Raw genomic sequence first — 72,089 nt, 5'->3', positions numbered from 1 at the left:
GTGCAGGAGCTACCTGATATATGGCTTTAGCATAAAATGTTACATTTTTAGTACATGTTATCGGCAGTGATCCACCACAGCATATTATTTAAGATTACCCACTGGAACCTGGTCATTTTGCTTCAAGTGTCTATAGCATTATAGTGTATATAGTATTTATAGTTTGTGCAGATGCAGATGAAGAAACGACTCTAGGCTGGCATTGGAAGACTTAAAAAAAAGAAGCACCTTCTTTCTGGATTGTAATTTGAGAAATTGAGGAGGATACTGTCAGTTGAACATCTCATGCTGAACAGCAATTGTAAGCTTTAAAGGGACACTTAACTCCAGGACACAGATCTGGCTGTTTGTGTTTTGAGAGGGAGGGAGTATAGTGAGTGTTGGTGTTTCAAGGGAGGATGGTATTGCTTGTATTTAATTTATTCTGTGCTTTCTCATTGCTGTTTGGGAAGGAATGGCTTTGAACTCTTAATTGTATATTTTGTTTTTATCAGAGCACAGACCCATCCTGTCCTTTCTCACTCCCCCTCCTTTTCTCCCGCAGTCCTCACTTTACTGCTTTCTTCCTTCTCTTTTGCCTTTCATCTCCCACCCTGACAATAAACAGTCTGGAGCTCAATCCAGAGAGTAGAAATAGCTCTGATTCCCTCCCCATCCAATACAGATCCCAATAAAACTTTAAAATGGCATCCAGATCTTTGCTGTATGGAATAGGGTCAGTCTCTAGCGCAAAAGAAATCACACACCACAATTAGTTAAGGAGGGGGATTTTCCTCAAGCAGTCTTCCTCACTAAAGAAAGTGAGGGATGTTTTTGTATGAGGAAATGAGCACTAGGAATGGAAGCAGCAGCAGTTTGGGAAGAGGTGGAGCTTGTGCAGAAACGATGATGAAGATGCTAAGGATTAAGAGCCTGGATGCCTCTTGATGCACCAGGTATTTATGTCAGTAATTCTCATTAGATTTAATGTGAATAACAGTCACAAATCCCCTGAGGACTGAGAGAAGAACAGATTCCTTAATGTTTCCATGAGGAATACTTTGAAACCTTCATAAAACATTCATATTTGATGGAAAGGAAAACTTACTTTAATAAAACATGTTTACCACTATTATACAATCAGCAGTTGGTATTTTATTTACTTGAGTATAATGTATAACATACTCATATTGTTATTATATATTATTAGGCTAAGATTGCTTTACTTCATATTATTCGTTTATCTAACATTAACAATTCATTTTACTGTAACCTAAAAACTGAGCATTTTATCTAAGAAAGCCAGAATGAACCCAAATTTACAACAGCTTCTTCTTCTTTCGCTAAGACCCTGTTTCTGAATGGGGTTCAAAGGCAAACACAGAACTGATGAGTTCAAAGCAATTGCTGTTTGAGATTTATTTTACTGCCTAAAGAAAGTCGGAGGTAGTTTGGGGTCCTTTGTTCTAGGCACTGAATAAAAGCAGATTTTCAGAAGGCTGGTTTGTTGACTACAAAGGTGTGGCACAAGACACCTGATGTGCCCCAAGGTACTTCACTTGGCTGCTTCCGAAGGCAAAAAATCCTGCAGGCTCTTAATACACCACAGCATGCAAAATAGCATTAGATTCCTAAATCCAGGCATCTTAATCCCATCTTTAAAACATTTGATGCTTCCAGAATACATCCAGGGACATTTTGCTTGTGACTGTACACCCTCAATGTCCTTTGAGGGTAGCATGAGACATTCACAAAACAATGCACACAGCTACTTAAAATACTCCAGGCTGCACATACACTGGTACCAAAATAGATACAATTAATTCTGAGGAGAGCAAGAAAAACAAGCTCTGCTCCATAAAAACCTTTCTCTGCCCCAATGTAATCACCTTTCCACAGTATTCCAAGTCAAACTCATGAGTACCTTTTGTGGATGAAATTTACTTGTCATAGGCTATCCTTAACTCATGTGTTTACATTTTAGAAATTGAGGATAAAATGTGTTCAAGTTCCTGTGCAGCTGGGTAAGTAGAGTTGTGTGATCCCAGTGTTTTATATACCTTCTAAAGGTTGCTGGCATTGCAACCTTTGTGAAAATAAGAGTAGTACACATTTAAAGCTCACATATCATGAGCAAAATCTGCAACACTTCTTGAGGAAATGTTAAAATGTTCAACATCCGTGTTCTCAACAAGTAAATAACACATTATAGGGCTACATTATGACCAGATTATATCTATTAGTTACTGCTGTGCACCATGTAAATCTCCAGATTCCCCTGGGAAATGAGAAAAATCATTTCAGACTTCAATAACTAACAATCAGTTATTGCTCTGGGCAATAATAAAGCTGAATGCAATTACCTAAAGTGAAGTTAGCAGTGTAACAAATGAAATACAGATTTCTTTCTCTCCTAAAATAAATGTAGCATCTCCTCATCACACACTACTCCATGCTATAATAGGGTCTTCTAAACAGTGTTTTGTCTGAACAGCCTACTTGAAATTTGAAATATATGTAATTAAAACTTATATAAAAAGTTACTTTTTATGACACCACTTGCATGATCAGTGCTAGAAAAAACTAACGGCGATGAATCTGAAAAAGTAAAGCAGTCATTCTAGAAAAACAGATTTCAAAAAAAGATTATCTGCTCTCAGTAGTACTCCTCTTTCCACAGTAAAGACAATTTACCCCAAAAAAGAAATAGGAAATTTTTGTTCATAAAATGCCTTTGATCACATTTTTCTTAAAACACATTAGAGCTGTAAATGCAGCATTTCAGTCTTCATACTTATCCCATCTCCTGTCACATTAATTTATTATTTATTCTGTTAACATGAAAATGTTCAGTCTGTTAAGAAGGGAAAACTGGTTTTATTTTAAGCCAATTTTTAAAAGAAGTGTTTGAGAACTGAGGTCCCTAGAAACCAGAACTTTTCTTAACTTAGCATAAGATTGTATAATATAATATACATGAATGTTTGCAGGATGAACTTTTTTTGCATATAACTCAGGAATTAATAATATTTCAATAAGAATGAATATATTAGATACCAGAACAAAAAATAATATGCACAAAAATATTCATAATTAGAATTATAGTATTTTCAGGTATTTCAGCTACCTGTCACCTTATTATGTAGCATAAATATTAATTATCCATGCTGAATTATTGCTAATTAATTATTTGAATGTACTTTCTCTTTGTCACTACAGAATTTAATTATCCTGGAAAAGATTTCCCAGAAGAAAGTTAATCCTAATTCCTGATCTTTTGAGAAACCAATTTTTATTTATAAATACAGATTAGGCTTGAACCATGAATTTTCTAGTTATTTTGAGCTTCTTGGGACTTTATTTACACCTGATGTTTAAGAAATAGCTTCTTAATATGTAATGGGGTGTTTTTTCATATTTTATCCTACACTGGTGTTGACATCTTTTAACAGTTCCTTGGAAGCTAATGACCCCCTTTGAAACTGTGTCCACTTTTAAGTTGTTGGACATTAGCTCATAGTGTTACATGAAGCTCATTTTCAGTTATTTTCAGGCAAAGAATATCTTTCTTGTATATTTATATAACATTTAATTCAACGTACCATTAGTAGTATCAGTATTAGTAATGATATATTTACAAAATGTGTTGAAGTAATTCCAGTCAGATCTGGCTGCCCTTCATTTCTATATGCTTTATTTGAATAAAGACACTGAAAAATTATTCATTTCAGCTGTACTAACCTTGAATATCCTTTTGACATAATTTTAGCTTATGTTTAGATCATTCGGATACAAACCTCATAAAAAAAAAAAAAAATCCACGCAGCCATTAAAGCAAGGCAGCATCAAGAAGAGCCTCAATTTACAGCAGATAAAATAAAACATTACAGTGTGAAGCTGCATCACTTTGGTTACGTATTGTCTCAGTTAATTGGAACACTGCTTGGCAATTATTTGTATGGTTTGAGAAGTTCCAGCTTCCTACTGCTCTAATCATATTCTACCATTGCAAAACAAGGAGGAGAACAGGGATGCTGTCCATGAATGCTGTCTACCACAATGCTGTTAAGATTCAGTGTCTGAACTCTGGGTTTGATAACATTTAGACACAGGAGAGAATGAAACCCACAAAGCCAAATCTGAGTAAAGGGGAATTCAGGACCTAATTACCTCAAATCTTTGGACTTGTGGCCAGCCAAGAAACATGGGTTATGTCTGTACTTACTTTAGTGGTTTGAAGTGATGACAGAAAAAGCATCCACATTATTCTTGAATTCAGGCTGTGTAAAAATCCCATCTGTTTTCCCTCACAGGTGATGCCAGGATCTTTCTAGGAAGGATCCTTCTGTCTTGTGTCAATCATTACCAAAGGGAAAAGGTGTTGGGATGGGCAGCCTTGCCAGGAACAGCATGCCAGACACACAGCGAGTGAGCTGGTGCCTGCGTGGCTGCAGAGCACTTGCCACCACTTCTGCTGTCATCCCTCCCAACAGCGGAAAACGACCAGCAGCAAACATGGTCAAGGGGACACTCCTGAAGTCGCTCTCACACTTCAGTGGCCTGTAGCCACAGCATATGCCATAAATAGCCAGAGACTGCCAAGCTAAAAGACCTGCTTTCTAATTGTGAATTTATTATTAGACTTCTTACAGAATTTTGTCAGTCCACTTGTGTTTGTGGGAAGAAATTGTGAAGGGTGACTTTTCTAGTAACAAATCAATAGAGCACGCAATAAAGATATTGAGAAACAGACAGTGAACCCAAAAAACCAGCCTATTATTGATGATGCACTCTAATAACATTTTTCAGGGAATGACAGTGAGCCACAGATGCTTTAAGGGTTTTGCCAAAGCTCCAGTTAGGAATATATACCCATTTTTGATAAAAATATTAGAATGAAAAGGTTGTTTAAAAGGCTGATGGCAAATAATACTCAGGATGGAATTAAAAGAATGGTAAGAATCTACTACTGATCTGGAACCATTAAACCATTTTTAAATGAAGCCAAACAAAGAATTAAAAGTGATACTTAGAAAGGTGAAAAGCTTTATTCTGAAAATTAATGTTTTGAAACTATTATTGCTACTGCTTCCAAATAATTTAATGTGGTTTGCCAAAACAAAGCTTTAACAAAGTACATGCTTAATTGTTGGATATAAAATCATGTAATAAAGTAACTTCCAGGCTTAATGACATATTTTAATTCTGATTTTGTCACTGATGGGATCATTTTTGGAATCAATCATGTACTTCTATCATCTGTATTCTGGAAAGCATTTTGATAAATTAGGCAGACTGCAGCAGACAGCTGTAAAAATTACGTGAGAGCTGAATGAAATGCCTAGTGGTAAGAAATCTTAGCAAAACTTCCCAAATCTTAGTTTATTAAAAGTATGTTAGTCTGTGGTCTGAGTACAGTATATAAGCACCCTCCCAGTGAAAAGATGCTGAAAACTTCTCTGATAGATAAAGACAGAAGAAGAGCCAATAGCTGAAAGAGGGAATCAAACAGATTCAAATGAGAAATTAGGAACAGCTTTTTTATTATTTTTTGGATTTTTGATCTTAATTACAAACAAGATTAACCATAGGAACAAACCACAGCAGAAAAACGTCTAATTCTCCATCTCTGGATTTCCACAGCTCTTTCAGAGAACGTAGAACACATTTTGTTCAGACTTGTGTCCCCGTGCTCAGCAAAACTCTGCACAATAGTGATTTGACAAACTTTCATAGCACAGCATATACAGATCTGATCAAATGATATAACATTCACTTCTGACTGTAAACTATGAATCTGGGGAATGTAGACAATATTATACTGCTGTCTGTGACAAATTAAACCTTCTTTGAAACATATGTCATGAGGAGTGTGACAAACCTCTGTAGGAGCCTCACTTACTTTGCTCTGTATCACGTAATTTAATTAAGTAATTTTGTCAACTGTCCGTAAAATTTATTAATTATATAAAAGTTTAACACTATTCACATTAAACAAACATTAGGTGAGAAGAAATATTTCCAAGTAGGCTTAACCACTTAACTATAATATTAATGCAATCTGATGGCAGTAACCTTAAAATAAGAGAAAATCTTTTGTAAAAAAGAGATGAATGCCACATTTATCCACTCAAGATGCAAATCTACATATACAGAGTTTTAACACACACTGAAGTATGGAATTTCTGGCTAAATTAAAAATTTAGTGTCAGACAGGAACAAAAGCAGAGCTCATCCACAAAGCACATTAGCTAGGAGCTGGAGGGAGCCACAGGGCAGGAATTGCCCTGACCAGCAGGACTCAAGCCCATGGCATCTGTCATGATGGGCAGAGAATGGGAGATAACTGGGTGGACTGATCACCACAGAGAAGGAAAAGCAGGAAAGCAGGTCCACAGTCCAGCGAAGACCTGTGTTTTTAACCTGCTGCCTGGGTTGCTTTTTCTCACTTGCTGTCCTTTTCCTTGTTTAGTTTTGGAAAGCAGCAAACTATTGCTCCTTATTCACATGCTCTGCAAGCAATTATTTTCTCATGTTATCTTTTTTCTAGGATGAAGAGTGTTCATCTGTTTAATCTCTTTCACAGTAGCTACATCTGACATTCTTGCTACCCACCTCTATGATGTTTTTACGTTTTAGGTGCCTTTCCTGAGACAGAATGATAAGATATAATGATTCATGCTGTGGTATAATAAGGACTTCTGTTTTGTTCTGTCCCGTTCTTTTCTGAGCAACTATGATTATTCTATTTTGATTTTTTAATCTGTGCCAGGCTCTGAGCTGAAGTTTTTAGTTAACTAACTACCTGCAGTGAGTTCAGGATTTCTTTCTTGACTGGTAACACAGAGACAAAAGTAAAATGAACTCTGCCAAAGTCTGATCCTGGGCACTTGCATTTGCTCACCTGTGCAACTAAATAGCCACAAAATCACCAACACAGTGTTGGGTTGGCCAGCTCTCTGCCAAACTATTCCCAAATGTGGTTCAAGCTTCCTGAAGCACTAGTCATCACCCACTAGGGATGATTACTCACAGGTTGCTGGCCTGTGGACACACTGTTCTAGAGAGTTAAGAGGGTGTGTGCCATGACCTCCGTGTCAAAGTACATCCTGAACAAAACGTGCAAGTATGTTTAGGTGACAAAAGGAAGATAGGGAAAATGTGAGCTCATTGCTCAGTGAGATCGAGGTCCTAGTTACACAGGTAAAGGTTTAGGTACTGAAGGGATACCTTCGCCCCAGTCTTTACTAGCAAAAGAAGCCTTCATATTCACAAGTCCCAGAGACCAGGGGAAAAGGCGGGACAAATGAAAGGTTGGAGCATGTCCCCTCTTTCTGCTCCATTAGATGCAAAGATGAGATTTCACCTTTGCTAGGAGAGGGTCCTAAGGATTCTGCTGCTGGATAACTGGCATAGGACAAAAAGCTCTCTGTTTATCCTACTTATGTGTTCAACTCCCTATTAGCTACTGGGACAGTGATGTAGAAAGCATACTTAAAGTACACATCTGGGCTGGAAGAAAATTAAGTTCAAGTTCAGACTTAATAAGATACTTTATTATTCATAAAAATTGGAGGAAATTCCTCTGGAAAACTGAGGAGAACTGTATCAGCCTAGTAATTTGGGGCACTATCATGCAATTTGGAGAGTATGGATCTCAAATTATTACAAATTATTTATAAAATTGTAAATAGGTTTATGTTTCCTAGATGACTACACTAATATTTGGAGGCAGGGCAGAGCAGTTCTTAGGTTAATTTTGTCCCACACTAATTCTTGGAAGCTGAGATTTTTGTTTGATCCTGCAATAGATAACTATCACGCTGATACTTAGCAGGTTAGCTTTTTTAAATAAAATGGACCAAACTAGTGTGACAGTAATATTCAAAATATGCTATTTTCCCCAATATGGAATATGTCATTGTAATTATCTAATCAAATCAGTAAATAAGAAAATTTTCCTCTGTAACAGAGATGACAGTTGTCCAAGTATAACAATTATATTTATGTAGAATAAGTAGAAATTGAGCAGAAAAAGATTTCATTATAATGCAATTGATCTTCATGTGGAATCAGGACATACAACATAGATATTTGGGGACATATACATGTAGATACATATATTTTTATATATATATAATATATATATATATATATATATCTTTGAGGTAAGTGGGGATCTCTAAGTGTCCAAATTTGCCTTGTAAGAATGAAAAATCTCTATCATATAGAGTTTTTTCCTTTTTTATTCTTCAAGGTCTGCAAACAAACCACAGCCTAGTTCTGTCTTGTAATAGGGCCTGTTCCAAAGATCTTTGATGCTTCCTATTGACTTAACAGGCTTTGATCTGGCCCTAAAGTAGTAAAACCTTTGTGGAATGTTTATAGATAATCACTTAGTCTGTGCCAGCTTAAAGAAAGCAAAAGGAAATAAATTAAATGCATCTTCCAATGACATAAGTCTCATGAAGAATTAACTAGGATAAGCACTTACTCTAGTTGGTGCACTGTCGATGTGAACAATGCAGACAAAAACAATAATTAAAACATAACTTCATGCTGAGATGAAACTTTCAGGAGTGTCTAGTGTGTTAAGCTTATGATTTTTTTGGTTTTGTATTTGCAAGCATAATTGCATCCCAGAGGCAACAGGAGCTAGAGCTTGTCAGTCCCCATTTTCCCCTCCAATAGGAGATTAATTTCCTTACATAGAAATCCAAAAGTTGATACCAGAGCAATAATAATAATATAAACAAGTCTCTTATTCTTTTAATCTGGAATGCATAATTTAATGGCATAGTTGTATAAATAATGAAAATATCGTGTTTACTTTAGACAATTAAGGGTAAACTGAAGGTAACATTTAATGTAGTATTGATTGACCACATCAACAAAACAACAGCAGACATCTGTATGGATGACAGCAGTTAGGAAAATGCTACCAAGTCTATCAATACAGATTAAGCAGGGGTGGGGTGGAGCAGACTTGATGGCTCAGAGTCCTGGTAATGGGATATGAAGCCTTTCACCTCCAGCACGCTGACTCGAGCCAGCCTAGGTCAGTCTGTCACTGAAAGTCATTACCATCAGATGGTTCAGTGAAATGGGTTTGTCCTAATGGCAGGCTGTCTGTGTCACAAAATGCACCATCTATCATGACTGACATCATGTTGAGATTTTCAGCTAGAAAGCTGGAAGGAGAGAGGATGGGCTCCCCAACCCTCCCATCCCTGCAGGAAGCATGGGTAAGGACAGTTTTCTGGGGCTGTGCTGCAGGGATTTCAGGAATGCCTGATTTTAGGGATAATGGTGTCAACATACAGCAAGAGGAAGGCATCTGCAATAAAGAAATTAGAACTGAAATGTAAGACCAGACATGAACTCACAGGAAAAAATATGGGAGAAGCATGACAGGAGTAGGCACAGCACACCAGCAGCATGAAGTTACAGTAGCTCACTTTTGGATGGATTTGAAAGAACCAGCGACATGTAGGGAAAGGAAAACAGGGCTTGTAGAAAAAAAAAAGTGGTGGAATTAGAATTCTTTATTAGGCACAGGTGAAAAATTATATATAAAAGCTAATTATATATAAAAGCTGTGAAAACAACACAGGATAGGAAGAAAGGATTTGAAAATGAAGGCCAAGTATGTACACAGCCAGCAGCACAGGGAGACATTGGAGAGATGCAAAGTGAGGAATAACATGGATAAAGGGATGAGCTAAAGCGATTTTTTCTTTCAGTAGCAGTTCTGGTTGGATATGAGGAGAGCAAGACTGTATCTGTCAAAGCCACCAGAAATTACATTGTTAGGAAGTGACAGCAGCAGGAAGAGAGCTTTAGCTTTGTGGTTAGATGGGGAATACTGTACCTTTTAGAAGTTCTGAAGTCAGGGATTACCTGAAAGTTTCCATGTTAGCCTGAATAGTAGCCCCAATCAAACAGCTGTTTTATTGGCAATATTGGCAATTCAGGGTAAGAGATGGGACCAAACTCTTACTTGGTGATAGCAAAATTAATAGAAGAAAAATAATTAGGAACATTTTTTCCCATCTTTGAGCTTAACTTGGTGTTTAGACATACGTTAGGAGACATCAGGTTAGACAGTAGACAAGTTGTTGCACTTTGGGGAGATAGTTTTCTGTATGTTAATTTAATCTGTGTTGTCAACTTGGAACAAAGATGTTGAGCATCATGTCCCAACCTTTTACCTAAACTAACTAAACTCTAAAAGCTCAGGAACAGCTTCTCAGAGCTTTGCAAAACATAAATAAAAAAAGAAACCTATTTTCCATGGGCTTGACTACACTTCTGTTGAAAAGAAGTTTCACAAATCATAAACTTAAAAATCATTGCATATGATGAGAACAAAAAGGGACAGATTCTTGTCAAATTGTCAGAAGAAGCTGAAGATCTTGTGAAACAATGAAAACAAGAAGAAAACCAGTCACTGAAAACAATGGCTGATACATTTCCTTTTAAAAAATTGTGAGATAAAACTATGTAATTTAAAAACACATTTAGAGTTTCACACTAATCTGATGCAGGGATACGAAAGCAAATTGATGGGTATGGCAAGATCAACAAGAATCATTCTCTAACATACATTTTAGTTACACTCACGTAATAGTAATGGTACTTCTATTACTACCTGTAAGACACAGATTAAAAATATCCTAGCATGCATATATAACCAGGCTGCTTCTAATCCCACAAAACACAGCAAGCTTGTCAGTAGCACCTCATTGTCTAAAAATCAACTGCCCTTCTGACCATTCCATTCTGACCAGTGTGAATCCCTTCCTGCAGAAAAAAATCTCAATTTTCCCATAAAATCCAGATTAAGAATGAAGACATAAAAGAGTGAAACTCAAATGGCGAAAACATCTCAGTGCTTATAGAGCTCTTTTTCATGAAGTCATAACTCCTTACACCTTCTTCACAGATTAAGTATTGAGGCTGCTGGGCATGCACCGATTTATTATACTTAGAAGAATGACTAAGTAGTGAGATGAATATTATGATTAGGTCAAATTAGGTGAACCTGAACTAGAACCAGATGTATTTTGCTACTAGAGCTCACATGGACAAAGTCCTCAGCAGTGATTCACACAATACTAAATTATGTATCTAAGAACACTGATCCTGATATTTCTTCATGGATTTTTTTGGTAGTGATTCTACAGTCAAAAATCACATGAAAGGTCTGCTTGAATGTGATGGCTGTTTTTTACATAATATTCAAATACCCATGAGCATAATCATGACTTGGGTTTAAATGAATCATATTAAAACAATTAAGGAAACAAAATTAAGTATTAAAATATTTTACATGTATATGGTTTCTGCCCTACCATTAAGAGTACAGATGAAATAAAATTATTGTTGAAAATTCTGAACACAGAAGTTAGAAAAATCAGAGAAGGCGCCCAAGATGGTCATGGCAATTCCAGCCCCAGAGGAGCACAAGATTTCTTGGAAGAAAACTTAAGGTTGTGTCCAATGACCTGTCACATTCTAAGCAGCTAAATACCCTCAGTGTGAGATTTCTTGACAAAAGAAAAAGTTACAAAAAAAGTATTTTGTCTCATCACTCAAAGACAGGACCAGTTATCCTTCTAAGAAAGCTGTATCACTGAAAACATCTATTAAGCTTGCTGTAGAAACGACTGGAGAAAACTGGTTTGGCATGCATGCCTGACACAAACTCTGAGTAATCAACTTTTCTGCAGGCTCATTCTCCACTCTGTATACATGTCATCTAGAAAGATGGTAAAGTTTGGCTGGGTATGCCTTTCACTTCCAAAGCTGCAGAGATAAACAAATGCAAGTATTTACTTTTCTGTGTGTCTTTCCTTAAACGGGAGTACTACACTTAGTTATCAAGTGCCATCTTGCAAGAACCCAGGCATGTACTTGTAATATTAATCAGTAAACTGTTCTGAGAGCCAGTGACTTGCTTCTTGAACAGAAGTAAAAGAATTATCTGATGCAGAAGGCCTGGCACCATCTCAAGGCAGCCAAGGAATGACCTGTTGCAGTTCATAATTTTCCATGTGTTTTGTTTCTAGGATTTTGAATGTTAAGTTCCCACTTGACTTGTGACGAATGAGGATGATGGGATGCTGGAACTACGTAATTTTTACAGCCCCTTCCAACTCCAACCATCCTGTGATTCTACAGCTCGAAAGCGGCTAATTGCTTTTCGCTCTACAAGTCTGGAGCAACATTTCTGGCACAGTCAAAAAACAAGTGCTAAAAAGTGAGCGGTGAGTGGGGTATGCTGAAACATCCCGTGGCCGAGCTTTCAGGCTGCCCCAAAGCATCTTCCCTGGAAAACCCTGGGACACACCCGAATACCACGGTCAAGCGGGAGCCACCTCGCCACAGCTGGTGCCGCGGGGCCGGGATACAGCGGGCGGGACCGGGAGGCGGGGACGCCGGGGCAGGAGGCGGCGAGAGCCCCGGTAGCGCAGGAAGTGGCGGCGGCGAGGGAGGCGTGAGGAGGCGGAGCCGTGCCGCTCGGCCCGAGGTAGCGCAGCGGGTCCCGGGGCGGGCGAGCGGCCGCCGGGCGCGAGCGGGCTGTGCCGCGCCCCCGCCCCTCCCGCGCGCGGGGCCGCCGCCATTGGCCGCGGCCAGGGAGGGCTCGCGCCGGCGGCGCGCGCGGCCGGCCCGCTGACCGCCGCGGGCCCGCCCTGCCATTGGCCGGCGGGAAGCGCGCGGCCCCGCGATTGGCCGGAGCGCGCTGTCAGTCCGGGCGGCCCCGCCCCCTGAGCGCGGGCCGGAGCGGCTGGGGTGGGAGAGGGTCGGCGATGCTGCCGCCATTTTGGGCGTGGGCGGGAGTGGCTGCTGTGCTGTGTTGTCCCGTGGACGCGGTTATTGTTGTGTTTCACCGTGCGGGGACCTCTCGACTGCCAGGGCTGCTTTTCTGCTCGCGGAATTATAGCCCTCACGACGCAGCCAAACTGGAGGGAAACAAACCCCTCACCAGGGTGTCCTCGGCGGGGCCGTGTTCGAGGCCTGGCCCATGCACGCCAACGGGGCCGAAGTGGCCGAAGCCTCTCATGCCTCCATGCGAAGATAGCTCACGGTTTTCCTTCGTGAGCACGAGTCTACTCATGATGCTGGCCTGTGTGGTGTGTGTGTGTGTGTGTGAAACCCCTTCTTGTGTGAGGTGTTAGGGTGTCTGGAGCTGGACAATTCGCTGCTCTGTGTATGCTGACCCCCCAGGTGCAGTGGAGTTCTGCTGGATGTGTTCGGCTGGCGGTGGGTGTGCAGTAAATCTGGTCCAACCCGGAGTGTTGAGCTGGCTATGTTTGCCTTTCAGGCGTGATGTGTTCCGGGTACATTGGACTCCTTTGTTTCTTTGCAGAGTGCTCTGGTCATGCCTGTGCTCAGAAAAGCCTGGACAGAAATATGTGAGAATATGTGAGCTGCAAAAACTTCTAAATGTGAAGTGTTGGCAGGGGATTCTCTGCCACGCTGTCCAAGCAGCTCTCAAGTTGCTCCACCTTCCATCAGCCCACACAGTTACAAGGACGGATCACAGTAGGATCATATACTCTCTCTGAAAGAGCTTATGGTGTAATTGGGCTGTATATACAGCACACACCTTCACACTCAGTAATTCAATTGCATAAGTTTCGAGTTCCTGTTGGGGCCCAGGCTCATTTCTAAAGAGCTAATCAGAATGGAAGGGTACCTGCTATTAAAGATACATTGAGTTCTAATGCAGCCTTTGCTACTGATACCTGAGTTCTATAGTGGAAAACTTTATAAGTGGTGTTTAAGGGATACACAAGATTCTACAAATCCGGGAAAAATTTAACTGTTTCTTAGGTAATGCTGTTTGGTGCGTTATCCTTGGCTGAATCACTTCACTCTGGTACAAAATGGGCTGGGGACAAACCATTGTTTAGAACATAGCTTGTCTGCTCGCCTAAAGAAAATCTAGGCCAGCTATTTTGTTGACGTGTTTGCCTTTCATCATGCATGAATACAATTTACTCTCTAGGACTTCTTTTCTGTCATTGTGGAAGTTGGAAGGATGTAAATCTACTTCAGATATAATTTATATGTAGTTTTCTAGCTTAACCTGGTTGAGCAGTAGATGAGCACAACTAGAGACCCCAAGAGGTCCATCAACAATCTTGGGGATTCTCTGAATTTGACTGACGTAGCGAAGAAGAGATTACCACAATGTTCTACTGACTTCTCATTGTACTTAAAATAGTATTTTGTATCTGCAGAAACAGTATAGAAAATACTTTTTCAATGGAAATGTGAGGGCTCTTCAGACATCTAGGTTTTGAAAGATTAAGTCTGATCAGATTACTAAAGCAGAGATGACTCTTTAACAGTGGTAAAATTCCTTATGTATTTAGCTTTAACTCATATATTGAGTTTCGTACAAAAACGTATATGTGGCTTTTATAAAGTCATATAAACAGGACTGTGCCTTCCATTTCAGATACAAGCAACTGAATTCCAGAGTTTATTACTGCATCAAGTTGGATGACCGGGATTTTTCCATACATCTTTCCTTGAGAACATACTTTAGTGAAAGGTAATATGCAAGGAGATACATACTTTCTTCATAAAATTGGGAGTAAAGGCAGTACCTTTATTACTGCTTTTTGTTTGGTTGGTTGTGGTTTTATTCTATGAATTTGAACTCTTCAGAGTAAGTTTATATGCATTGAAAGATGCTACACTCACTTCTGCCAGTTCTGGATTTCGTACTTCTTGCTGTTAGACTCTGCAGCCTCTTCAGATAAGGAAGCCAATTTCTGTTCCAGTTGGAAAGTCTTCTACTTCACTGTTGGTCAAAAATACAGAATGTCTACTCATGTACGCTAATATGTTAATCTGTGGTATTGTGGTATCTTTAGGTTTTACTTAGTTGAAATTCCTACAGCCCAGTCTAAAGGGCATCTGAAGCTCAGTGTACTTTATGGCAGTAGCTCCAGAAAACATCCAGTTTATAGTAGACCCTATGCAGAAAACAAGACAAGGTTTTATTTGGACTATATTTTTGCAGCACAGTGAAAAAATAATGGTCCTTGCATTTTTCTGTGAGATTTGCTTCTCTAGACCATGAATTAAGTTTTGGTTAGATAATTTTTAATGCCTTTCCAAATGAATTTGAACCATCAAGACATCATAATTAGTGTTAATCGCAGTTCGAAGTTTATGTGAGATTTTTTTCATAACTGGGAAGTTGTTGGATTTTTTCCTTTGGGATATTTCCGTGTTAAGCCAAGTTTTGCATTCAGCAAGGCAAGCTGTGAATTCTAGGAGAGGATAGTAGTGGGCTAACGTTATAAAATTGGGTTGCCTGTTAAAAAATCTAAACCAGTTTAATGTCATTGCGGGGAGCCAAGTCACTCTGTTGTGAAGAAAATATGAATTATTATGTTTACATGTTATGAGATACATAAAGAGAATACAACATAGAGGAGTGTAAGGTGTAGACAAAGAAGCCAGTGACTTCTGTTTGCAGTAGAAGTTTCCCCCAATGCCCCAACTCTCAAAGAATACTATTGTTGTAATGCACTTACTCCTGGGAAACAGAAGTGTGAAAGTCAATGTTTTCTGACCCAAACTCTGCCTTAAATTTTTCTGCTCTTGTGAATTTTTTCATTACTTGCAGGTTTACTTTGCTTGGGGAAAAAATGTGAAAAGATTTACAGAATAAATACTAGCTGATCATTTTTCAAAATAAAAAATGAAGTGCTTTTCAGTGAATGGCTATCCTCATTCCAAGTGAAGTCTGCAATGATTAAATATTAAAATGATCCATGGTTTAAATGAATATAAAAAAAAAATTCAGGAGATTATTACTAAGATTAACATTTTTAATGTTTTAATAGTCCCATAGTTTATCAATCACAGGCACAGTGAAACTGCTTTTAGCTAACAAACCTGATGATCCCATATATCATTGCAGTAATATGTACAACATGGACCTTGTGGTATGGTAGGTGAGATGAAGAAACATTGTATCTTACAGCTCTTTGATAATCAGGTTTTTTCTTGAAGTACTTTTTGACACACAAAATAAGCAGGTAACATTTTTCTTTTCCTTTTGAAAATAAGAAGGAAAGTTAGTTCCAGAGAAACTGTGGTGTTTGCTGTAGAGGAAGGAGCTGTTGTTTCATGTAATGACAAAGGTAGATGGTCACTGGTATGGCTGTGGAAGAATAACAAGTTCTTGTGTGTGTGTTTTCAAATAGAACTTCCATTAATGCAGCTTTGATATTGCAGAATTATCTGCAGCAGCCTATGATTCCTGATACATTTTTATTCTTTAGAATTATGTTTGAAGGTCATGGGAAAATGTCATGGAATCCCAGATGCTTTTATATCACTAGCTGTGCATGGATACCCCTGTAATCAGTGAGCTGAGTAAATACTTGAGGCATTCCGACATGGACTGTGCTAATTCCTTTGTTTCTCATTTGTTTTGTGGGTTTTTTTAGCCACAGGGCTAAAAATCACCATTAGTGATTTTTTTAAAGTTTGAGTCTGCTTTTTTAAATACACGCTGCAGTGATACAGTGGAGCTTTGCAGAATACAGTTTATTATGTCCTGAGATTTTTTTCAGTTTTAAATATGATTCATAGATCATCAAAATATTATTCATTCATGTGCTGTGATTGTTCTTGTCATCATCCTTCATTAAGTATGTTTTACAGTCAAAAAAGAGGCAGAATTGGGAAGAAATTGATGAATTAGCTGTTGTAAACCCAGAAGGGTTTGCTAAGAGGGATTGGAGATAGGAAGAGACTGGAGATAGGCCTGGACGTTGGGCTGGTAAAACGAATAAATAGGGAAAGTCTGTTCTGACAGCAGAAACTTACAGTGGAGAAGTCACTTAGAGCAGAAAGGACAAGTGTGAGAGGGGAAAGGAGCAAGTGTTGGCAGTGGGTTAGTGTTGGGAATGATAGTTGGAAAGTTAAAATCCAGAGGACAAGCTGAAGCACACCATTTTCTACATAAGTTTTTTGTCACTTACTAATGCTGTTATTTCTAGTCTTAGGTAAGAAAACAAATCAAAAACGGGGTTGTATTGTCTGTAGTTGGTTGCTTCTAACCAGAAAGCTAAATTAATCCTCATGTATTTCTATTGAAATAAAATAAATAGTGGAACAAAATAATAACCTTTTATATCATGAACTGTTTTTTATATTGGGGAAACAGATTGGGTTGAAAATGTAGTAGATTTTGAAGTCTCAATTGTTTTCTCCCTGGCTGTGCTGCGTGGTGTAAACGAAGAAAAGGTTAAGTTTACCCATGATAATTCCCTCTCACATTTGCATTATCAATCAACCTTTGTGGCTTTTTGTGCTTTTATCTATTGTGTTTTCATTGTAATCTTTACATATGAAGTTCTCAATTCTACAAACTCTTATGCTGAAATTTATTCACAAATGGCTCTGACAGATGTACTGTGGAAGCTTTAAATGCTGTAGTTTAAGATGGTGCCAGCTGGTCGCTTCTCCCCAGCCTTCAGATTGCAGTCTGTATGGAGGAGCTGGCAATGCCTGCACCTCAGGTCACTTCCCTCACCTGAACTCACATTTCTTTGGAAAGTGACATCCACCCTTGCTTTTACCATTTCATTATTTCAGAGTTAAAAAAAAATCCTGGGTCCTGGGCACAGAACATACCCCCTTTTGTTGTCCTTTCTTACAGCCTCCTAAACTATGGCAGGAGATTAAGCACCTGGGTCAGCAACATCTTAAAGCCTCTCAGACACCCAGAGCTTGTTGATTAGATTGCTCTGTAGTTTTAAGTTAAACATGTTTAATTTTTTTTTAATTACCTATATTTTCAATTTGTCACTGTACCAAACCAGTGGGAAAGACATTTCCAAGCTTGGCTTTACCATATCACCTCTTCTACTTAAACTTTGACTTTTAGGCATGATCGCTTTTAAAAGTAGACAAAAGCTTATATTAAAAACTATAGATCTTTCTTTCATGTAATATGTATGCTATAGAAATTGTTTAGTAGGTCATGTGTTGCTCTCACTGTTTGAGAAACTGATTACACTGCCTCCAATTAAGATTGCATCACTTGCTTTACAGCTAAACCAGTTTTGTATTACTTGTGCTCCTGCCAAAAGGAAATTGTTAACCTGAAGCAGAGGATTATTTGTTTTGTTTTTGTGTCTTGGCTGCCAGACTGAAAGCACACTATTAATATAGTTAGCATTTAAATTTTGTTAGGTCCTTGATTTACTCAACTAAAATTAATTTTAATATTAGAACTGTACAGTAACAATAAAATGGATGAAGAGCTGGTGAGCTGCCAGCACTCAGAAGTAATGGCTGGGAGGCCACTGGCAATGGCTGAGAGCTTGTGGGGACCTCCCCCAGCATTTGCATCAGGTGTGGTGGGTGTGCTTGTCCTTTTGGTCAGTTGTCTGTGTGTAAACATACAAGCAGTAGTGGCATGTGATGAATAGTTCAGTGATCGCTGGATTGATGAAGAAAGGATGAAGCTTAAAGCATGGCTGAGATTATGATAAAATGAGTCTGTTAGAGTGTAGTTTGTGTGCGCATGTCAAGGAACAAGGAATGCTGGATGTGTGTGCAGAATGAAAGATTTTTATCTTGTAAAGCTGTGGCTGAGGGAAACTAAGAGGTTTGTGAGAAAGGTCCTGTAGACAATGGGGATTTAAGTGCAGGGCAGTGTCAAGAAGGGCTGGTGCTGCTGAGAAGAGGTAGGAGCATGGTTTAAATAATAAGACCAGTGCATCTAGTTGCATCTAGAATGTTGCATGTAGTTTTATTTCTATGGAGAACATGCCCTGAAAAATTTGGAAGCATGATGAAAGTCCTGAAAGACACAGATTTAGTTCTGTTAGTAGAACTGCCTTTGGGAGGTCGGTTTGAAACTGAGTTCATGCTTGTCCTGGTGTTTCTGACCACACATCTGCCTTACTGCAGTCAGCTCTGTTAGCTCTGCCTCCCACCTGGTTGCTGCAGAGGCCCTCCTGCATTTGTACTGTTTAGTGTTCTAGGCAAGGCTGTGCTGAATCTGTATGAATTCCCTTTGCAGAGGACATGAAAAGCATTGTTTCTATTTTTCTGTGTATATATGCAGCATGGAAGGCTTTCAAAAACATGTTTTTCTACAAATTTGAGTATTATTTGAGTGGAACTGCTAAGAATTACAGCAACTAATAATTTACTGGGATTTTTTTTTAACTCTGAAATAATGAAATGGTAAAAGCAAGGGTGGATGTTACTTTCCTTGGAATTTTTTGACATGTTATTTAATTTATGAATGAATCTTGCTGTAATTTGGAGTGAAAAGGTTAATCAAATGTTCTTAGATTGATGCTTACTTTTTATTCTGAAAGATAGGATACCTGGGTTCTTTTGGTATCTTTTTGTGTATAGAAAGATAGAGACCAACAGGCTAAACAGAAATGGTATTCTGGGAAAATTATTATAGACACAAAACCTATTGAAAAAAACTTGAAACTATTTTCGTTTCAAGTACACCAGTGGGGTTAAATAATACTAATAACTTCTGTTAGAGTAACAGATCATAATAATTTAAGACTAAAGTTCCCAGCACACTTGCTAATATCTTTTATGGCTTCATTAAAATACATCTGAAATAACTTACAGAGCAGAGCTTCTGCATGAATTCTTCCAGTTCTGCATGGGAAGAGTGCCTGTTTATCTTCATGCATGTTTATATAGACCCATGGAAATTATGATGTAAATGTGGATGCTGTACTAAAACATAGCCATATATGCAGAGTAAGGAATTCAAAGCATTTGTATTCTGTCATTTATTGCACATAAGTAATGTGTATTGTATAGGCTTGGTTCAATTCTGTATCCTGACCATAGAAGGACACCATGGAATATGTACTCTACCTTGAGGGGGACCTTGAAGGGGAGGGGAATAATGTATGTAGGAAAAAGCTCAGGGCAATGGCTCTCTGACCAAACTTGTCTCTGTTCTGGTTTTGAGCCTTCACATTTATGCACTGTCATTGCTGGAAATAGTGAAGAGCTGGTAGGGTGTTTCCCTTGTACTATACTGTTACATATTTTTATTTACTCACCTTATTAAAATAAATAGATCACTGTGGAAACAACTGAGACAGCTGTAAAGCTGTATGTAAAAGAGGAGGTAACTTAGCTTCATTTTCAGAGTTGATCCAGCTCTCCTTAAACTTTTAAACTTAGTTTCAGAGCTGTAAAGCTGTTGATACCATAGTGGCCAGACTGGGCAACTGTAGCAGGAAGAGAACAGACCTGCAGTTTCTTGTAATGGTGCTGTGTTCTTAAAAAAAGCAATCTGAACTCATTTTACTGTCTAGATTACCTCTACCCTCATGCTCTAGAGGGTTTTTTTTTTGTTGTTATATGTCATCTACAAGGCTAGATTTCGGGCAGTGCAATCACCATCTCCTAATATAACTTTATGGCAGAAGCACACATTTTGCTTTGACTCTAGCCAAGGGCATGTGCAAACCCCTTGTCCTGGTTTGTCACCCAAGGACACCCCTAGTGCTTAGAGAGACTCTGGAAATCTAAGCAAATGGAGTGGATTGTCATCTGCCATTTTATCTCAGGCTAGGTTCCTTAAGAAATGCTCACAAACTGATTTTCAAATGATGTCTTTTAGCAGTCTTACAATATTCTGTTTATAACTGGTTTTTGATATAGGAATCTCTCATCAAAGAATCTTTTCTTTTAGGCCAGAAAAGGCCAACCTTTAACACATCAGAATCCAGGATCTTAAATAATGTTCTATCTCCTAAAGCAAACACCTATCAAAATGTGTTCAGCTTTGTATTTCACTAGTATTTTTAGGATAAATAGAATTTCATTCATACTGAATCACTCAAAACAAAAATCATTCATTTTTTTAATCTTTTTGTCTCAGTGCCATTCTTTCTTTTGGCATTCTTCATGACAATGGACCCTGAAGGAAAATCTCTTCCTTATGACAGACACCTGCACACTATTCAGGAGCGGAGGGAAGAGATGGGGTGCAGTCTCCTCCCACCCTGTTCCCATTAGTGGGAAGAGCCATGGAAAGAGTACAAACAAGCATTTGCACAAGTGGTTTCATCTGTAATCTTCATCTGTTCACAGGACGTTCTATTTCAACCAATACTTTTCTCCTGGTTGATGATTTTTTCATTTTGCTGCCTTTCTTCCCACGTGCTCTCCACAGTTTTGTTTTTTTTTTCCTTAAAATGAGGCAAAGAAACAGTTTACCAGATTTTTTGACGGTTATCAAAGCTTATTTTTTCATTTGGTGCATAGAAAGGTTTTAGCCTGATTTTGATCCATTCATTTGATTCAATCTTTCTTCAAAGTTCAGATTGTAGATAGATTTCAGTGATCTTCTACTCCCCTTTTTGCCCAAATATAACATAAAGCTCCCAAAGAGATGGTATCGTGTAAGCTATTACTTTATTCTTTATCTTAAAAATCATTGCCTTTAATGGGATCTCTGGGTAGTTTTCAGGAGAGCCAAGCCTTGAGCAATTTAGATAAAATCTGCAGAGAGTGCTTGGCCTATTGTTTTGAACTGCTTTGGAAACTACTGAGCTGATATTATTTACGCCATATTAAACTTTTCGCTCAGTTATGGCCTAATCCTTCAAAGCCAAATAGGACTTGGTTTTGAAAATGCTGCTGTTAACATCTGTGAGTCTGTGTTCACTAAGCCTGACTATTAAGCTCATTATTAAGTGTTGTAGGGCTGAGCTTTACATTTTATCTGCTAACACAAAGGTAGCTACTGGTTATCTACTGGTTTTGTCTCAATTTTAAAGAAAGAAAGTACAAAAATACTATATTGTGTTACGGCTGATGAAATGCATGCCAGCTTTATGTTCTGATCTTTATGGGGAAGATCTGCATCTGGATGCAGTCCTGTGCCATGTGTTCTAGGAAGACCCTGCTTGATCAGGAATGCTGACCCTGCTTTATCAGGACCAGATAACCCACTGTGGTCTCTTGCAAACTGACCAATTCTGTTACTACTCTGTCTTAATCAGCTGTTGAATAATGGAGGAGAACATAAATATAAAACCCACGAAATTAAATCTCCTTACATTTCATGTTTCTTTTGCCTGGTGACTAGAGTAGATGATTGTTTTTAAAAAGCTGAGTTGTTTTCCTGAATGTCTAATACAGCATGTGAAACAAAACCACAAAACAAAACAAACAAAAAAGCGCATAAAACTATTTTTCTTCATTCTTAGATCAGCCTATTTAATATTTTCTGAGCTGCAGTAGCTTCAGAGAAAGAAAAAAAAATGCACATTTGATGCTGGATGGAGAGATTACCCTTTAAGGCCTTTTGAACACCAGGTTTAGTAATGGAACTAATAATTCAGTTTTGCTAAGTGTTACAATTAGGTTTATGTGAACTGAAGTATTATTTGCTGCTGTCATTTGTAGAGTGCTTTCAACTTTTGCAAGCTTGCTCAGGGTAAGAAGGGAAGCAATCATTAGACTATAAATATGGTGAGCAGTTTTGGCAATTATTATGACTTGAAGTTGTGTGATGGGGTGTTGTGTTATACTACAGTGAAATATGTTACAGAAGGACACATTTGTCTGCCTCCCAGCTTTTTGCCTGCATGGTGTATTTGTGGCTGTTTTCAGTTCTTCTGGTTTTCAGTTATTAAGATAATTTATTTGCTGAGAGTTGGGTTTCTGCATGAATGAATGATAGACATATTCAAGGAAAGTGGATATCAATATTAGAATTAATGGAGAAAAGTTAAGCTGAGACTTATCCTCACATACTTTTAAAAAGTGGTGGTTTTTTTTTTTTTATAAACAGTGTGAGAACGTGAAAACAAAGGAAAAATTAAAATAGTTTCAAACTGTCTTGTTTTGATATATTACTTAATAAAAACTATTTCAGTTTTTAAATAATTTACTCTGAAATCTTATGGTTTTAGTAGTCTTAAGGTAAGGCAGGTGAAAAGAAAAGCACCGTAGAAACAAAAGCATGATAAATATGAAATTGCTACCTGTTCCAATTTTTGTGTGTGTGGGAATAACTTGAGAAGCTACAAGATTTATTTTCAATAAAGATCACTATACCATTTTGCAATACTGAAAACTTTTTGAAACACTCTTCTCTGGATGGTTGAGAACTGTAGTTTAAGATGGATAACTAAAGGAAAGAATAATCCCTAAATACTTTTTCTCACTTGAGGAAGAAATCAGAATTTCATTTCCATTAGAAATGAGCCTAAGCTTAAAAAATCTACAAATGAGAAATTAACAAGTGTGTATAATTAAAGAATTCAGGCTTAGAGCAAGGCCATGGCTTGTGGCAGTCCCAGGAAAGAAGTAGCATTTAGGAAAAGTAGAATATTTGTCAGTTTCCAAAACTAAAGAGGGGAGAATAGAGGGCTTAATTTCTCATTTAAAGAAGGGAAAGAAGTCAATTCTTCCCTTGCTGTAACACCTAGGAGGGCAAATCAGAGTATCAGAAAATCTGAGATTTTGGAGTAAGACTGGTAAAACCATATAGGACTCTCCTGAATGGCAACTTCATAACTTACTGGAAGTTAAGTGCTTAGGCAGACTTCACTGATTTTGATATTTAAGGTCTTTGACCTCTAACTTTATACCTGTTATGTAAGTCAGTCCCTACTTTATCAAAGGAAATGAGTGCTGGAGGGGTATGTGGCAGGGATCAAAGAGGGAGTAAAGTTGCTGGGATTTAACTGAGCTGCAAAAGTGTCCTCTGCTGACACATCAATTACTGAGACAGACCAAATAATTGTTTCTCATTGTTCCTCTTGACACAATGAATTTTTTTGACTCTTGAGGCAGAGAGCTGTGCTTCATTCTGTTTTGTGGGATGGTGATGTCCTCCCTACACCTTGTGGTACAGAGGTATCTATACAGCATCTGCAGGCACTCCCATGAAAGCAGATACATCTTTGGTGTATCTGCTCCTGGGCAATGAGGTGGTCTGGATACCTGTTCTCCTACCCTTTTTAGCTCTGATTTCTGCCGTTGTCCCATGTCCTTCCCACTGCCCCCAAAAATGTTTAGACAGATTCTGTTATTTCGAAGAACGGTGCTCTGAAATACTGCATATGGTGTCACTTACTGTGTAATTTTACCTTTAGCAGAGATTACTCTGCCCTCTGTGATCTGTTTGGCAAGGCAGAAGTGAACCACGTGTATGCTTTTTTCCTTCATGAGCTGCTTTAAGGATATTTTCTTGACACATCAGTGCCATCATAGATTCATAAAAATAGGGGGAAAAAGTTCTTTGAACATTTGGAATTTTAAATTTCTTCAGATGAAGATCTATCTTCATATTTAATTAAATACATTTCACTCATGCTATAGCTCTAGTCATCTCTGAAGTAAATAGGGAATCTTGTTCTGAAGGCATAAAAATAATGAAAATTAAATGTAAGGTGCATGGAATCACTACAGTTAGGAATATTGTTCTGCAAAATTTCCTGTTTTTTTGTAACAAGAATAACGACAATTGCTAAAATGATCTCTTTTATGTAAGTAGTGCTTTTATAAATGTGTTTTGGCCTACTACATTTTCATCGTGTAGAAGCAGATAGAAGCTTTTCTCTTCTGGGAATGGAAGGAGACTTTTAACATTTTTAATAGCCTGTCTTTGCTTAAGAAAGCAATTTTACATAAATACGAAGTTCTTTTAAAAAATCTTATTCAGGTTTTTCTGCCCTTGAAATTTTCACTCGTTCTCTAGCTGTGAGTACATTTAAGGATAGTATTTTCAACTCTTTGGATGTTTTTAAAAAAATTATATTTACCAAATTTTGTAGACTCTTCACTAGACAAGAAAATGCAAATATTTTGGTGTAAATAATCCCACCAAATTTTAGGCACTCTGAGAAGGTTTAGGAATATCACAAGAAAGCAAGATTGCTGTAGGTGATTTGAATTCCTAACCATTACATTTCTTTCTTACCCCTTGCAAAGGGAGTGGAGATGGCCTCTTACGTATCTTGTGTGTCTCAGCTACATTCCTGAAATTTAGTGGAACTAATCTGGGTTGTTGATGAAATAAGTTTTCCAGAATATATTCCCCTAATTTTGAAACAATCAAGAGAATATGCTCAAAATTCCTATGAACTATTACTTGTTTATTACTTCTGTTAAATAAATGCAGAGCTAATTTCATGAAGTTTGTAGATACTGTATAGCTAAAAAACAGGAGAGCAGCTCCTTTTCCTAGAGTGCAGAGGGTGCTAATTGTGAGTAACAATGTGTGTTTTGTTACTAGTGCTTACATAAAGCTATGAAACAGCCTGATACACATCTGAGTAAAAGTTGTAGTTCCTTTATCATTTGATTCTTGGGATATGGTACAGTGTTTGTTGTCCTTGTGTAGAACATTGAAGTTATTTTAATATCTATTCTGACTGGCATTATGGATCCTGTGTTTTTGATTAATTTTCCTAAATTTAATTAAATTTAAATCACCTCTGCTGCTTTCAAGCTTAAATTAAGTAAAGAAATATTACATTTCTTTTATTAACCAAAAAATAAATAAATCCCCAGATAAATCAGAGATAGATTCTGCAGGAAGCACCATGGGCAGGGGACTCTTTCCTTTGAAAGAATAGTCTCATTCTTAGAGAGGGACTTTCAAGAGGAATGGAGACTGCTGTAAGGCTTACTAAAGGACGTGAATGTATTTTGTTCGTAGAAGTGTTTTTTTAAGGTAGTAATAGTAGAGAAGATTTTAAAATTCTTTTTCTTGGCTACATTATGGTTAAATAATTAATCTACATTATTTTAGCAAGTTTGGCTGCAGGGTGCTTCCACTGCTGTATAGACAGACCTTATTTACTGTACTTGAGCAGTACAACAGCAACAAAAAAAGCCAATTATGATAACTGGCAGCAACAGTTTCCAAAATACCCACATGCAGGTGGCTTTCCACTTTAAATGTAGTGCTACCAGTTCTTGGGGATAACTTGATGTTTGCAGATGATCTGATGTGCTCCTTGAATTTTACCTGAGGTGAATAAAAAGCTATTTTTGCTCTCTCCTAACTTGTAAATATTAGTAATTAAACTAACAGCTATGGAGTTAACTGGGAGAAGACCAGTTCCTTCAGTGGTATCAGTAAGTTTTCATAGCATCTTTGAATCATGTTAAAAACTACTTGAATTATGAGTTCAGGTGATCAACCTGCATTACATCCAACAAAACAAACGAAGAAAGGAGTTATGTTTAAGGTGGATATCTATTTGCGATTAAAGATGAGGAACTTCTGCATATATACAGATGCCAAAGACTTGGTCCTGTAGCTTTACGTTCTGTAGTGGTTCTTTTCTGTTCTGAAGTTTTACTTGCTTTTCTGTCACCTGACTAACTATATTTCAGCTACAAAACCAGTCGTTTCATTGATTACTTCTTTAATGTGCCCATTGTGAATATTTAGGCAACCTACTGTTGAAGAGTGCAGACATGCTATCAAGTATCACTGCTAAGAAAGTTTGTACACGATGCATGTCTTTTGAGTGTTCACTGATTTACATTTTAAGGCTTATCACTGTTATTAATCATTTATATTGCACCAATAATGTACAAAGTGCAATCTCTGAATATATAAATTCTATTCTTATTTTTAATTAGTATTTCTAAAGTCATTCATAGTAAGTTTCTATTTCATTAAAGTAATTGCTTCAATTTTTTTAAATTGGTGTAGAAGATGCTGTGTATACATCAAGAACAGTGAATTGGGATTTAAAGTTTAGCCAGAGCTTGAATGGACATTTAGAAATGTTTTAATCTCACAAAATGCTGTTGACAGTTAGAGGTGATAATAAACAATTTATTAGTTAAGGAATTTATTACACCACTGCTTAGGAGTGAAAGAAGAGAAAAACAAAGTCATGTGTTTTTCTGAATGTGTAACTTTCAGAGGTGAATTACTAGAGGGGAAGCCAAAGGTGGGGGATACCACGAAAACAAAGATGTCTTTTAATCTTGTAGTATCTCTGAACCAGAAATAAATAAAAAATCATTCATTGGGGCCTTGCTTTGTTTTCTTAAAACCATCTTTTATAAAAGCTTGAAAGTTCAGGATGGTTCACATTGCTTTCATATTATCTGAAATTACTTTTCAAGTGTTTCCAGTAGCCAGGAGAAGGAGCAGTGATAAGCTCCTTTACAAGTGTTTTTAAATGGTTATGTTGTCATCAAAACTCCAGGGACTTGAAGGCTGCTTGGGATACGTGCAGCATTGCCTGCTGCCTATCTCTTTGGTTTGGCAAAGAAATGCAGGTGAAGCCAGATCCTCCATTTGCTGATGTCAGAAGCTGCAAAAGGGTCAGAGACTTGAGTGCAAATTTCTTTTATAGTAAAAGGGACCAATTATTGTAGGATGACTGCTCCTATTTTAAATGGGGAGAATTAGTTTTGTAACTCAAAAAGATTTCAGGCTTTTTCTTTATCAAGAAATGATTAGAAAGTTGCATTGAAAACCACTCCTACAGCAAGGTTTATAAATAATAAATATTACCTCTTATTAATGCATATTTTAGTTTAAGTCTAGCTCATGGCAGGTTGCCTCCTTGGGGAATATGGGATTCTTTACAAGAGAAGGTGATGAGCCTTAGTCTCCAAGGAATTAAATTGTGAAAACAATCTCAGTTTTTGTAAATGCTAATATAGATCTATTATTCCCTTTCCACATCTATCGCAATGAATTCTAAATGGTGGCTGATCTTCTATGCAAATAGCTGTCTTATTAGACACTGGGCTCTGTGTGCCAATGTCTCCGTGGGTTTCTCAGGCATTTGCTATGTAACCATCAAAGCAGTGGAAATGAATGATGATTACTACATCTCTTCGAAGAACAAAGAGGACTCAAGGTTCTAGGTGTGAGAGTTGGTGATGCTGAGCCATGCAGGCAAACGCCAAGTATCTCTGTAGCTTATTTTAAGTCAGGAAATAATTTTTGCCTGTGTTTTCCTGTTCTGTTTTTATTTGTATTGTTAAAACTGCAGTCTTTCACAGCTGATGTTTTGTTATTAACCATTAGGAGACTGGAAATCGCAAAAGGCAAGTCAAAACAGTCTCTTAAGAGTGGCATAAAAAGGCCAAGAATTAGTTTTGCAGTGTAAAAATGTATCTGTTACCTCCTCAATTAGCTGAAAATTCAAACAGTACCTTTATTTTTTTCATTCTAATTATTATGATGTGAATGTTATGAAATTCAACCCAGTCTAGAGAATTTCTGTGAAACATAATAGAGGGGGAAAGAACCAGTGAATTACAACCCAGTGAATTACAGTTCACTGCTAACATGTTTTACATAAAACAGGGAGTATTCTCTGAGTTCAACCAAAGTAATGTATGGAAAAAATTCAAACACTGTAATTGAATTTTCAGATTTTTAATGGTGCTCTTCTCTACCTTGCTATTATTCCTGAGTACATTTTAAAAAAGTTTGCTGACTTCGGAGTATCCAAGTTCATTGTATGCCATGTGTCCCACAAATGAAATTAAGGAGCCTGGATTTGTCACTTGCCATTAAATGCCAGTAATTCCTATAGAATAGATAAATATAAAATAATAAACTTTGTGGTTTTAAAATGCACAAATAACTAGTGGGCGTCATTCTTGCAGCTATATTTTAAATCATGCTTGAAGCTATGGAGAAAATAGTGGTGAAGGCTGTAAATTTGGGATGCTGGCAGTAGTGTTCAGCAGTGCCATGGCATGCTTTTTGGGTTGTGATTTGGCATCTCAGTCCCTTCCAGGTCTGCACTTCCCAGAAAGCGTGCCTTGGCAGCGACCAGGGACGCTTGTCTTGCTGTAGCACAGCTGGTTATGCCTAACAGAAAAGTACAACTCTTGCAGATACTCCACAGCCATATGTGCACAATCTGTACATGGTTTGTGGCTACCCAGGATGATTCAGCCGAAGCTTGCCCTTGGCATGGTGCTCACCAGGGCCAGTTGGGAAAAAGCAGGAGTTGGCTGCTGTGCATTTTCTGTGCTTGAACATTAAATCTGACACTTCTCGAAAATGTCAATCCTCTCTTCAAGTGTGGGTGTTGATGTTGGGACTCTTGTGTTGTAGAGGCAGTCACATGGTGGGGCTTATCATCACTGTGGCGAGTAATGTCTTCAGCCCAGCCAAAATTGTTCAATCCCAGTTTGTTGAGCAATAAGCATGACTGTACCAGCCAGTTATTTCTTAAACAGGGAAAAAGAGGTGAAATGAGCATGTTTGTAGAATCTGCCATGGCAGACCTGTGAGGGATGAATGTGAAAGCATAAGGTTTTGCATGTTAAAAGATTCATCAGAAGATTCATCAGAATTTGCTAGAGGACTGTTCAGATGATGCTTGTTCAGTTACATGAATGCTGTGGAAGCACCAATATACCAGAAAGAACATCTTTGTATGGATGATTATGCAGTTCTTTGTGCAATCCTAGCGTCACCTCCTTGTGAGGTGTGCAACATGACTGCAACATGAGAATCCCATTCAAGAGTCAGTATGGTTGTTACTTTAATGCAATGAAGGTGATTTAAACTATCAATACTATGCCTGAGATGTAAAATGCATACAGCCCCAGCTCTGTTTTTGTTCTCCTCTTCCTTTTCATTCACAGATATCTAGAGCCCATGGCAGGAAGATAGGAGAGTCTGGGGTTGCTGTGGTATCTGCTTCTCTCTTTTCTCATGGTGGCTGGAGGGCTGTCTCTGCAGGTGGGTTTCCTGAGCAATTTCACCTGTGGATGCACACAGCCTAGTCCTGCCTCCAACTCCTGTGTGTGGTGTAAATGTGTTTTCAATAATGGAAGCAGCTCACAATACATTCATTCCCTGGTTTACTGAAGAAATAAATTATATGGGAATGTGGTTCAGTGGTACCAAATGCTGAATTACAGCGCAATCAGTTTAAATCCTTTCTTTTTTCTTTATTTTCATTCAAACTAACAGGCATTCTGTAATGTTAATAACCCATGCACTGGAGAAAAAGGTATGTTTACAATGTATTTAATAGTCTTCAGAATAATGATGATTAACTCCAGTGTCTCATTGTACTCTGGGAAGGCTTATGTCTTTGTGTATAATCATGTAAATATTGCTTGTTACCATTTTTCTGATGTTATAAGCAATTGATTTTGTTAGTAGTTTATTTAGGAATAATATTGTGGTTTTTGTTTTGGTTTGTTGTTTTTTGTTTTTTTTTTCCTGATAATGACAGTGATTTTTGGATTGAAAACAATGGGTAGAAAAGATGCCTCTACATCAAGGACTCCTGTTGACCAGTACAGGAAACAAATAGGTAAGAGTTTGAAAGAAAAATTGGTGTGCTTAAAATAAAAACAAAACTTTTTTTTTTTTTTCCAGCAAGGCCCACTAGTGTAACAAAACGTAGCATTGCTCTTCAAAAACTTCATTTTGTATATGCTGTTGAGTAATTCTTTCAGCTTTATGAAGACAGTATTTTGAGTGACTTCAGATAAAGTCTATGCTGTGTATTTGGAAACACTAGTGAAATACTGCAGTGAAGTGGCTTCACAATGTTTTTGAACTGTTGGAACTTTCCTGATTTTCCTGTTTGTCTCTAATTTCATATATGAGCATTTCTAACAAGATAACTTTCCTTATTCATAACAATTTTTGATACACTGAATGTTACAGACCTTTGCATTGTGTAGCAGCCTTTACTGTCACACTAATGGATATTTTAAACACGTTAATTTTTTTCCTTAGGACTTTTTCTGTCCTTATCTAGTACACATGTAGGTAACATGTATACAAAGTATGTACATGCACACATGTATCTTCATATAGATACTTACACAGCAAATGCAAATCCCTCTTTCTTTGCTTAAATGCAAAGGTGAGTTATTTTTGAAATCCAGTTATGAGGATTCTGTCTCTGTATGTTAAATAATATAAAAGAGTCACAGTATTTTGAAAGCTCATATATAAAATGAAGCACCTTAATCTCTACTCAGTTATTTAAGTAAATTACTTTGTTTTACAGTTGCTAAGCACACACATCTGTTCAAACATGCAGAAAACAACAAGTGTCTGGGGAAAAAAAGGTTGTTTACAATGTGTATTCTCACTGTGAAAGAGCTAGGGTTATGTGAACAGTCTTTATTTTTATAATATCATAGATTTATCAATGCTGCCTGACTATTTTAATATAACTGTTTAGTGGTCTTTTCAACTTCTCATCAAGTTGTAAGTAAGGAATTATTTTGTATTTTGTTTTAGATAGATATGGAGTGCTCTATGTTTCCTAATCTTGGGCAGTTTGTGTGGCTGATTTCTTTGGCTCATTCTATGAGAAACATGGCTGAAAGCTTGTGAGTGTCTTTTTGGATGAGAAGCAGATACAATAGAAAAATGTTTAAAAATATGAATTCTCTGCTTTTGCATTTTTTAGGCTTTGTGTAGAAAAACTTGCAAAGAAACTGTTATCCAGTAGTAGGTGACACCACAAATATTTCACCTAAGTGTGTTTGGTGAGAAGTGGTAGCCCTGCAGGTTGTTTTTGGGACAGCTCATCCTATGTAACTGGCTGCATGGATAGAAGATAATTGTATCAGCTTTTTTGTATTTTCTCCATTTGTTTTTCATCATGATCACTTGTTTTTCAACTGCTACCTTTAGAGTTGCTGTTTTTTTCTTTTTTGTGAACACTTTCAAGTGACCATGGTTGGAGTTGTTTTTTGAAATCCTCTGCAGGGTGAAAGTGTGGTGATCAGGAGGATCCCTGGAGAGACCAGGGCAGGTATAAAGCTTTATTTAAGTAGGAGGCTAAAATAATTGCCTCCCACTCTTTCACAGCTTGTGTTGTTTCTTGCACATGACTACTGTGTGGCACAGCTGGACTTTGCAAAGCTGTGAGATGCCAGGACTGATCAGCTATGCCTTGAGCAGGGGAGAGGACACTGTGCTATTAGCAAGGTACTAGGAGTATCAGTATTGGGGTCCAGCACTCAGAGGTACTGTTAGGTTGCTGACTTGGCAGTTTTGGCCTGGTGTGTGCAAAATATGGAGGGGGTTCATAATCTCATTTTCTTTAGATGCAACACATTGCTCTTAACCTGGAGAAAGCAACTGTTAAAAATTATTGTAGGGGAGAATGTCCTGCTGGCAGGCACATAAACTACATAACCTAGGAGGTGTTTCTGTAACTAGTGCTTCTTAGAGGACAGAGAGCATGAATACACTGTGCTCTGCCTTTTGCTCTGATGATGGTTGTTTCAGCTCCCACTCTGGTCATTCACTGATACCACTCTAGAGTTTGCCAATGGAAATCAGTTTTCTGAACTTAAAGAATGTAAAAGAGGGAGTTTGAAAATTTATGGATACAATTTTAAATTTAAGTTTTGCAGGTGTGTTTGAGTTTTATGTGTATCCATTTTAGGGTATCTTTAGGCCTGGTAGATGAGCTTGGTGGAGTGAGCTCTCTAGTCTCATTATGCTTTTAGGTGTGTTACAGGACAAATAGGTGTATTATTGACAAATATCATCCAGTATTGCCCTAATGAATATAAAAGTGGTGGTGTGGGGTTTTTTGTCATTACTTCTTGATATTTTTGTTCTTACATAGTTTTGCATAACTAGTAATAATTCATCCACTTGTCACAGGATGGTTAAGGTTGACAGGGACAAGTGGAGGTCATCTCATCCATCTGTCGTGTTCAAGCAGGGCCACCTAGAGCTGGTTGCCCAGAACAGTGTTCAGATGGCTTTTAAATATCTCCAAGGGTAGGAACTCCACAACCTGTATTCCTGTGTTTGACTGTCCTAGAAGTAGAAAGCTTTTTTCTTATGTGTTTCTCTATGTGCCCACTGCTTCTAGTCCTTTGACAGGGCATCACTGAGAAGAGCTTGGCTCTGTCCTCTTTGCACCCTCTCTTCAAATATTTGTATACACTGATGAAGTCCTCCTTGGGCCTACTCTTTTTCTCCTAGGTAAATGCTCTCGGATCTCTCAGTCTTTCCTCATAGGAGAGATGCTCTAGATTCTTCATTTTAACTCCTCTTTATTCTTCTTGACCTGATTTCATTCAGGTATTTATTAGAAATTATACAGAAAGATACTTTTTTTTTAAAACACAGTCATTCATTAAAGACTTAGCTTTGACATCTTAGGTACTTTTGCAGGGATGTTGTAGTGTTCAACAGATGATCCCTCAGAACACAGAATGCCCTAATGATCCAGACTCATTTGTTTTGCAGATGGACATTTGGTCACCTTTTCTGAGGTAGATTATATCCAGAAACAGTAAACAAAGTGAGGCTGCACAGGACTTGTGTTTAAAAACATTAATTTATCAAATGCATTTAAAGCTCAAAATGCATGCTTGGAGTGATTACCGGCCTTCTTTTCCAGGCATTTGGTATGTATGGATTGTTGAAAACATTATGATAGATGCTGGCTGAAAGCTATCTCCTGCTGACTAATGGTATGATGTTATTTTTTAGCTTACAACTTAGCGTTTTCTAGCCTTGCTGGATTGAAGGTAACCAGATTGAAACATTTTTCGTACCTTTTTTTGATGGAAAATGGCAGCCTTCAAGGAACAACATGTCACAAAGTCATATCAACTTCCAACACAATTTTCAGTTAGATGTTTAGTGGAGTAATTTGAAATAGAAGCAGATTTTTAATTTAATTTTGTTCCAAGCTTTCTGTTTCGTTCTGAATTTCCATACGGCGTGCCACATGTTTGCCCTGTGCCATGGTTCAAGTTCATGTTGATTACTTCAGTTCAACCGTTTGCCTTTTTCTCTTCTCCATGAGAACAGGATCACTCATGTCTTGTTTGCCTCTGTGCCACTAGCGGTTGCTGTTTGCTTCAGTAACATTTTCAGAGGATTTCCCTAGCACAGAGATTGTCTGCTCTTCTCTGTCAGCTGGCTTTCAGCCATCTCTTCTGCCACCAGCCAAAATTTGTCTGTAGTGCACTTAAGCTAGTGCTCCAGTGTCTGACAGTGGTACTGCCTTCTCAGTGGGGAGTAGAGGCAGTCTTTTAGTTATCAGACCAAGCTGGCAGTGGTTTTGTGAAGCCTATCCCCAAGTGGACAGGGAACAACCACAGCAACCTTTTCAAACTGGCTTCAGCTGTGCCTGGAGGAGGGAGGATGGCACCAAGGGATCTTTCCCTGTTCAAATCTCCATGAGCAGCCAAGGCTGTAGAAGAGACATGAAGAAAAGTAATTTTAACACTTACTCATCTCTCATTCACATCCCCAAATATACACCTGTGGTGCAGCAGCAAACAGGGAAGCTCTTCTGCAGAGCATTTTCTTCTCCCTGCTGCTGTTTGTGCTGCTGTGCTTAATTTGCTGGAATCTGAGGAAAGGTGTGAGGCAGTATGCATCCTTCTGCATTTATGCAGCTTTGCTTCACAAATGCTGTGAAAATAGCAACAGGTTTTGTACCATATTTGCTTTGTTTACTGTTATGTGTGCTTTAAGTTCCCAGAACAATTCCACATGTATATTTTCCATCCTTCTTCATCTGGTGTGTCGCTTGCTCGGCATGGAAGCCGCAGGATTTGTGGGTAGTGTTCATGACTTGTGTGATTGTGGGATCCTAAGCATACATACTGAGAGGATTATAGCATAACTAAAACCTGGTCTACAAATCAGGAATAGACATACTTTTGGCTCCCATTACTATTGTGTTGCTGTAGCATAATTTTTCATGAGGAGAGGTTGTTTGCCAGTCATTCAACCTTCAATTTTTAGACTCAAAGGTCTGCCTATTGTCTGCTCTATATCTTCTGACTTGCCAGCTTGATCTTTTAGAGGATGGAGCTCATATAGACATAGCCCAGGGGTTCTTTGGAGCATATAAGGCTCCTCACATCCCTTGGAAAGGAGTAAAAGTTATGAATGAAAATACATACTCTTTGTTTTGGAAAGCATAAAGTTACTCACTTTGGTAGTAGTTTGCACAGTGACTTGGTGAGGGAGGTGGTGCTCGTTGGCATCACACATGTGGAGCAGTAGGGAAGGGGGCTGGGTAGGAGTCCTCAGTCCTGCGGTGGCAGTGCAGGAGTGGAGAGAGCAGTGCCCACCTGAACTAACAGATAAAACTTCGTGGGTAAAGCTGGGTCTTTTAAAAATTCCTTGGTGTGGAGACTGGTGACTTGTCCAGAAGGAAAGTGCCTCATTCTAAGGCCAAGGCTGTGGGATCACTGTAGCCCTGAGATGGAGAAGAGCTTTGGAACTAGTGGCAGAACAAACATCTCTGGCAGCTGGAACATGGACCTGTTGCCTTCTTGTCTCCATAGAGAAGCCCTTCTTGTGGCAGATTGCCATTTCCACCTACCCTTTTGTTAAAGGAGTTGTCTTTACTACCACCTCACCTTTTCTATGTTTTCTGTTGCTGTTTACCTTCTCTGTGTTTTTATGGAGTGAGTGTGCCTCTACCTTCCTTGTTCTGAGTAGTGACATTGCATACTCAAAAAAAAGTGGCTATTACCAACCTTCCTTTTCCTCCTTAGAAAGAAGAGAAATGTTACATTTTTATATTTTTCATTGAATACATTGCTGAAGTGAAATGTGGTTGTTTTTGTTTCGGATTAGGAAATGCTTGCTACCAGAATGAAAATTTTATTTATAATTTCTGAAATAACAGCAGCAACAGCAAAAACTGTTTGAACTGAATTTGTACTGAAAATTTCAAAATTTCACCCATTTGTCACAAAACAGCAACTCCTCTATCTTTTGTCTGTTAAGAAGAGGTACAGAACCAGGAAGCAACATTTGAATGATTGAGATTGCTCTCCTCTGCCATAAACAAAGATGTAGAAGGACAGATGTCAATAAAATAAAAAATCTTTTGTCTGTGTTTTAACTAGTCATAATTTTTCCCCTATTTTAACGTCAGTCATTTATTTACTGTGGGAAAGGAAAGGAGGGGAAAAGTTCAGAAATGAATATTGAGTATCAGAAAGTCTTCTCCTACTGTTTATTTATAGTGAAAGAAACCCCAAGAAACAGACAGTTCTGGTATACCCTTTTTTTTTTTTTTTCACATAGAATATTACATATGATCTCTTGAATTTTTCTAATAAAAATCTATTACTAAGCATGTAATAAAGAGAAGTAGGAAAAAAGTCCTTCTGCTATTATGTGTGACTGTTGGTGAGTTTTGGAATCTTAAGTTTTGTACTTCACAGTGATAGGCCACTGATACCATGTGTAGTTCTTTTTTTTTGGGAGGAGGTTTTATGAAGAATGAATTTTGATGTCATAGGAAAAGAACTGCATCCTTTGGTCAGTTAGTGCTGTTTTGATTTTAATTTTATGCCAGTGGATTCACTTTTTGGAAACTAAAGTGGGAGCAGCTGAGGAAAACACTAGTCTGGCTGTACTAATTTAATCCACATTTTGGGATGATTGGGATGTTTTTAAATATGTTCTGTGAAGACTGATGATGGATGTTAAGCACATGCATCTTGTGATCACATAGTTTGTAAATCCAAAGCAGCTGAGCTGTGTTTTATTGCCTTGGCTAAGAGCATAAAAGGTGATGGTAGATCTGGATATGTACTTACGTTTGTATAGAAATTATTTAGTTTTCATTTGGGCAGACATAGACTCAGTCTGAGCAAGAATGGGAGGGGTGGCTGTGGGAATGTGTCCACATGTCTTGAAGAGAAGCTAAGGAGAAAAGTTGTGTATCTAAACCCTTGGCTCCCATCCCTTTTCCACAGCAAAGGTTTCTTTGAGCTTGTTTGATTATACTACTTTCACTATATGTTCATACTACTCCTGTTCAGTACTCTTATACAGGTAGAGGCTCATAGTCTGCTCTTATTTTAATCTCATCATCAATATCACTATTTCATTTAGTGGATTTTCTACAAATTTGTTACAGGTGTAAATGAGAGTGAAATTTGACATATTTCTAGTTGCTGAATTGGCTTTCAACGTGGTGTTATTTCAAGCACTTGCAATTCCTCTAAGGTATCCAATGTCTACAGGGCTGTTGCAATGTTACATATTTGTGTTTGTAGTTACTCTCAGCTTTATTCAGTTCTTCAGTGAATTCATTTCTGCAGTCAAAGTCAACTGAGAAAAAACTCATATAATCTTTTACAAAATACGTAAAGTTTTCACTATAGACACACATAAGCATGTATATATTGCATTCAGAGGCAAAGCAGGTTAACATTTTTAGAAATTCTTTCATGAGGCTTTGAAAATCTTTGCTCATGTGTGAAAGCTGGACTTCAAAGTACTCTCATCTCAGTGTGAATATGTAAATCTAATTTTAGACACCCATTTCTAAAAAATCTCAGACATAATTTTTTGGTGTCTACAGTGTTCATATATACACGTTTGGTACGTGTGGTGCATGTGCTTATATTTGTAGGTAATATTGCATTAATATAAACACAAGGAGAATTGGGCAGTGAACTACATATTGGATTTCCTCTCATTTAATCATAACAGAGCAGTGGAGGAGGCATTAGAATGAAATGCCTAGCGCAGATGCATCTCTCAGGATGTGCTTGATAGATACATAAGGTGAACATAATTCATACTGTTAACTACATTTCTTTAACTACATTTCTTTAACTACAGTGCTATGAAAAGTAGCTCTGGGTATTTTGGGTGCAGTTAAGTTTTGTCCAGCCATTGTCCTACCATGGAAAGGGGTGGTCTGTTCAACCTCTGCTGCTCCTCCCCTGTCCAGGCTAGTAGTAATGAAGGCAGCAAGGAGTCTGACAAGCATTGCAGGGGCAGTGGTCTAAGAAGAAAGATATAAGAGTCACTTTGAATGAAGTCAAGTGATGTAAGTGAAGGGATTTTTGTATTTCATGCTTCAGGATGTGACCACATGCCTTATGTAGTTCATCAGGTATTGTACCTATTAATGGCCTTAAGAGAGAGTATGTTAGATGTCCATATTCAGGGAAAGCATGACCACAGAATAGTCATCTGGCTTTTGTAATGAATTGACTGTAATGAATCACGTTGGTGATTGCTGTCATGCAGTCCATTAATTGTGTGTTGTCATGGATTTCTGTAACTGGATTATATTAAAAATATTTTTCTTTTCAGTGGAAGCTTTTGCTTGTGCTATGCCTTATTTTGGAAGAAAGTTAGGAACTGGCTACGTTGTGCTTTTCAAGGTCTTGAACTATTTATGGGATTGTCTGCTCGGCTCTACATATTGCCTGCAGGCTTAGAGTGTTGGATAAGAAAAGAACTTACAGGGCAGGAGGAGAATGGTCTTAGGAAGCTCAAACTGCTAGAATGAAAATAAGAAAAGGCATTTGCTTGATTTGAATTACAGTTACAGAAATCTCAAACATCATGTGACTGGCTTTTGCTTTTACTTGATGGTTAAGGCTGATTAAAACAAGCACTATTGAAAGTATTCACACATTCAAAGTTACTTTGAGATATTTCATTTGTGCAGTAGTTGAATCAGTACAGAAAAGTGCTGAGAAGTGATCGAAGAGCTCTACAGTAAGTGGAATGTGAGAAAAGAAATAATTTGCCCTGATTGAGTGCTCTGGTTTCAGTTAATAAATTTACAGATAATATAAGGCAAATCACTCATCTGTTGCTTTATTTATTAAATGCTTTACTTGAAATCTGGTCCTTGTCATTAGCTCAGTTGCATAGATACCCTGTTCACTGTGGGACCAACGGAGGGAATTTTGCTCAGCTAAGCTACTGATACTGTTCTAGAATAACTCAAAGAAAAAACAACAGTATTTTCAAGAATTTTGACCACCTATTAAATAGGCAAAGTGGAAAAGCCTGGGTTTTGTTCATTTATTTTCTGTGAATATATTATCTTTATCAGCATATTTGCATTGGTGCTGTAAATTTTCTACTGAAACTGATATCCTCAGCTGCAATATTTGATTTTTCATTAACTAAGTAACAGTAAGTTTAGAATGCATGGGGGGTTTTTTTGTTAGAAATAATTTTCCTGTGGTATTTTAACCAAATACTTGTGGGCCATTCATAAGCATTGATGTTTGGATGATCTAGGGTGCGATAGGTAAGAGGATGTGACACAGATTGTCAGTAAATCACTTGCTTAGGTTCAGCCTGGGTGATAGTCATGGGAAGATGGTAAGAGCCTGGCAGATGTTGGGTGGCATTTATGATGCGATGTTTGTGCATTCAGTTCCTAGTGGAGAAGTGTTGAAAAACATCATTATTTGTTGGCAGTCAAAACAGAGAGGAGCTGGATAATGAACTGGCATATGGAGTGAAACAGTGTCTCAGCATTAGACATGGTCCCTTCAGCTCAAGGTTACAGCATACGGGTAAGAGCACAGCCCAGATTTACTGAAGCTGTTTTGAGTAAGTCTGAGCTCACACTGTGCATTAAACCCGTCAGCTTTGGGCCTCTTGAGCACAGTGCTTGTGTTGACCTGCCTTTATCAGCATTAATTAACTTGGCCATGATGCTGTGTACTGTGGCAATGCATCTCCTTGCACCTTACTAGTTCACATCATGGGCAGAATGAGTCTGCAGCTGTCAGTTTAGACCTGATCTGAGGGACCTGTGGTCACTGTGTACTGAAGAGCAGGGAGACGCTTTAAGTTAAAGTAGAATGTAAATATGGCCTTTTGCAGGCACTGAGTGGAGATGTGTAAGAATAATCTCTACAGGCTTCTGTTCTAACAGGTGAAGGATGAGAGTTTGGGCTGGTGTTTCATGTCTGCACTTGTAGGTTAAACAAGCATTGTACTGCTTTCTGGCACAGAGGTCAAATAACCCTGGTACTGATAAAAACTCTGTTTTTATCCCTAAAACAGTGGCTGCTTGCACACTGCTTATGGAAAGTTGCTCCAGGCAATTTTCAGTTTCTTCTTCAGCTGTGTGTAGGAACTACTTGGGAGAGTGACAGTGGGCACATGTGTCAGGGACTGTTGTAACAATTGGAGTGAGCATACCCTTTAATTCCAGTTGCTATTCACGCTGTCTAATATATTGGTGCACCTGCAGCCAGATAATCAGAGGGTACAGTTCAACATTACAAAGTAACCTTTAACACCTAACTCTTTAGTTCCTGCCACCGTGTCATGGTGTATAGTATACCATCCTCTGGGGTGGCAGAGCTGTTTATATGCCATTTTGATCCAGCTTGAAGTAGAATATGTGCGCTGAACAGTTTGTGAGTTGAGTGAACTCCCTGATCTGCTTCATCATCTGGCTGCATGCACAAACCAATACACATCAAAGCCAGGACAGCACACTGCAGGAACTGAAGTGTGTGGCAAAACTCAGGCCAGCAAGTGCCATAAACCAGTATTGCAGTTGGACACTTTGCAAAGCCAAGCTGAACATCAACTGAGTTTAGGAAGTCTTTATTCCATATAACATGCAGATTGAACTGCTTAGGAAGTGTAAAAAGGATTTGTGCCCTGCGTAAGTTTTCCTCAGCTTCTCAGAATCAGTTTTGATTTCAATCCCGTGGCCTCTGTCAGTCAGATCATGTCTGCAGGCTGTGTTACTTTATTGATAATAACTACAATAGTTTAAATCCATGTATTTTTAGAGGTATTTTACACTGTCTTCAGTGAACAATGATGTGGCCTTTCATACATGTGGAAGGCATAACAAAACCTGAATGCAATTCTGGTTTTGACACAGCCTTTTCCATAATGTTCAGGTATAGTACAATGGTGTTTTGCCTACTGAACAGTGGAAAGAAGTGGAGTGAAATGACTAGTGGGGTTGTCTTTGAAGAAATACTTTTAGAGAGAAGATAGGCTGCGGTTCCTCTCTGTCTTTTCTGGAATAGATGAGGACTGTGCAAACTAGAATGCACAGAGAGAAACATTGAATAAATTGCAAATCAAACAGAACTGAAGGTACAATCTTTAACATGCTTCATAGTGTGAAGTGTCTCAGAAAATCCACCTGTTAAGTACAATACCAGATGGAAAAGATTGGTAGAGTTACAAGAAAGACTCATGTCTGTAGTACGGGAAGCTCTGTGTGTCTTGATAGGCAGCTTGGAAAACCACAGACCTGGTGGCATGTATACTCCGCGAAAGAGCTTCTATCCAAATGGTTTAATGGAAGAAGGAAGAATAACTCATGTTTGTGTAGGGAAAATGATCAAATTCTAATGAGTAATCATTGTGAAAAGGACAAAGAGGAAAATGCTTTCATATATTCCTCAGAGAGGAATAATATACCATTTTGGCTCTTACAAAAGCAGAAAAAATTGTATCCAACAGAGGATTATCTTCCTCATCTTTTTTCTGTCACAGATAAAAAAAGAGAAATTAAAAGCATAGTTTAGTGTTAAGTTTTTTGCTTTATGCAGCTACCTTTCAGGTAATTTTTAGTCTGAAGAGAAACACTTCCTACAGTCAAGCGACCATGAGTAGGAAGGTTGGATTTTCTTGTGGTGGAAATTTGGGACAGGTATCACACTGCTGAATTTAGCAGTTATTTCAGATGGTTATCCTTGTAACTGGGAGCAAAATCCAATCCATAAGTGTGAAGATAAAATGAATAACATTTCTGTGCTGGAAAAGCTAATTATGTTTCTTCACCATTTTTTGCTTATGGCCGAAGTGGTATCAATGTGCATGTTGATGACCAGCTAGTTCACAACCAGTGGTGTCAATTCATCAGCTGGAAGTCTTAGCAGAAAGGTTCCCTTGTTCCTAGTGTAATGAAAAAAGTGAACCTTATCCTTGTATGTATTTAAAGTAATGATAAAAAATCTTAAAGCCATTAAATAGGGTACTGGGGACAGTGAGTTTGAAGTACTGTTTTGCTCATCTGTGTTTAAGAAAGATAAACTGAAAGTGAAAGAAATGCTGGAAGAACTGCTAGGGGAGACCAAGAAGAGCCTTGTTTAGCACAGCTGAACACGAATTAAGACAAATGTGGTTCCTTTTGGAACTTCCCAAGTGAACACACGGGAAAAACACAGTCCATATATATCCAGTCCATAACTGTATAAATTTTCCATAAAGAAACATAGCAGGAAACAGAAGGCAGTTTCTTTCCCAGTAGGAGGTTGAGCTTCTTGGGTAATGTCCTACTGGTAGGCTAAAAAAAAAAGAAAACCACCAAAACAAACCGACCAGAAATACCCCCCAAAACCCTCCAAACTGAAAACTCAAACTTGTTTTCCAATTGATCGTTTTCTATGATCAGTTTTAAAGAAAACATGTGCCTTCTCTAGCAAAAGCACTGGATTTCAGTAGTTCACAAAGTCCTTCCTAGTCATATGTTCCATATGGACAAAGTTTCACTGTGAAGTGGAGCAGCTTTCTGAGATATTTATAGCTAGAGAATGCATTTGGAAGGATTACCATAACTTTCTGACTGAAGTTTTACTTGTGGAAAAATTAATGCTGAATATTTTTACCAAAATCAAGATTTGAGGAGAACTGACAGGAGAACTGACAACATAATCTTGAATTTCACAAACTTTTTCTTTCTTTTTTTTTTTTTTTTTTTTTTTTTTTTTTTTTTTTTTTTTTTTTTTTTTTTGAGAGAACATGAAATTTATGCTGAAAGGAGAAAGATAAGGGAAAAGGGACACATTCACATTTTGATCATAATACTAAACTTTGTTTTTTAGTGGCTGTGCTCGCAACACAGTGTGGTGGAGCTATCGTAGTATTACCTCAGCATCGTTTTTTTCAATTTTGGGGGTACTTTTAAATAAATTGTTGAGTGTACATTTGGTGTTACTGCACTTTTTGTTCTTTATATTACAGAAATGCAGTACTTAAGAGTCTTGTAGTAAGTATAGTGTGCAGTATTTCAGAGGATCTCCAGTTGTACATCTTACACAGAACTTTTCTATGTTACCCATTGGTCCTAGCTGTTCCAGGATGTCCCAGTGGTAGGATGTGGTATTTTGTCATCAAAAAATCTCAGTAGGAAAGTAAAAGGAGCTCATACCGCATACTTCTAGCAATTAGCTCATCTCCAGGGAGTGACAGAAAAGGAAAACACATAGTGTCTGTAGGTTGACAAGGAACCTGGGAACATACTTTGTTTAGTGAGTAAAAAGGAAGATTTTCAAACAGTTTACAGCAGGTGCCAAAGGTAGTGGCATAAGGGCATGGTAATATGTTCTATATCTACTGCATACATCACTCACTGAGGTGCTTTCTTTTAGTGGAATTTTCTTTCTCCACCTATTTATTTATTACACAGCATATGCAAAATCAGCCATTTACCAAGTATTAATTTAACTTAGTTTATCACATTTTGAAAGAAATCTATGCAGGTGCACAGCAGTTACTGAAATCTTCCCCACAGAATCGCTCAGATCTTAGAAGTGTACACCAGTATGGGGAAACACTGGAAGAGCTCTGTTCTTAGTAAATCTTGGAATAGGTTGATATATTGGCTAGGGTGGGTTATAGCAGAATAAACATCTGGAGTGGAAAGTGATGAAGGCACATGTATGTCTGGGGGCTGTTGGTCAATAACATACCACACTGGTGTGTCGACTAGGACTGCCATTTGAGCAGTGTTTGAACTCAAATGTTGTAGTAATACTGCTTAAATAATTAGTGTCATTATTGCAAAATCCCTTTGCTAAATTCTTACAACTTGGCATATGAGATACTCTGGCTTTTTTTTTGGCTTTAGGAAAAGCACTGTCTGTCACAAGTTGTTGTTACTGAAAGTTGTTGTTACTGTTTCTTTTCTTCTGAGGAATGGAGCTAAAAAATGGGCTGTAAGGGAGGGCATGTGGCTTTTTTTGTTGTTCTGTGTTCTTACAGCTATCTATTTATCTATATACCTGCAAATAGAGACTTTCAGAAAAACATTTCATTGCAAATGTGAGACAAACCTCTAGGTTGCAAGGAACTGAAAAACTACTTTGAAAAATAAATGTATTGACTGTTTTTCATTCTGCATGTTGTATATAATGGAAGTGTCCTTTCTGGTGTGTTTAAAAAACACAATCAGCCAGATTGAGGAATGTCTGTAGAGGACCATTTAGAGAGTTTACAAATAAACTCTCACGTGCACAGATCAGTGTCTGTCCTGTTTTCTGGGAGCCCACCTGGGAGATGGAGGTTCTCTGTGCCAATGATTTGCACCAGGACTCTCTCACAGGAGATGGAGTTGAACTAAGACCAAGTCACTGGCCACCTTGTCGTCCATGGCTGATGTTCTATGTCCTGTGTCACATGCTAAGACCACAACTCTAGACAGAGGGAATTCATCAAGGGAAGGCTGGGGGTTACACATAGGACTTTTGTGATCAGAGCAATGTACATACACAGTTTGTGAGAAGCAAAGCATAGCTAAGTTAGTTTTCTGTTTAATTCTGTTTAATTTTGTATGCTTTTAATTCCATAAACTGAAATTGCATTGTCCATGGGTTTATAAATATTTAACACACATTTTTAATGAATAAGAAATTGAATTTAAGGGTCAGAAGCAGATTCAGTTCCTTTTTCAGGTACTTGTTTAATTATTTCTCATTATATTTGTAAATGTAATTTTAAAATCTTTAAAAATAAATTAATATAGGCCATCAGAGAATCATCTCTAATAGATAACATTAATGAGTGTTTTTTAGTTCTGTTATACCATTAGACTAGGAGCTCGAGAGTTTTTTTTGATGAGTACCAAAGTCTTGCAGGGAAAAGAGATTTCCCAAGGTCATACAGTAATTTTATGGAAGATTCAGGAATAGAAAGACAGCTCCATGCTTTATCTGATCTAATCAAACAGTTTTCCAGATGGTAGATTTTTTTCCTTAACAGCCTTTCCATCTTTTGTATATTTCCTACAAGAGACATCATACTTAAAAGATAATCCTGTGGAGTAAAGATTTGGAAAAAAGGATATTGGGAGCTACCCCTCCTAATACATGCCTTTCACTATTTAAATATTTTATAATACAGTGAGGTTCAGAGTAAGGGTATTACTGAAACCAGCTGATATTATTCATTAAAATATCAACAGAACAGTGATCCTGATGCAAATGATGGAATAAAATCAAAGAGTCTCAGATAAAATGATTACCATCACTCTGATGCCAGTTATTGGAAAAACTGCAACATATAAATTACTGGAGAAATTTGTATTTCTAAAGAGAAGGTTTGAAGAAAAGCCTAGCTATTCTTCTCTGTGTATTTTAGATTGCAGTACTTGTGAAGGATTCCAGACATTCTCCTGTCAGGCAATACGTCCAATCCAGAAGTCAGAAGTAAGATGCCATTATTTTACTATACACACACATGTAATTCCTTTTCTGTGAGCCTTCAGTTGAAGGTCTGAAAAATTAACTTTAAAAGTTAGTCAGGCTCCTGTGTCCTGTTACCTTAACATCCGTCTCATCACTGACAGAGTCCTGGTTTGGCTCTTGAAGGTAAAATTCTGTCTCCTAATATGCCTTCAAGACATTATTACACCTTTAGTTCTCAGGTCCATAAACCATTACTCTGGGTGCTCATAAATATGCATTTCCTTTACACTTTTAAGTAAGCTGCTACTGCTGTCATTCACTTTTAGTTAAGACCTGTCAGGTGGTGTTTCTGTTGAAGGAAAGAAATTTAAATTACAGGCAAACTGAAGATATGAAGTTCTTTGACATGCTAAAATTAAGAGTGAGTTGGAGAGATTATTCCTCACAAGTAATTTTAGGATCCCAAGGGATAATGGTGATGTGTACAAGAGATGTTCCCTTCTTGGCTAATTCCATTAAAAGCTTCTGATTTCTGCATTTCTGGAGTGAGACTCCAAAAATCTGCTTTTCTGTCTTACATAATCACTTTCACAGTATCCTGTAACATCCACCTCTGCTACGACTGTCAGTGCATTGACTTCTGGAGTGACAGTGATATGTAGGTCTGACGAAGCATCCTTTGCAATGTGCTTCATTGAAGTGAGAAGTGCAAATGCTGTCAGTCTTACTGGAAACCTTTTACTTAGGCAGAATTAATAAATTACAACTTGTATTTTGGGATGGCCTTGTCATATACAGCTGGTCCAGAATGATATGACTTACTAGTAAGAAATTACTGCATCTTGGCAGACAGTATTGTTTTTATTTTCAATTCTGAAAAAAGCATTATCCACTGGATAAGGCACTGGATCAGGAGTTAAGGCATTTAGGATCACATTTGTGCCATTCTTACAGTGCCTGATTTCTTGCAGGTCTCCTCATTCAGATACTTTCTTCCTTTCACTTTCCAAGTGTGGTTTTGACTTATTCATGGGATATCCCCCTCAGCTCTTGCAGGTCTTCTGCTCCCAGGTGAACAACATGAATCCTGTACTTGTACTAAATCCATAAATTGAGTCTGTTCCCCACAAGTTCTAGCTCCAGTCCAGGCTTTGTTTGGTTCAGACTTGGGAAGCTTTTCTTTAGCAGGTTATGACTGGTAGTGAATTAACATAAACTTGGCAGCAGTCTCAGTTTAACATTAAAAGGGGTTTCTGCTCAATAAAGCAGGTGTCACAGAGAAGTGACGTAGCTTCTCCTGAGCTGTGCTGTCTCTGGTGCTTTGTCCTTGGTTCATTGTGCGACTTCATTGATCTTTGTTTACTGCAAGGCTTTGTTTGTTTTTCATAAAATCAGATACATACTTTAATACTGTTCAAATTGTGCCATCCTATTCTGTGTGAGAGCAGAAAACTGAAGTTGATAGAAACAGCTGTGATGTGCTATTTGTGGTGAAAGTCCTGTAGTATGTTTCATTTGGCCTTATCTGCTCACGTTTTCTGTGCCACCTCCAAGGCCTCTCTGTTCCTGCTGGGGAAAAAGAAGGTGTGGGTGACAGATTGTGTCATTTCCTTCCTAGATTAGTTGTCTCCATCCCTTCTTTAAGCAAAGCCCCGCAGCAGAAATGTTAGAGATGCATTGTTGGGGATGTCTGTGGTCCCTTGGAGGGTACTTGAGGAGGAGCATTAGGGAGAAGGGATGACTCCAGATTCCTGTGCTGCCATGGTCCCACTGTGTCATGCCCCAGGGACTGGTCTCAGTCACCTAATAAGGTTGGACATGTCAGGGAGTGTGATGTCAACTACAGCAGAGAGACATCCTCCTCTCCTGAAACACCAGTGACTCTTTATCCAGAAGGTTTAACAGTGTTGCTACAGTACTTGGTGATATGATACTTATTCAAGCAACCATTTTTGGAAATGAGTTACTAGTGTTGTCTGGCAGTAGCATGATACACACCAGGGTAATTACGAAATTTAAAATTGCTGTATTGAAGACATTTTTCAGGCAGTGGTTGGTTTGGTCCTGCTTAATGCCAGAGATGTGGTGTGGAAGAATTTCTTGATAGTTCAGATGGGCTAGGGCTGCTGAACAGATTTTCTTCAGTGAAGGTAGAAGGAAGGTGACATCTTTTTTGACCAGAATCCTTTTGATGCTGGTGTTAGAATTATATATGTGTATGTTGAATTTTTTCCTAAGAACATAACGTAATCTGACTTCTCCTGTGTTTTTAGTTGCTCCTGTTCTGTTCAAGGTCAAAAGACACTAATTAATATAAGACAATGGGAGAAATTTCTGGCTCTGTAGTTGCAGAGGTAAGAAGAGCAGAGAAGATATTTATGGAACATCTGTTACATGGATATGCTTGATTGTGGGCAACTGAATAGGATGACCTGGTTATCAGTCTCTGTATTTTCCTTTGTTCTCTCTAAGTACTCTCAACTATCAGTAGTATTTTCCTACCTTCCTGCCTAAGCACAGGCCAGTGTTTATTGGAGATAACCTCTGGTAATTATAAAACCAACATCACAGTAACAAGCAGATAGATGGAACATATAATATTAATAAATTATTGAATGCAGCTTCCTTCACAGTAAGCTCTCCAGGATAGGATCCTTTGTAAGGATCCACAGTCCAACAAGTAGATCAGCAACAGCCAGTGTGTTTTGTGAAATCAGTTCAGTTTTCTTCTCTGATAGAGTAGAAAACTTTCCATTGATGGAGGAGAGGAAGAGGTGCCATTTACCTTGACCTTGTCAATGTATTCTGGTAAACAAACTAGAGATATATGACTATGAAGCTGCTGCAAGATGGGTACCAAACTGATATGAAAGGTGTTCTCAGTAGTTACTAGTAGATCCACAGTGGCCTGGACCCAATATTCTAATTGCCAATGGGATGATTATATCTGCAAATTATACCAGTATGAGAGGCAAATTCAAACGAAATCTGAGAAATCAATGTAATGGCTTGGAAAAATAGAATATAATGCAACAGAAAAAGGGCAAGTTTTTAAACTGTGGCCTAAATATTCAACCTACAAACTGAGTAAGCATAAGTAATGCTTATGCAATAATCTTGGAGAAAGGGTTTGTAACAGTGTGCAGAATCGCAGGCAGGCTGTGAATGTGTAAGAAGAGTATGTACATAAAAGATACTAATAGGATCTTTTTCCACTTTTGGGGGGATATACCACATTTCCTCTATTTGCAGCAAACCGTTAATAAAATCAGTGTAAGCCAAATTGCAGCTGGTTGCAGCCTGAATCAGAGGCAGAAAGACTCGTGTTCTGTGTGTCTCTCTCATCACACCTTATGCTGCCTTTTTCACACCTCTTATCATCAAAGAAAATAGTATGATGGTTTCTGATGCCCAAAAATCATCTCATCAAATGTTTGATAAAAATATGGCTTTTAATTGCATTGGTAGTGAATACTTCACAGAATCATAGAATGGTTTGTGTTGGAAGGGGCCTAATCTTGTTCTGCCCCCTGCCATGGGCAGAGACACTGCTCACCATACTAGGTTACTCAGTCTGGCTCCATCCAGTCTGGCATTAACCACTTCCAGGGATGGGGCATCCACAGCTTCTCTGGGCAACCTCTTCCCGTGCCTCACACACCTCACAGTAGAGAATTTTTTTCTAATATCTAATCTAAACCTACTCACTTTCAATTTGAGGCCATTCTCTTGACCTGTTACTACATGCTCTTGTAAATTGTTGCTGCAGTAGTGATTTTGATTTGCTTTTTTCATTTTCTGAATTTATACTAAAATATGGTTGTTTACGTGAAAATGTAACTGTGAGCAGTTGTTCCATAGCAAAGTAGTACAAATGTACTCAAAACAACATGTACAAAGCAATGTATGCATATATATTATGTAGGTGGAGAAGAGAGAAGTGAAATACTCACCTAGTGGTCTGTTTCAAATGAATTGTGTTAATTTATTTTTAAGAAAGGTATTTAATGTTTTCATAGTTGTCTGTTTGAGTAGGAAAGGAGATTGTTGGAAAAGTTAATTGAAGAGCTGCCATTGTGTGTGTGGAAGCTCCTTTTACATGGAGGCAGTACTTTTTAATGGCTGTAGCCATGCACCTGTTGGACTTCAGCACAGGATTGCAACAGATAGTTAGCACTGAAAGGCATGAACAAGGACTGCCAATCAAATAGTAGTAGCAAGAATTTTTAGTGCTGTTCTTCAGATCTTTCATTATTGTCTTGCAGTTAATTGAGTATTACAATTCTACAGGTATTGACAACAAATTACTTGAATAATTAGCTGATTTAAATTATTTTTTATTATTTTTTGTTCTCTGCATTATTGATAATTGGTTTCCTAAATTTATTTTCTTAAATGCTTATATAGATTTTTAAAATAGTCCTTAAGTATCAAAAAAGGGGCTAATTTAAATATGTTCTTAATTACTTGTTGTGGTCAAAGTATGTCTAATACAAATTTTAAATGGAAACCATTTTTTAAATGAAATGCTGCTTTTCATAGCAACTTATAGAAAATTTGAGGGATTTTCTTCTTCCAGTCAGAATATTATATTTAAAAATATTACCAGACTTCTGGTTTGGAATCAGGGAAAGATAGCAATAATTAAATGGGTATATTTGGTGTACTTAAGAATGCATTGTATTTTGGGGTTTTTAAATCTTGCATGCAGCATAAAATGAAGTTATTCATTTTAATGCGTCCTTCTTGTTGGCTTAAAGCTGAAATATAGTTGCTTGAAAATTAATTTACCCCTCATGAATGACTGGTTGGATTATCTTTGTAGCATTAAATGTCAACCCTGAGCTCAGAGCACATTGTGTCTACAGTAAAAAGTTGTCCCTGAGCACTTAATGTTGTGTTAAATGATGATGTGTCCTTTGCAAATGTATTATTAGTGTCAAGCTGTTCCGTCTCTCAAGATTGAAAAATGGTCAGTGATTTGAGCTGCCATTAAACCTGAATAAAATAGAGAGGCTGTGGGGGGTTTTCATGCCTTTTCTGAGTACAGACACACTCTTGTGTAGGTACAAGACATATAAAAATCTTTCTGTTAACCTAAGACTCCAAAAACTCCCTTTGGTATCACAGCAATTAAAAATAAGAAAATCTCCCTTCTGCTTCTCAGGAAAAGAATGATCATTGAATTTATCTGTGTGCCACTAATAACACAAAATACAATAATAAATACTTGAGAGCTTGATCTTGTTTCCACAGACGTGAGTTAGGGCTGGGTTGCCAATTCTCAGACATAGGTTATAAAACTGTTACTGCTGTGTGGTTTGCCAACTGATTTTTACTGAAGTTAGGCCTGAAATTCCTATGGAATTTCATTTTTTTGAGGTTCCTCAACATTCTAAATAAATAGTTATTTTGAGAATGAAACAGGCATGTTGAAGATTCGTTCTGTGAGAGTAGAGTTTGACAGTTTCACTGGGTTGATGTTCTGTTACTCAGTCAATATACAGTGACCGCTTTAAAATCTCTCAAAGATCATAAAATTAAATACTTGTTTGTGCACTTTAGGAGACAGGTGTGTAGGTACTTCTGTGCTTTTCAATGGTGTTACAAAGCACTTTACAAAACACTTCTTTTTTTATGCCAGACACCTAACTTGTTGGCATTTAGAAAGGCACCTAAAGAAAAGTTGTAGTACTATGTAAGAGATGATAGAGCTGTTTTGGCGTCCCAAAGCATGTAAGAAAACAAATGCTTGTCTTTTTTCCTACTAAAAATCAAACTACTCTAAAGTTAGGGAATTTGTGGTAGTGCAAACTGATTTGAACCTTTTAGATCATGACCTTGCTGTTTACAGACCCTACTGAATTCCTTTGGTGCACTTCAGTTCCATTGCTATGATGACATTAAGGTACTTCAGGCAATGTGATTTTATAACTAAATTCTTTCTCAGCTGTCAGCCATTTAGCTAGTTCCATGGAAGTAGTTCCCTGATAGTTGAAAAAGGCAAGTGCAGTGCACATGCACAAGAAAACAGTGAGAACATGGACATTAGTATGTCCAGTGAATGGTCAGGATGTCCATCTGGAGCACAGGATGTACAAGAAGAGGCTGAGAGAGCTGTCTTTTCAACTTTGAGAAAGCTCAGCTGAGATGTTACTGCTGTCTACAAATACTTAGTAGGAGGCTACAGGCAGGGTGAAGCCTAACTTTTCTCTAAAATGCATGATGATAGGACAAAAGGCAAGTTAGAACATGAAAATTCTCTGTAGGTGGTTGAAAAATAGTTTTACCAGAGGAATGGCCAGATGTTGGGAAGAGTTTCTTAGGGCGGTTGTGGAATCTCTATCTTTGGAAATGCTAAAAATTCAACTGGATAACCTCATCTGCACTTGCTCCCAGAGTCACTGGAGCTTACATTCAGGTTGAATACGGTTTAAAAATTGTCTCTCTTTCTGAGCAGAGGGATGGATCATATGACCCCCAGGAATGTCTTCTAACCTAACCTAAGCCCTGAGACTGTAGCTTAAAGCAGGACCATAGCTGGTACATGAGAGCCGTTCCAAAGAAGCAGTGTGCTAATTATGGTACAGAACACAGTGGTTCTGTAGCACAGGCATAGCTGACTGGCTTGGGAACCACCATGTCATGGCTGAGCAGGAATGGAACTCAGGCTGTGGTTTTCAATACAATTGACAGTCCCTTCGTGGCTCTGTGATGTTATCTCTGTAGTACTAGTAATACCCAAGATAATTACTTCAAAGGTAACTTGGCCATGTGTGTAAATGTCTTGAATCAAGATAAAGTCATAGAGGAATTAGTTCTTCTCCATTTGTCCCTTAGAGCTATTTCCTTGGTTCATATTTAATCTGTTTAAAGTTAGAGTTGAAGCCAACTCACCTGTCTTGGGTTCTGAACATCTCTAGTTGTTCTTGACAGTAAAACAGGCAGCACCAAGGACCTCTTTGGGCTGTACTAGGCTGCTGTCACTCACTCTTTGGAGAAGTCTCTCCATGAGAAGTAAAGAGAGACCCAAACTAGCAATCACCTCAAAGTGAAACCAGGTGTAATGGCTGTGACCTTCTGTGTCTTGCCTATAAGGGCGTTGTGGAAAATGGCATGACTGAACCTTCCTCTATCTTGGGCCTTTGTCCCTGCTAATGAGATCTAATTCTCCCTTACCCCTGTTACTGCAGGAAAAAGGACAGGATGCTTGAAGTCAGACCGTGGAGACCCTGAAAAGATCAGAAGTCCATTTTCTTGTTCTGTTTGTTCTGTGCTGTTTTGTGGAGGGTTCCTGGAACCTTCACTAATTCATATCAATAATCATAATAAACCAACTGATTTCAGCTTAACTAGGTGTGTGATTTCACACTTGCAGTTCATCAGTAAATCTTGCCACAATCTGTGTCTAGTTTCTAATTAGATATATGTATATTTTAGTATGGTTTTCAGTATCAGTTACAGTAAGGTACTTTGGTTAAACTACTACTGAGGGTAATTAAAGTTTACCCTCTAGTTGTAGCTTTATTGATCCTTAAGCAGTACTTTAACATATGAAATGGATTGCTAATGCATGGAAAATGTCTTACTAATGTTTTGAGTATGACTGTAATACCAGCACAGAAAGATTCAGGACAGCAGTTGGTTGTTATGAATTATAGTGAAAGTGTTGAAAGGAATTTTAAATCTGTAGCACTGATTAAAAAATTTAACTATCTGTCAGGTTTTTTTGACATGCTGTAAATAACTCATCTACAAATTATTTGTCTGAGTAATTAAATTTAGATTGCACATTTCTCATTTCAAATATTTTGACTCTTATCTGTTTGGTTTTCCATTGTCGCTTAATTGGTGTGGTCTATATAAACGGACAATAAATTTATATACCTTTGTTATAAAGATCAGTCAGTGAATAGAACTTGGTATTCATCCCAGACAGAATTATGATTGAATGTATTTGCAAGATTAAAGCACTGAATTTACTTCTTTCTAATTAAAGGCAATTAAAGATTTGCAGACACAAATAAAAGACAATGAATTGAGGAATAAGTGTAGAAGCAAGTCCATTTGCAGGTGAAAAGAAGTGCCTTTGAAGCAGAACCAGCTGTATTTTCATTGAAAGAATAACAGTTTAGGAAGCTTTTCTGCATGTGCTTGCTTGATAGCATAATGTACTCATAAGCAGCTTACGCAGTACAGTATTCAGAAAATAGCAGTGCATTAATTTTTAAAGTAGCAAATGCAGGCAAAGAGCAATGCTGCCACATGATGATAATGAAGGTGGATATTGTAAAGTCTGCTGAGAGAAAAGAAAGCAGGGAGCTCCTGAAATGTGAACATTTATAAAACAATAACTAGATATTCATATGATAATAAGCTTGGACAGCAGCATCAACAAAGACCAAAGATGCAGTCCTGTTTCTGCTTAAGCCTGATGAATTGAAAAGCAGAGAGGCAGTCTTTAGTCTTTTATTCAATTCCAGTAATGAGCTATTGTTAGAATGAAAGAGTAAATATCTAGAAGGGTTGGAAACACAATTTTTTTTTCTCCTGAAGTTACTTTGTAGATTTTTTCAGGTTGTGTCTTAAACAGAAGCATCTTTAAACACAACCCTAAATGTAGTCAGTTTTCTGAAATATAGTGCTCAGCATGCTGCATTCTCAGTTCCATGTATAAAGGAGCTTGGTACGTATGCAAAAGTACAGTGTTTTGCATACTACCTGGCAATGCCACAGGATTTCTGTAGACTAAAAAAAAAAATAATCCAGAACTTAAATGAACTTGTCTAGCTTATACATATTATTTAGATAGTTTGGATTTATCATCATGTCATTGGAAGATGAATTAAAAAGAAAATATATAAGGTCAGGTCATCTCTAATATGTTATTGAAATTATTGAATAGATGTTTGGGATCTCTATTTCCTTTTTAAGAAGAGTTAAATAAAAATTCTTCAAAATCCATAGATTTTTATTCCTAGTTGCATGAAGAGAAACAAACTCACTTTGCATATTGTAGGAATCCCTAATATCCCCTCTGAAGGAGACACCCTTTGTCATTTTTCACAATATAGCTGTTTTAGTAGCTAAAAAGCTCCCTTATCTTCACTCATTTCTAATCCTACAGCTAGTAAAATAGTCTTCATTTCTACCTGGGGAAAGTTTTCCAGACAGGATCTATAAACATGGCACAGTACAGCTCAGGTGCTCCTGAGGTCACTTTGCTGCCAAAGGAGTGGAAAAGAAGGATGGAAGGAAGGGGTGCAAGGTGAGCTCTGTAGAGTTTCTAAAAGGCAAAGGCTACTTCAGGCACTGAATGGGAAGATGGATAATCTTTGGAGGGAGAGGCTGTCAGGAAGCAGGAAAAGCAGAGGGCTGTAGTCAGTAAAAATAGTTGCCTTATCATGGAGTACTTCTTTTGCTTTAAAAATGGAAAGGAAGTGATGGACCTGAAAAAGAAAAGAAGTGGCACTTTTGTTTAAAAAATAAATGGGGGTACTTATTAAAAAAGGGAAGCTGGCACTATAGTTTAGAGTTTGAGATCTGACAAATTGGTAACAATAATGACTAGTCAGAGAGGTAAGAATTTTGTTTAAGTAATAAAAATACTAAGATACAATCTTTCAGTTGTATCTTTTTGGCTTCTTCTTGCTTAAGTAATACTCCATCAGGAAAACTTGGTGTCTCAGATAGGCATTGGATAAAGCAGACAAATGGGGCTTTGTCCGATGAGTCTGTCTCAATCGGCTGTGGTGATCACTTCCTGAGAAAAAGAAATAGCTTAAACTGATGACTCTGACAGATAAATGTACAAGACAGCTTGCAGGGGGAGATAAAGCTTGAAGACATTGAGAGTGTGAATATACTTATCCCAACTGGTTGAATTTGCTAGCCCATAAGAAGGGAGGTTGTAGGGAGCCTATATTACTTTTTTCTGCTTGTTTTCCAGGTGGTAATGATCAGTATTCACATGGCAGGAGCTTTGCATTTCATTGTTCTTTATAGTCCTGTAGAGCAGATGTCTTTCCCAAGGCCTCAGAAAGTTCACATGTTTTAAGAGTCTTTTAGTACGATTGCTTAATCTGGTTTTCATTACAAAGAAGTCCACAGATGCCCTTTTTAAACTTTTGCACTTGGTGGACTCAGACTGTTTCCCTACCGTTTTTGTTTTTTTTTTCCTTTTGGCTATTACATTTAGCAAGGAGAGTGGTAAATTAATGGCAGGTGCATGGATTTGGAGAACTACCAGCTCTAGAGTCATCACTAAAATAGCCTGTTTGTTATGGGAGGGTTAGTTGTTCATATCAGACTTAATATAAATCTGGAAGTATTCTCTAGATAAGTAGAATCCAGCATTAGCTATAGCAATAATACTGGAATAAAGAGTAGCAGGGTGCCAGAAACCAAGGGAAAGAGCACCAATAAGCTTTCTCATTTGGATAAACGTGGTTCTGCCCATACATGTATTTCACAGACTGAGTCTTCTATGCAATATTTGCCCCTGTTCATGTCACCTTCACACTTGAGCTGTGGAGAAGAAGAGGGAGAATGGGCAGTGGGAGAAAAAGGAGGTGGGTTTTACTAGCTGACTTGTGTCCCTTTCCTAATGCTCATTACCAGGCTTTCTAGTTTTCATTATCTAATGCTGTTGCATTACTGGAAGGGAAGTCTCTGACTGTCTGTGTTTCATTTACTCCTGATAGAAGAGCAGCAAGCCTGAATTAGGAGAACTGAGATTGAATTTAGCACTTGTCAGTTACAAAGTTCTAAATAAAGATATTTTTCCTGCTTAAAACATTTCAGATTGATACATTTCTATAGTTTGTTGACAAGTAAGTAAGAACAGCTGCATCACTTAAGAAAGTTGGCTCCCAACAAAGAAAAAAATTCAAGGCTGGGGCCTATTTCTATGAGTAATAAACTCCTGCCGTTTGTAATGGAAATTCTGAAAGATCTTTTAACTACTTCATGGCAAAAGTATGGGTGTGGGACTTCAGGGTGAAGAAACACATTCTATGTCTAGCTGGCTTCCTCTCATGACTTGACCGTTTTTGTGGTTTCTGTAGGTCTTTCCCTAGCTGTTCTAAAAAATTACTGTACTCTTGATGCATCCTATTATCAGATATTACTGTCATTTGAAAAATAATGCTGCAGTGGTCCTGTTCTGCTAATAAGATGTATTGGCTGGATGAATATATTGGAGCATCTGACATAAATCATCTTTCTGTCATCCTTTCTTCACTCTATCTTTTGAGTTTCCTTGGATATATACCGCCTTTTTTTATTCTTAATACATATGGTTTCAGTTATTTTTCCATTTGTTATTGAGTATTTTTAAGTTATTTCAAGTCTTTTATGAATAATATCTGACCAAAGAGTAGTATAGAGACCTTCACAATGTATAATCCATATGTAATCCATAGGATTGAGGAGAGATTATATAATAAAAGCAAATTTGTAACGTGAGTTCAGCATTCGTGGTATGCTACACATACAGTCTCTATATTGAGTATGAATGGGGTGATACAAAGAATAGACAAAGTCAGAAGTGTCTATGTCTAAGTTCCATGAATCCAGTGTATCACTGGAAGAAGACATTCACATTTCAGAATTTCATTACTATGCTGTAATATCCTAGATTTCAAGGTAGCCATAAAATCAGAAGTTTGCATTACTGATTATGAATGTAAAATCACATCTGCTTGGACAAATGGGGTTTTTGTATACAAAACCACTGGACAAAGTTTTAGAGAAAAGATTAAACTATTTGACTGTAACAGTAATGAAAGCTAGGTAAACCTAGTGATTTCAAAAAGGCCAGACACTCAGCTTTAAGTATTATAGTTTATTGGAATAGTATAGTATTAGTATACTAATAATATTCCTATAATACTAATAGCTAGTGTATTTATTGGAATTAGGCATAAAGAACAAAAAGGATATATGCACATTAGGAGGGAAAAAATGAAGAGGACTTTTTAAAACGGCCAGAGTAGTTATACTGAGGCTCTGTCCCTCCAAGCAGTTTCTTCATAGATTCTTCTTTTTCTCATCCTTTTGTGACTGTATCTGTACCTTGATTTCTGTTAACTTAAAGAAGCTATGATTAATAGTTCATAATACAACACGAACAGGCCTTTCAGACAGCAGAAATATCCCTGAGAGATATCAAGTGTTTATGCTTCGTTATTAAGTTGAGATGAATGATTTATACCATTTCTGTCATTTCTGAATACTTACGTGTCCTCCTCTGAACTCAGTTCATATGAACTTACAGTAATGAAGCCCTGGGCTGCACTCTTTGTGGCTGCAAGAGATAGTCCCTGTAACTTGGAGAACGTTTATCTAGAAGGTTTTGTGTAACATGTTTCTACAAGCAGATGGTGTCAAGCAGTGGTTTTATTAGCATTTACTTAGACTGATCTCCATATCTCTGAGTTCTGATACCTGAAAATAATATTCCAGTTCAGAATTATGAACCTTTACATTCACCAGACTGTCTTGTATTGCACATTTATATGTGCATTAGAGGTGACTAACCAAGAAAATATTAAATGAAAATTTTTGTTTTATTTCAATGAGAGGGAAAAACATAATCTACCTTAAATCTGCCTATTTGCTGGCTGATTCCTATGGAGCAGTTTATTAAACATTGTTCTAATGAGTATTTATCCATATGTGTATTTTGATGTCACTCTGGAGTAACAGGTTCTACACTGATCTGTCAGATCTTGTTCTGTCACTGTCCATGTTAAGCATGGTTGTTCCATAGATTGAATCTCTGTGTTACAGAGTAGCTGTTGTTTAAAATGCTGGACTGTGGGATGTTCTAAATATGTTAAATCTGACTTTTCAACTGAAATAAATGCTCACATTCTTTATATTATTTTTGCCTCATTTTCATTAAATATGCTTTTTTTACTCTAGGGAAACAAGATTATAAGAAAACCAGGCCTATGTTGAGAGCTACAAGGTTAAAAGCAGAAGCCAAGAAAACTGCACTAGGCGTGAAGGTAGAGACCTCTCTGATAGCTCAAACCACCTTTGTGTTTGTTTCTTTTCCCCATAGATGTACTGTGTGAATATTGATTTCTGAGATATATTGTTTATGACACTTCAAAATCTAAGTAGAAACTAAAATATTTATGATAAACTTCTTTTGCTTAACCCTAAAATTACTTGAATATTTGAAGTGCTGAAAGATTTTACGTAGTCTATGTCCTTGTTATGATGCATGCTTACTTCTAGTGTTTAAAGTACTGTGTGCTTAGAAAATTGATGGTTTTAGGGAGTCTGTCTACACATAGAACAAATTTTTTAACTATTTCGTATAGTTAGACAAATTACAATAAATATCTCCCATGTTCCTCTTCTCATCCCACTCCACTAGTAATTCAAAGATTGGGTTTGTTAATTATTGTCAATTCTCAGCACTGTTGTCTCAGTCTGCATCCTTGTGTACCGTCTCTGACTTGGAAAATGAAGGCTTAAACTAACAGCAAAACATACGGAAAAGTACTAAACTTTATTTTGAAAATGTTCCCTTTTCAGGCAGGTATGAAGTATAAGAATTGTTTTGATCACAGCTGTGAATATGAGCAAGGAGAACAATTAGAAGTATTTTCTGTTATCTACTACCCAGTGTGTCATCAAAACGGGATCTATTTGAACACATGTTATTTATGTTGCCTACAGTATTTTTCCCTCAAACTTATTTTTTTAATCCAACTGATACACTATTAACTTAGCAGCAAGAGTGAAACCTGAGGAAAATAAAAAAGTGCATCCATTACCTGGGTATTCTAGTAAAAGAAACTTCAGAAATGTTAAAAGGAGAACATTTTCTTGTTTCTGGCAGATGAGAAATCAATTTTTTCAAGTTATAGCTTATAGCAAATGCCAAGGTATTACTACCAAGCTGTAACAGCTGTTAGGCTGCTAGATGATGTATTTGGTTGTCTTCCAGAATTTGCTATTATAATCACGAAACAGTGCTTTCTTTTTGCTCCTGATTGCTGATCTCGATCAAGCATTACCATGTGATGCAGTATGTTTTCACAACATAATCTCCTCAGTTAGTGCTGTGTGTCAGGTTTTAATGAGAAAAAGTAGATTGCCTTTTTTGTTTAAAGGATAGATTATTAACCTTTTGAGTTCCTTTTTCCTTCCTTTTTTATTACATTTCCCTTTTTCTTTTCATTTTTCTTTCAATGACGTGACCTTTTAAAAGTGATGTTCTACTTGGAGACTTAGTATACAGCCTAATTCTTTTAAAATATACACATTTTTTGCATGTCTTTCACAAGTGAGAAGAGTATGAGATTGGGTGCTCCATCCAAAACATGTTTCCTTTCCTTATTTTCTTAACTAACTCTCACCTAAAAAATGTGGGTCAATGGTAAAGCATATGCATAATCATATATGTAATGAGGAATTGAGTATTAGTGAATAAAGGTTTTTTGCCATTAAGGTGTGCAGTGTGCTCTCCAGGTCTTGAGTGGGTGTGTTTCTGGAGTTCTGCCAGTTGCACTGGGTGATGTCTCAGGTTTAAAATTGTGCTTCTGCCTTTAAAAAAATTCTTTAAAATATTTTCTTCCTGCTGTAATACTTTTTTTGTGTTTCTGGACCTTAAAAAAAAAATTCTGGATCATCCCTAAATAGATCACAGTAATTTGTTTTACTTCCAAATTGCTGAGAAAAGCTGACAGAGCTGAAGCAAAAAGAAAGGTAAGTTGGGCACCTTTCCCTTTGGGGTTTTGCTTGTAGGGGAAGGAAGGTAGGGCTTTTGATTACATGCTTCTTCACTGAACCTGCTTAATGCCAACAACCTCAAGCTTACTAAGTGTTACAATACTTCTGCCAAAACATGGGCAATTTCTGTCGAGTAAACTCTGCACTTCCCCTGATAGACCCTGCAGTGCTCAGCATGGAAGTGAGGTATATTTAATGTCTTGGGGTAAAGGTGCACCTCTTCCCACCTCGCAGTGACAGCTCTTCACCTTGCTCAATCCCTCCAGCAGCAGAACTTCACCATGGGCAGTAGATGCTTCTGGAGTGTCTGCAGGGAAATCTCCTCCTTAGCCCTGTAGAGGCTGCTTAGTTGTGAAGCCCCATAACCTATACCCCTCTCCCAAGCACATGGCTTGTTCTGCTCAGTTCAGTGTTAAGATCATCCAGCTGTTCAAGTGCCATCTTTTTACATCCATCCTCCACACCTATCCTAAATACTTCTCTGTTGTTTTGTGGATAATTTTTCAAATAATTCTTGACAGCTTATGTTTGGTATGACAACAACTGGCAGGACAGAAAAAAACACGATTTGTCCCTTGACCAGTTATCCCAAGGCCCTGAGGTCCCATTTGATATTCCTTAGTCTTGTTGGGACTTTGTATGTGTCCGCCTGGAAAATCAGTAGGCACTAGTCACTGGGCTGTGCCAAGCTGGGAAGTTTCTTGTTGATTTCCCAAAGGCTCACACACCTTCATATGGGCTGGGTCCGTTTGGCATACTGGGCCCTCCATTCCTCTCAAACGGGAGTCACCAATGACTACTACACTTCTTTTTCTCTTAATTGAGGAGGTTTTGATGTGGGGGGGTAGGTTGCCCTGCCCTAGGAAACCCCTCCAACCTGGATGGATCTTCATCCACATTCTCATCTCCCTGGTCCTCAAATTCCAGGACTTCTTATCTATTGTTTAAGGGTGCCTGGAGAGGTGAGGTAGGTCAGGAGGGAATTCACCTGCCACTGCAAGCAGAAACCCATTTCCACTCCCCACTGTCTCTTAAGAACTCCTCCTTTTCACTGGGATGAGTAATGGTAAAAAGCAACAAGATTCACCTTGCAAAGCGGGGTATTTTAGTCTTTTTTAATGATGTAGGTCCTAATTCTGTGTTGTAGAAGTTGATTAACTTCAATCTGTGTTGAGAGGAAAAAAATAGCGATGTAACTACAATGCAATGTGATAAGTAGGCACTTTAAATAGAAATGTCCAAAGTTCTTGTAAATCTTTGAGAAGAAACCAGACACATACACGTATTTGGAATGTTCATTGTTTATATGCATGTCTATTCAGTACATGATGCAGTATGCAGCATTTCAAAATAAATTAACCTTTTATTATAAAAAGCTAAGTTGTAGCTAATAAAAATATTGAAGAGGAAGGATAAATGTGAAAGTGTAATCTCTGTGGGAAAGGGGAGTATGTAGTTCTGTGAAATACATACGCACAATAAGCAAACACAATAAGCACCATATAGCCACTTAAAACAATAGGCTTTTTTATACCATTGATAACTCTAGTGTTGTTTTGCATTAGTGTCTTGAAGAACTTACATGCCTGGCTGTAAACTAAGACTTAGTGTAGTATTTAGAGCAGAAAAAAAAGAGGACTGGAAAATAGCGAAGGGATTTTTAGTCCTTAATTTCTACAAGGATAATGAAATTCAACTGTTGTGTATTTCACCATGAGAGCTGACAACATTAGCTTAAAAAAAGGCCCTGTAAATGACATAAAACTTTTCAGAACCAATCCCCTGGAGATTCTTTGCATTTCATCGCTGGCATACTAATTAGCTTGTCTTGTCAAACTTTGATTGCCTTGTCATTTTAATGCAAGGTTTAAAGTAACAAAGTTTCTTTCAGTCGCTGGCATTTAGTACTTTTTAATTTCCCCAATGAGGCATTTTTATCTGTGTTGATAATGTCAGAGAAGCAGCTGAGCACTAATAACTATCCAAAGTTAGTTCAAGCAGGGTGACCATGCTAGTACTTGGTGTGTCATATTTGCTTTTTCAACATGTTTAAAGATTAAATATTGTAGCAGAGCTATTGTACTAGCTCTGTTTGCATATGTGATACTAATGTAGACAGTGCCAAAATACATTGTGTCTCTTCAAAAAGAGGGACCCCTGTCTCCAGAAGCAACTCCCAGTGAAAGTAGTATGCTGTATGTCTCCTGGTGTTTGGATAAGACAAAATTCTTTGTAGCACTACCAAAAAGGGAGCCTCTGAACTTTCTCTGGGTCATTTTCTTGTCCCCCCCACATGGGCTTGTGCTGGTGGAGGCCCAGATGCCCATCCTTACCAAGCAGAGCAAGAAGACCTTTCCACCACCAGTGCTGCCTCTACTCTCAGTGGATGAGGGAAACATGCCAGCAGGAGGTTGACAAGCAGAAAATTGTTTGAGAAGTGTGAATGCTTGGCCCCCAGATAGCTGGAGTTTGGTATGCAGAGACCAAAAGTTACAGGAGTTCTTGGGGAGACATTTTTTTTTCACAGCCTGCAAGAACAGATCAGTGGTCCATGGGACAAGTTTTCTCTCTTCTTGAAAGGTAGACACAAATCTTAACAGTAGTATTTGCAAAGTACTTGCAAAGATATAATTGACTGCAGAATATCACTCCACAGAGATTTATTAGCAATTCAGTACATCGATTCAGCTAAGGAAAAATGTTTCCTAAACAAAGTGAGAGCTTACTGTGTGTCAGTGTTTTACATATCTGTTTAATCTGTTGTGTAGTTATATACCTCACTGTGGAGACTTTATCACATCTGGAACAAGTTAGATAGGAATAGATAACAACACATTCTTAGTGTATTTTAGCAAAGGATATTGTCCGATTTCATGCTGTTCATAATCTGCTAAATTATTGAACTGCATTTGCCAAGATACAGTTTCATAGTTTTGTAGAAATTAAGGCCACAAGAGACTATTAGATCATTTGATCTGCACTTCTATATGTTACAGATCATAAAATTTCATCCAAATGTTTTCTGCAAAGTCCAAGCATTTTGTAGTGGCCAAAATACTTCAATTTATGTGTCTCACAAAATGCAGAGCAGCTTAATATGCCACCAGTGGGTAAAGTGTGATATTCCCAGTTATCCCTGTAGTCAAGCTTTGATCTCTGACCTTGAAATGAAACAGAGGGGAAACAACATACACAAAGAGAATAACAAAAACAGACCCTTGCTTAACCTGAACACATAATTATCATAATCATGGTTGCTTGAGATGTGAAGATGCACCAAGCAAAATCTTAGGAGGATTTTCTTTACCAGCTTGGAGCAGTAGACCATCTTTCTCAAGCCTTCTTATGTCTCTACTTATGACCAGTTTGTAGCACTTCAAAGAATAATCAACAGCAAAACCTCAAATCCTAGAAATAAAATCAATACAATTGGAGGAAAATGTCAACATCAGAAAACTTTTGATGCTATATAAAAAAGTCTGAGCAGTTAACTGTAGAGTCCTATTTCTTTTAATAACCTGATAATTCAGGGGTTCAGAATGTAGCACTGACCATGGAAGTAATCTGAGCTTTCCTAGGGCCCTGAAGGAGAGGAGCAGTTGGGGCCAGCTGAGTTTGCTGACTCCTGGCAGCCAGGTCCTTTTCACACAAGCCCAAGTTGAAGTATTCTCTCCAACTGCTAAATAAAAATGTACTTTTTTTTGAGAGATCAAATAAAAGACTTGCAGGTATGGAATTCCATGTTTTCCTGAAGAATGGTCAATTATTGTTGCTTCCAGAAAATGGCATCTTAGTTCAAGGCTGAACTTATCTAACTGCAGCTGGGCCTTGAAAGTTTCTTGTAAACAGGATAACAGGACCCCACACTGTGAAATTCTTTACTTAAATACAGGTGTATATAATTATATGCTGTAACCAAACTACCTCTCATTCTTCTCTATGATAAAATAAATACCGGTCATCTCCCTGCTGGAAATCCCTCCAGCTTTGTACATGCAGAAATCACACTGAGGGAGTAGCTACCCATGAGATCCAAAGACTTTCTTAGAGTTACAGTTTTTTAGGCAGAGTACTCCACTTTATAAGTACTGTCTGCATCTTTGTTACCTGTATATATTATTTTGTATTTAGCTGTTCTTAAATGAATCCTGTTGCTTTATAGGCATACAGCCAGGCGTTTTCAATGACTCTCTAATAGTACCTTGTTCATGTTATTTGAGACAACAATGATCTTTCTTCCATCTGAAATTTTCACACTAAAAGTTTAGACCCTAAGAAGTGTGGCTAAAAGTTTATAAATTACTTTAGTTGGCTTCTGTTAGCTGTAGAATGTCCTGCATTTAAGGAAGTGAACGTTCATTTTTAAATATGATTTTGTTGAAACTCTAAAACATGGTAGAAGTGAATATCCACCTAAAGTATTCAGTTAAAAACTAAATCAGATAAAAAGATTGTCAGTACCTATATATTTATTTTTACAGGTATCCTTGGTCAGCATGATTTTTCTTTCTGTCTCTTTTCAGAAAGAGCTAGGGAGAGTTTAGCATTTCAAAGAAGGCAATTTGTGGTACTCTTTCACTTAGTTTTAAGCAGGCTTGAGGTAAAAAAGATGTGACTTTATTTGAAGGACAATTAAAAAACATGTAACCCCCCCGACATTTCCTAGAAGTATGATATTTCTCTATATATGTAGCATATGATGCTGCCATACACAGTGTCCAGAATTGTGTTATCATAGCTAACATTTTTTCCTCATCCCCTCTCCTAATTAATCTTGTTTAGATCCCAGCTCTGCCACTTGCTCCATCAGGGTGAATTTGAGGACATAATCCAAGTATTTTGGCATGAGAGATATAAAACTGACAAAAAATGATAGGAGAATTAAACTACATTATGCTGTAATGGTATGCGTTTCCTTTATGAAAACTTTCTGGAAAACTTAACCAAGCTGAAATCAGTAGGGTTCTACATATGTTATCTACATGTAAGAGAATAAAATAGAAAATTCTGTTCCTTTTTAAAGGCTTCTATAACTGTACTTTGGGATTTGAGAGTAGGAATGTTGTTTCCTGGTGTTCTGTACCATGATAAAAAAGAAAAAAAAAAAAGGAGAAAAAACCCCTCTGATCATTTTAAGTTTATTTCTATAGGACTTTTTCTCTATTCTTTAATTATTCATGGTGAAATCCTTTGAGTAAATGGATTTTGCAGGGGATGATGGGGATGATCCATAAAGTGCAAGAGAAAGGGAGCTATATATGCCGAGCAGGGAGTATTTTAACATTTCATTTCTATGCATGATTTAAAATACAAATAGCAAAGCCTGAAAAGTATAAAACAAATTAAAATGACAATATATATCTGTTGTTGCAAATACAGTACAGTGGGGTAGCATTTCATTTGCTATTTACCTTGCAAAATTTATGTTTATAAAAGTTCATAAACTGGATGCAATTCTAAAGAGACTGCATATCCCTAGCTGAGAGCCAGATGTCCTTTGTAAGGCCATTTATTTTAGGTTTTTGTTACTCTACCTTTTTCAGTAACTCAAAATTAAGATTCTTGCATAATTTTCAAACCTGGAGTTTCAGTAAGACTTTTCATTCCCAGGGATAATAAATACTGACCCACCCACCCAGTTCCTCCTAATGGCTGTGCAAGGAAAATAGTATGGTTATCACAGTGCTACTCATTGTGAAACTTAGGCAGAGGAACTAAAGAACTTCTTCTGTCAAGCAGTTACTGAGCAGCCTGAGAATAAAACTCAAGGTTTTCCCAATTCCATTTCCTTTGAAACAAATCTTGAATGCAAAGGTTCCTGAAAAGTTTGCTGCTGCTACCGACAGCATTTCGTAAGGGAGACTGGGGAGAAGGGAGGAGAAAGGTATACCTATTGTAAAGCAGAAAGCGTAAGAAGTGTGGCATCCAAACAAGGGGAAAACTTTTTAATACTGGAATGAATTTGGTCTCTGTGTCAAGTGTGAACGGTGCCTGCATTGTACGGTTTTGTTGTCCACTCTCCTGAGCAGATGGAGCCTGCAGTTGTATGTCACTTGTTTATTACATCCTCTTAAGATTAGTAGCTGTGTGGCCAGATGGGTCTGGGAGCACAGCTGTGGATACAAGGAAATAAATGAAACCTGTCTGATGCTGCCATGCCCTTTTGTGAGATACTGACGTGTTGCAACTGCAACAAAGCAAAAATCACTTTCCTTTAATATATGAGTGAATTAGATGTAATTTTTTTTCAAATCAAATCATGAAATCATGAGGATAAAGTTCAGGGGATGGTACAATTTTAAGAGGAAAATGTAGTTGAAATCTGTAGCAAACAGCCTCAGCATATTTGCAGGTGCAATTTTAATGTGGTAAAACAAATTTAAAGTACATCTCAATCATCCATATAAAATATAAAGCAAAGATTTCTATAGAATAAAGAATATGCTCCTATAGAACATATGCTAACTAGGCAGTAATATTTCAAAATTTATTAGATGGCATATGTTGAATTATTGATCCAACATTCTGATAAACTATATAATACATTCATATAAATGCAAATTAAATGCTGTTCTATAGAAGAATGCCAGATTATGGGCTAGACTTCAAAAAATGAAATGCACAGTTTTAACTCTTTCATGTCAGTGGACACAATGCTGGTCACAAAGTCACCACCCAACCTAGAGATGGTGGGTAGGATTAATCCCACACAAGGAGCCTGTCTTAGAGGGCACAATGAATCTTACACCGAAGATGGACAGATTCTGTCCTTGGACAGTAAATGGTGTCTTGTTGTCTTGGTTCAGTGTAGGCATCTCCTTTCAGTCCCACTGACAGAGTGGGTTTGATGTGACATCTTCTGTACCAATTCAGATCAGTTGTTATAAAATCACTGAACTTCTTTTCTTCTCTCATTTTAAATGTACACTGGGATTGTTCTGATGCAATTGTTTTACAGCTTAACATGAAGCTGAGAATTGGAGGGGAAGTTTTGCTTTTTCCTTAGAGGGAGAGTGGAGTTTGGAGGTGCAAACTAACCTTTGGAATATCTCAAGTGCACGATTACTGAAATTCATCATGATGATCAGGAGTCAAGCAGTAGATATTTTTAGCTATAGTCATACTTTCTGAGAGCTGAAGGGACATAAGGATTTTTCTCAAATTTATCTTTCACGTTTGATTGTCTAGGAGAATAAGAGTTAACACTATAGAAAGTGTGCCGGGCCTTACAGAAAAATTAAAAATGTGAAATACGTATTTGAAAGAACTAAAAGTGAAAGAAATATAGGAAATAAAAGAAATATAAGGAAATAAAATAAATATAATAAAACAAATACAAAGCGGATGCTAATACTATGATTATATTTTTACAGAGTCCAGCCTTAGGATGATGATAGGCAGTCACATAATGAGTACAATGTGTAATATAAAAACATTTTTCTGCTTCTGAAAGCTGCTATAAATCATGTATACATTGGAAGTCTCTTTTTTGTTAATTAAGGAAGATGCAGCAAGTTGCAATATTTTATGGGAAGAGAGGCAAGTGCAAGTGCAAATTGTTGTGCTTTTTGCCTTATTGCAGAGCGGAAGAAAGAAAAGTTTCATCCAATTCTGACAGAGTTTGTAGTTCCATATTGTATTGCATGCCAGGAAGTTGGGAGGTAGAGGTAGCAATTTTCATTGACTTCCACCATACTGTGTTTGCTTCATTAAAAAATTACAAATTTGTTGGCAAAAAGCAGTAACATATTGCTAGAAAACATCAAAATTCACAGTGTAAATTTATAACTTAAATTTGTGTTCAAAACTGTGGTTTGTGAATTCTGTCTTTTCCTTTAAAAAAGAAAGACTAGGATAATAAAAAGATACAATGCTCGTATTTCTAGGTAAGACTAAAGATTTTTAAGCTAAATACCCTCTTTCTGATCAGACCCAACAAAATCTTTATTAAGTGAATGGATTCTGCAAGATTGGAAATGGTAACCACAACAGAAAAATCATTAAAGCATCAATGCCTTATGCAGTTATATATGTCCGATGTTATTTTGATGTGCATTGTAGAAGGGAAATAATATTTATTCCTGATTAATCTGAAAGTATGGTATTATTTCTAACATGCTTTTGTTTTTGTTTTGTTTTATTTCTACAGGAAGTTGCCCTTGTCCTTGCAGCTATACTGGTATTTTTGTTGGCTTTCTATGCTTTTTTTTATCTTAATGTTTCCAATGAAGTTGACCTTGATCTGAATGCAGATGAAAACTAGCAGATGCAATGAATCTATCATCAAGATTTCTTCAGCTTCAACAAGACTACATAGGAACACACAGTCTCTTCACTGTAAAACAGTAAACTATGCCATTTTTTGCAGTCCAAATTCATAAGAAGGTTTTGCAATATGTCTGTCACATTCCAAGTCTCCGAAACAAGAACACTTATGCCTGGCAAAGTGTATCTGTTTAACACCAAAGCCAGGAGCAACAGTACAATACATGAAGTTTATTGTTTACATTATTTTTTTCTTAGGCAGAGAACTTTGATGTCAAAAGACAGGTGCTACTATTATTGTGGGTATTGATGCTGACTTCACAGAAGGAGTATCTGCCTTTACCAAAATTAGGAATTAGAGCTTCCTAATAACCAAATTAGTTTCCTGTTCCTTTCTGAAAAGAAAGCAGAAATACCAAATAAAAAGCCTTTTCTTCATTTTTGTTTAAAATATGTCAAAACCCCCTCATCCTTTCTCTCCTTTTTAATCTTGTGCATGTGTGCACATGCATGAAGATGGAAGAAATTGTAGGAAAATGTATCTTCTTACAAGCAGTCTGTCACCTTGTATATGGACTTAATTTTCTGTCATTCCAGATTCTGTGTGCCCATATATCTGCAGTAATCTTTTTCATTCTTTTGCCAACTGTTCAGCACACATGTGTTCTGTTAGAAATGGCACCTGGATGACAGAAGCTCTAACATTCACATATGCTTCTGAAACACAGTTCTTTGCCTCCTGTGCTGTCTGAACTAGTGTAAATAGAAAGTTTAGTCAATGTTGGTTTTAATTAGTCTATTGGTCTACTATTAATATAAAGTCAAAATTGTATTTTAATTATGCTCTTCCTGATGGTTTTGGTATCAACTTGCTCTACCTGTTAGGGGCATATTGTATAAAAACATTCCTTTCCAGCTATACAATCATTTTAATCATCAAACTTATGTGAGAGGCTGTAAGTAATAAGAAAACACTTTTTTTTTTCCTGGCATACTAATAACTGTAAATCTTGGCTCCATTACATCCTTCAGTTCTTGCAAAGTACTTTTCAAATTAGGCACTGTAGATAGCATTTTTGTTCCTTTTGATAGCCAAAAGTTACTTGAAGAATTTGGTGTGTCAGAGCAGCTGCAGGGAGCTTTAAAATTCTGGCTTTATCCTGTTCTGCTTTGATTTTGGCATATATCTGAGCTTGTGGATGTAAAGACTCAGTTTTTATCCTCTTAAAAATATGGTCAGTCTTTCTCTGGCTGAGATTCAGTTCGGATTCAGTTTGGTGTCAAGAACACATAAAGTGATTGGTGCTGAATGTGGCAAGGAAATTTAGGCAGACTGACTTTCAGAAAAGTTTTTTGTAATTCTGTAGTTAGTGAACTAGCTTGGTTTTGCCTTTGACATAAATTTCAGAGCTGAATGTTAGGTTTAATTGCAGCTGAGGTATTTACTGTCTTGTTCCTGAGGTGCCTGACTAAGATTTCTTATAGTGATTTTGAAGACAAAGGGCTACAAATCACAGCAGATATTATAATGGAAAATGTATTTACTTTAAATTGACACAGTCCCATTATCACCACTTAAGAAACTTGGACCAATACAGTTAATTTTTAAAACATACAGCAACTATGACCATATACATTATGAGTCTCTAAGGATTCACTTCATATGTGTCATAATCTTCATTAACTTTATGCCATGCTAAACAATTCGTCTAGAAATTCAGAGTACAACAGAGTCTTCCGAAAAATATATGAAAGAGAAACATATATATGCAAATTATCTCATTTTCTAATTTTGACTATTACAGACACAAAATCCTAACATTTATGCATGCAAATGACTTACTGTCTTCTACTAGTTGCACACATGACCAAACACCTTGCACCTTGTTGAATTTATGGTGAAGAGTTATCTGACACGTGGTCCAACTTCCAGTGGAGGGAAATGTGTATCACAAGCTGTCTCCTTGGATGTGACGTGCCTTTCGCTTCACTGGCACCCAACCACATGTCACAGAAGCTGCAGACCTCTCTTAATGTTACTTTACATTAGCAGTTTTCATGTTCCATGACATGCTGGAAGGATTCCTTCCTTAATGTCAGCATATAGCTCTCTGGGTCATGTATGGTCTGAGAAAGATGTGTAGTTACTTCCCTTACGAGGTCATCCTGTAACCTGCTCTCTCAATCGGTTGCATTAAAAAGCAAGCAATTCTTGGTGTCAAATTTGTGAACATGAAGTTCCTAGAGCAGGAATATTCTATTTTCCATAACTATGAATCAGACCAAATCTGAAGTGTGTGTCTGTGTAATTTTATCAGCTTCTCCGGTGTGTGGCTTATGAGTCCATATTGCCCACAGTTTGCAGTTTGTCTATTGGCTTTGTTTGGATTAGGTCTTTTCATTTGTATGAAAGATCAAAGAATCATTAAATAATTGAATGGTTTGGGTTAAAAGGGATGCAAAAGATCATCTAGTTCTAAAACCTCTGCCATGCGCAGAGACACATTCTACTAGGGCACATTGCTCAAAGCCCCGTCCTTGGGTCAGACACCTCTAGGGATGGGACATCCACAGCTTCCCTGGGCAACCTGTTCCAGTGCTTCACCACCCTCAGAATAAAAAATGTTTTCTTAATGTCTAATCTAAACTTCTTTTTAGTACATGTCAGCTCCCTCTTATGCTGTCACTGTATGTTCTTGCAAAAAGTCCATCTTTTTTGTAGGCTTCCTTCAGGTACTCAAAGGATATTCTCATGTAACAGAAAAATTTCTTTTTTCTTAGACCAGGTAGACTTCTGTTCAGTGTATGTAGAAATACATGGTAAATATTGCAGCAAATACACCTCTTATCAGTACAGGAATTCTTAATGGGGCATGTGGCTTATTTTGCCCTTAATTATATCTGAGATTGGAATATGCCTTTTGGATTTTGGACCATCTATCTTTGTATTAGTTGCTCAGTGTCTATTTGATTAATAAATGATTAATTTTTTTTCTGTTTTGGTTCTCTTACTGATGTTGGACACACTGAATTATGTATACTTTTGAAAGGACGTTAAAGCAATCTAAACAGCACAAAAAAAAGTAAGCATTGATGCTAGTTTTAGCATCTGGATTATTTTAGGCAATTCTAGCTGTTAAACTTATATTAAAACTAAATGTGGTCTATGAATACTTAAAAGACAATGAAGAGAACTTCCTTTTGCATCCTAACCAAAACTAATAGATCTCATCTCTTTCTGAAGTTGCTCCATGCAGCTCTATCACTTCAGTAGTGCAAGACTTTTTTTATTATAAAATTAGTAATTTATATACTTGTTTCAAAGAAGGATTGCTGATCAAATCATTTACACAGCAAACCTGGCTTAATGAGTTTTTTCAAAAATATTCACCTGAAGAAAAAGGTAGACAGTAGTGCCCTCTACTCCTGGAGTAAACTGAATTTCTTTCTAACAGAGGTTGTGGAGGAGATGCCTGTACTGAGTGCTTGTGCTGTGGGTGGGAGCAGATGTCCTGTCTGGAGGAATCTCTAGCTAGGAAGGCATAATAGTCTTCTAGCAGTGGTTTTTCTTTTCTCTTTGATTCTTCAAAAGCAGAACCAGCATGTAAACAATTTCAGGACAGAAGCCTCAGTCTAGTGTTTTTACTGGTGCTTCTAGTGAACATTGCTGAGGAAAGGCTCTGTCTCTACTACCTAGAGTCCATAAACATATTTTACTGGAAGCTTAGGAGGCATGTTAAGCATTTCCCTAAAAGACTCTAGAGATACATTTAAACTTTTTTTGAAGAATGCCGTAGTTCAAGTTCAGTGTTGCATATCATATAGTAGGCATCATGTGATTAAGAATTGACTCCTTCCATGCATCAGACCAGCTGTAGCAGGTCTGTAGCAGGATATGTAGACTGGGA

At 37.5% G+C, this 72,089-nt stretch overlaps 1 protein-coding gene across 1 annotated transcript; it reads left to right on the top strand.

Annotated features, from left to right (window-relative positions):
* Positions 1–14,455: 14,455 nt before the first annotated feature.
* On the top strand, positions 14,456–71,158 carry TRIQK (triple QxxK/R motif containing). The gene is made up of 4 exons (XM_066333393.1): positions 14,456–14,545; positions 30,222–30,302; positions 58,093–58,178; positions 68,066–71,158. Exons 2-4 carry the CDS (start codon positions 30,242–30,244, stop codon positions 68,177–68,179), a joined length of 261 nt encoding a protein of 86 aa, XP_066189490.1. The 5' UTR covers positions 14,456–14,545; positions 30,222–30,241; the 3' UTR covers positions 68,180–71,158.
* Positions 71,159–72,089: the final 931 nt, after the last annotated feature.

This window comes from Sylvia atricapilla, chromosome 1, assembly GCF_009819655.1.
Source record: "Sylvia atricapilla isolate bSylAtr1 chromosome 1, bSylAtr1.pri, whole genome shotgun sequence".
NCBI lineage: Eukaryota > Metazoa > Chordata > Aves > Passeriformes > Sylviidae > Sylvia > Sylvia atricapilla.
Note: the sequence above shows the minus strand (reverse complement) of the source record. Positions and strands in the feature narration are given on the sequence as shown.

What these genes read in the sequence shown, in the direction of transcription:
- TRIQK (XM_066333393.1), top strand. Translation starts at nt 30,242, where the DNA reads ATGGGTAGAAAAGATGCCTCTACATCAAGGACTCCTGTTGACCAGTAC. An exon ending in CCAGTACAGGAAACAAATAG is followed by an intron (nt 30,303 to 58,092) that starts GTAAGAGTTTGA and finishes TTTTTACTCTAG; the next exon opens with GGAAACAAGATTATAAGAAA. An exon ending in AAACTGCACTAGGCGTGAAG is followed by an intron (nt 58,179 to 68,065) that starts GTAGAGACCTCT and finishes TTATTTCTACAG; the next exon opens with GAAGTTGCCCTTGTCCTTGC.